The sequence below is a fragment of the Numenius arquata genome, chromosome Z, assembly GCF_964106895.1.
Source record: "Numenius arquata chromosome Z, bNumArq3.hap1.1, whole genome shotgun sequence".
In the NCBI taxonomy this organism is placed as follows: Eukaryota; Metazoa; Chordata; class Aves; order Charadriiformes; family Scolopacidae; genus Numenius; species Numenius arquata.
This window is the reverse complement of record NC_133616.1, coordinates 12,705,777-12,776,887: the sequence shown is the minus strand read 5'-3', so window position 1 is coordinate 12,776,887 and position 71,111 is coordinate 12,705,777. Positions and strand designations below refer to the sequence as shown.

At 42.2% G+C, this 71,111-nt stretch overlaps 1 protein-coding gene across 1 annotated transcript; it reads left to right on the top strand.

Moving 5' to 3' along the window:
* Positions 1-10,468: 10,468 nt before the first annotated feature.
* NPR3 (natriuretic peptide receptor 3) lies at positions 10,469-50,975 on the top strand. Its single transcript, XM_074166856.1, has 8 exons — positions 10,469-11,183; positions 16,470-16,592; positions 21,098-21,264; positions 39,405-39,540; positions 42,853-42,947; positions 46,161-46,296; positions 47,888-47,975; positions 50,864-50,975. The coding sequence occupies exons 1-8, from the start codon at positions 10,469-10,471 to the stop codon at positions 50,973-50,975; spliced, it is 1,572 nt and encodes a 523-aa protein (XP_074022957.1).
* The last annotated feature ends 20,136 nt before the right edge of the window (positions 50,976-71,111 follow it).

Genomic DNA, 71,111 nt, shown 5'->3' with positions numbered 1-71,111 from the left:
TGAAGAGCTCCATTCACTTCATTAAGTGTAAGAGCTCCTCTTTTGACTTGCTCTGGTGTATAACACTTTGTTAACTACTGCCCTCCTACTTTTTGCTCTGTGCTGTGCTCATTACTCTGCTGTGTCTTCCCCCATTCACCCATCTGTTCCCAGAGCCTTTGTCCTTCCCTGTTGGAAATCTCATTTGTTCCCATTCCAGGCAACAAATGAAAAATGTGATGTAATATGACAAATGAAAAAAGGGCATTCCACCAAATCCATATTATATTGCATTCATTTTTTTATTGCATTAGGGCTTTAATAAACTGAAAATGATAGAACTCCTGAAGCACCTTTTTGTTTTTAATTAAATATTTTGTTTAAATATTTTAAGTCATTACCTGTTATTTTAGAAGAAACCTCTACTTCTTAGAATAGAAGCTGTTTTATTCCATACTTTCATGCATGGGTAGCAATAATATCTAAATCTTGGACAAATTTCTGAATTAGGTTCTGAAGGCTTCTGTGGAGAATACGCAAACAATTTTCATCCATCAGAGGGGGCTCTGACCATACGGTGCACAACTACATGATGACCTGTTGGGCCTACATCTTGATACCTTGTGAATCAGTCCTTCCTCTGAGTCTCAGACGATGGCTGAAAGCAGCACAAGAGCCGTCTAACCTGCATAGCTTCAGCTCCCCGGGCTGCCAGGCTGGCTAGGAACTAGAATACAAATGTTTCATTATCCTGTGCTACTAATAACAGGGGTAAACACTATGAAGCTCTTTGTAACCTGACTTGATACTGTTTTCCTGCATTAATCTCTTGAAAGCTTATGGGAACCCCACCTCCTCCCATGTAGAGACACACAAAACAACATTACTTCTTACCCCGTCTGGAATGACATTTGACAAAATTCTATACAGGACATTTACAAACGGTTAAGTAGGTGCTTCTCAGCTGAAGGGGGAAAAAGGACCTGTTTTCATTTTCACTTTCATATGAACTGAAGTCACAGACGGTCCCTGGGAATCAGAACGCTGTTCTGCTGAAATCCCTTCCAAAAGAGGGGATGGCTGGTCAAAACAAGAACTAGTTTTAAAACAGAGCTGGATCCATCTGTAAAATGCATTCTTCGGGCGCATTTTTTTGTATAGAGGAGTGTATGACTGCTGCTAATAGCAGAGCGCGAGGTGTGATGTGCTTGGAGACTTTTTCAACTCAGTGTTTCCTAAAAACACTTCAAAGTGTTTCTCTCTTCCCTCAAAAGCCAATGATTGGTCAAGAACTTGCAACGCGATATCCCAAAACCAAGAAAAAGAAAGATCCAGTCACTGGAGCAAGATCTGTCAGTAGTATTAAAAGTAGGGGTCATTCCCCCTCTCTCCCCTGCCCCATAATTTATTCATTAATTGACATGTAGGAAAAAAGACACAGGGAGACCTCAGTGCTAATGGCAGCTCTAAGGGTTTCCTGCCTCTTGTCTCTGGTGGCTTGCTGCTGTCAGTTCAGGTCTCTCACTGCCGTGCCAACACAACTGCAAACCGTATCAACAAACAGATCTAGCTTAAAAAATAATCCTCATTTTCTTTCAGAATATTCTTAAAGACTACTCAGTTCCTGGGCTGTTATTACTATGTAAACTAAAACTGCCTGTAATGCTGAATATCCAGCCAAAGGGTAGATATCTGGTTTCTTTATGTCATGAGATTTCTGCTCCGTTTATATGGGAATATGTGTGAAAGCAGCACATGGGTTCCTGTCTTGAGATTACACATAAAAGCAATCCAACCCTTTGGTTTACAGTGGATCTAGGATGTCTGATCCCAACTTTGTTTTTGTGGGACACTATGACAATATTCCTAACATTTCTTTTGCAAGGAATATGGGTACCTGTTTTAGAGTTACTAAATCTTGAGCAGAAATGATCTGTGTTCTCCAAAGCATTTTAAATACTCTGGGCAGATTGCTATGGTGTTGGTAAGGCACAGCAGAATTTTGTATTTCAGCTCTCGCTGCTTATCCCAAACTCTGATGTGGTTCTTTGGTGGAGACAAACGCACATGAGGAATAGTTGTGGCCATTGTCCCGTGCTCTTCAGTGGTGACCATTGAAGGATGAGCTGAGCCTAGGGAAGTGTTCAAAGTATTCACATTAGTAAAATCTCAGGGGCAAATTTTGCAGCTGTTGTTCTAAGACATGGAAATGAAAACAAAAATGAAAATCACAGCATCACTTTGATCCAAACCAGGATGATTTATCCTTCTAATTTATTTCAGTGAGCATAAAGGATCTGTTCTATACCACAGATATTATCTAAACACTGATATTACCTATAGAAATTAGTCGTGTAAAGAAGGTAAATCTTTTCCAGTGTAGCCTAGGAAGAAGAAGGTGCATTTTGGAGAGAGGCAATATGAGCCAAGGGTACTTTATAAGGTTACACTTTTAGAAAGAATGCAATAATTGCTTTCCAAATATTTCTCTCCTCTCTGAAAGTACTTGAAAAAACAGATGATGTGTGGGAATACTTTGTTTAAATTGAAAATAAATACAAAAACATCTTTCTTCATAGAAATAAAAGTTATCTTGAAGATTTTGTTGTCAACTAATGATCAGTATGTCCTTCCATAGGCTTCAGTGGAACCATATATGTGCTGCAAGAGACTAATGACTAACATAAATAATGTTTGCTGTGTATAAAACTGCATTTTGCCCATGTTGTATGCTGTCTGGGGTGGCAGGCAGTGGACAAGGAGTATCATTGCTCCTTGTACAGCCATGACAAGAAGTTTAGTCTTTACTCTTTATGGAAGAGAAAGATAACTTTCACTTTGTGAAATCCCAATACTTCCGAGGAGCAACCTTGTAGAGCTCTAATCGAGTCAGTGGAGTCTGGTGAACTGGCCTCTCGTTTCTGATACGTTTTTTTTACTGGAGGCACGTACTTCCAGTTGTTCAGGATATTGCACCTTTTTTTTTACAGTGGCAATACGAGTCCTGCTGTGCACTGCATTTTACTGTTGTCTATGGATTTTTAGAGCAAAAGATAAAACAGACGTACTTTTTCACCTACCAATAGGAGCTAGACAAGGCTTCATCTGAAGTATAATGCAATAATTCCCCTTAATTCTTCATTGCTGTCAAAGTTTCAGGCATAGGTTTAGTCTGTGGACCCATAAGCAAGGGCCTTCTTTTGCAAAGACTTTCACAGGAGAAATCCACATTCTTCAGCCTTTATTTTTTTCCAATTTTAGTCTTGCCGCAAAAAAGTGGAACTCGACTCATTTGTCCTTTTGGGGAATTCTGTTCCTATTTCCTTGAAGTTCAGTTGATGACAAATCACTTGATCAGGCATAGCTTTCCAATGGCACTACCGCATTAAATATTTTCAAGAGATAAAGCAATTAAAAATCCTGAACTTTGTTGGGGGTTGAATTTATACTTCAATTACACTTGGAGTTTTACAAGTAATTTCCATATAAATAAAGAAAAAAATTAAACTCAACTGACCAACACCTGGGACTGGCTCAAAATTAAGGCCTCTATTTTACAGCCCCTGCTAGCTGTTGTCAACACCACTGTGAAACAACTTTCACAGTAGAGCATTGTTTTACTCACAGATTTGCAATAAACCCACAAGAGCACTGGCTATTGTTTGTATGTGGTACAGAAATGACACCTGCACCACATCAATAACCATGCTGTACAATCAGTGCACTTTTTCATTTGTGGATTTATGAGTAAAGCCATTGCCCTCAAGGCCTAAACCTCTTATTTCCACTGGTGACCTGGGTTATGCTCTGCCTGATCAGTCATTTCAAATTTCCTCTTTTGTGGTCTTGGCTTTTATTGGCAGCAAATTACCTTCAAAGCCGACGCTGGCAGTTGATGCTCAGATGGTTCTTTTTAACAAGGCCATGTTAACAAATGAGTCCATGATTCCTGGTTGGCCTTTGACCTCTTACACCTTCACTTGTTCTGCTGCTTGCTGCCAGTATAATTTCAGAGGCTACAGTTTGTGGATGCTGGATTGAAAATGGGTTCAGTAGGTACACATCCAGACATAAAAAGATGACTATGTTTTCCCTAGCAGAGTTTTGCAATTTAAATACCATGCAAGTATAGAATACTTTCTTACTATTAACCAGAACCATTTAAAAAATTGGCCCAAACTGAATGTTGCCCAAACTGAATATAAAATGTAAGGATCGGTTCCTGTTAGCCAGGCTGTGCTCTCTCTGTGAAGTATGTGAAGCGCTTTGGGCAACCTGTGGTAGGACAGAGATAGGAATCACTGTGCCCAGCTGCCTCTGGAGAATTGCCAGTGCCGCAATGTCTCAGCAGGAGGGAGAAGAGTCCATCCAGCTTTCCCCCGGACCATAGGAAGAAAACAAAATGAGGCTTCCCAATGTTACTTCTGGTACCCTTGTCCAGCAGTCTGAAGCAGCTGAGTTCCCTCAAGGTCCTGGCCCAGAGCAATTGTGGTCATCCCTGTGGTGGTATGTACGTGCTGTTGGGTCGCTGGTTGGGTACAGGACTGGGGTGGGGATAAAGCTCAGCTGCTGGGGATGGGCAGCGCAGGTACAACGTGATAAGCAAGTTGCAAGGGGATGGTGCTCACGTAGGGGAGAAGAAATCTTGAATTTACGCTGTTCACCTTTTGCTGCTTGTAGGAACATCAGTTGTTCTAACCTTAGAATTCACACTGGTTAAATGCAAACACATTTTCATGTGCCTGTCCCTCACACATAAGCTTCCTCTCCCTCTCTCCCCTGCCAAAAGTGAAGGGCCAGAGTCAAAATGAAGTTGCCAGAGTTTTTTATAGATATAAGGCAATGAATATTTCCTTAATCTCTTGACGAATGGCTGAGCTTTTCCAGCTGAAGTTAGAGTAAGAACAACAAAAAAATGCCATGGTAGACACACATCCTGAAAACTTGGACCCAATTTGTTAATATTCAACTAAAATGATAAGCAGCTGAAAACAGCGTCGGTTTAATGCCACTAGTAATGCCACTATATAAAGAGCAATATCAAGCAGGCTAGTGTAGGTAGAGCTAACAACACTACAATAGCTAAGATATCTTATTGTGTTTGTTAAAAACTATGGTTCTTTTCCATAGTCATGTCTTTTTTAGCTTTCTTTTGTTTTGGAAATGAAAAGCATAGGTGTGGCAAAGTTACTGTTGCAGCTGCAGGCATGCCTTGACTGCAGAAGTACAGGTAATTATTTTTTCATTAATACTAGTCATAGGGAGGGAAAGAAAAATGTGCTTTGTAATAATCCCCAAAGCAACTACTTCAATTTGGAAGTGGTATGACTACTGAAGAGAAATTAAATTCCAATAGAAATATAATCTTGTGCACACTGCTCTTATTTCAAAACATTTCAAAAGATGATTTTGCCTGTGTTGCAGTGTTTCTTCCTGCAGTTATCAGAGGATAACTGAGATGGGTGATGAGTTATTACAAACTGAAAGGTGCAATATACAATTTGTGACAATTTTAGTGGCATCATAGAAATTAAAAACTATTTCTCCAGATTTTAAAATTGACATGAATCTGAATGAGGCCTATATTTCCTTGGCAATGTGTCATATATTTAGACACATTTCATTACTAAGCTAGACAGTTTATTGTTCACACAGACTATGGCATTAGTTGGAAAGGAAACATGGAATGTAATTCCAACATGCTCTCTTGGTGGGCTGCTGCTGTAAAATAGGGTTATTTTCATAACTTCACAAGCAAATGTATTGCCTCTCTTCAGCTTTTTCATACATAAAATATGTCAGAGCTGATTTATCCCTGCTTTAATGCCAGATGGATTGACCTGAAAAGGAAAGGGAGAAGAAATTAGGTGGCTGAAAGTGTATCATGGAACAGCTAATGAGACATCTTCAGTCTAAGGTCGTTAATGTTGTTCCTGCATGCAGTGAAGGGCAGTGCTTCAGGGAGTCTCCAACATCTTCTGGTGGAAATGAAGGTATGGATCCAGTTCCTTTGCTGTAACTATATGGGGCACTGAAATAAGATTGTTACAAGACACACTTGCTGACATATATATACCATATCAGTCCCAAGGTGTTAATTTGGGCCCTTCTGAAGCTGCTGTAACTCCTACCAGTTGACAGTTATCTAGTTTTGATAAACTGGGCTATGTCCTTTGCATGCATATCTGTCATAATTCTTCTTATGCCAGACTGGGGCCTCCTAAGACAACTCTGAGAGCAGAATTTTTCTGTAAGCTGTGGCAGCTCTCCTGCATTTTGCCTTGAATGCCGTGTCTCTGCAAAGATTTCCTGATTTGTCGTCTTTCACCCTGTTACCTCACATTCAGTATTACCCTGTAAACATGAAGAAATGCAGCAAGTACTGACTGGGTTACATTTGGTTATATAAATATGTATTATGTTGGATTTTAGCCCCATAAGTTGTATATTTCAAAAGCATAAGTGCTTTTGAAATACTCCCTGGGAACATGAGCAGAATCCGCAATGAACTGGGGGGGATGTGTCAGTCTTTTTCATCCTAGCATCCACTTCTACATGATCGAACAGCACATCTCTTGTGGGACTGCACCTCAGCTCACCATTCAGTATTGGTGGGAAAGCATGGGTAGATGTAGCACTGTGTGACTGCTGAGGACCATCGAGCCATGGTTTTAGCAGCGATAGTGAAGATAAGCGGTGTAGTGGAGGGATCCGAAGATCACTCTCGACCTCTGGTACATCACAGTTTGGCGTTTCAAGTTCTGTTCTCCCCATTTGTAAAATAAAAACTACATTCACCTGCCCACCTTTACCTTACTTTGTGCTGTTAAGTGGAAACTGTTAAGATAACGAAAGTAACGAGTTCTGCACAGTGTTATTACTGTATGTATTGTATGTATGCTCACAGTTTCTGTTTGTAGTTTTGTCATTTTGTAGTTCTTGTATACATATCTACACAGAAGTTGGTGTCAATTAAAAGAAGATCAAGTAAATATGTCTCCTTTCCATTTGTTTTTTTAGCATCAGGTCTGCTCATCTTAAGTTTTCATGCTGCAGTATTTTCACCTAAAAGCTGCACTGCACTTTTACGTAACATGAGTGTAAAAAGGTAAGACCATAAAATGCAAAAAGAGACACCCAGATATCCCTTAGAAATCCTTTAGGTGTGTTCCAGAAGAATATAGGTTCCTTGAAAGAAAAAAGAAGAAAAATACTAGATTTCTGGAAAAAACAAGGAAAGAACCTGAAAGCCCAAATGGCAGGATATATCTCCGGTACAGATGGTATTAAAATACTTCATCTTTTCAACCTCTAGGGGGGACTATGTTTTCAGCGAACCTGTCTGTGAAGAATTTTCTTAATCTGCAGCAGGCTGTTCAGACTGTTGTTAATGCTAGCTGGAGCGAGGCAAGTGATCCTTAATTTGTGTGTGAGTTATTCCTGGGGGGAAAATAGCCTGTGTCTGAAATGACCTTAGTCCTAAAGGGCCAGCCTGAAATCTCTGCTCTCCCTGCAGTCCGTGGGCATTCTGCCTGCTACTGATTCACAACTGTAGGATTTGTTCCAATTAAAAAGCATTTATGTAGCTGAAAAAAATGGTGTCTGTGGAGAAATGTTGGATTTACAGCTATGGAAAATACTGCCAGTGAACTAATGATGAAGTGGATTAAGTGACATTTTGAATTGGGATTAACAAGTACATTCTCGTGCATAATTTTCTGGCTGAGAAAAATAAATCAATCACACAGTCTGGGATTCTTCCTTATGAAACTGCAGAGGGTGAAGGGGAACAACTGAAATGTTCATGGCTCTTTGGGCCTGCAGAGACACTGTGACTCCCATAAGGCTGAATGCAATTGCTCGTGAGAGTGAGGACCCCATATTGTTGGCCAGGTCTTTTTCTGAAAGCATCAAAATTGGTCTTGGTGCTACTACTGCTGCACAGTGCTGGTGAGATGCCTTTTTGTTTCTTTTTCCCCTCGTCTTGGCCCTGCTTCTCCCGCTCATATTCATTCCCAGCAGAACTTTACCTCACAAGGAGCAGCCAGTGTGAAGGGATGGCAGCCCTGTGATTTATGGGCTTACTATCTCTTCCGTTGTGTTTACACAGCTTACGCTCAAATAAGACAGCTAGGAGAGTATGGAGCTCACATGTAAAATGAAAAAGATACTCTGGTGGGGGAAGGAGGGAATCAAGAGCCATCCGACCAGATTTCAGTGCTGTAAACACATCTGTAGGGTCACCATAAAGCAGTGACTATAAAGGTCAGCATTTCAAAATGTGTCTTAAGAAAATGTTTTTGCAAGCTTTGTGGTGAAGATGGCTGGCGTGTTGTATATTGTAACATTCTGCTTAATCTCCCCTATGTTATACGGAGTCATTTACAACAAAAAATGCCTGACATAACTTACAGTACAGGAACATACAAAACCAGCTTCACCAGGGTGGATGTTTATGTAATCTTCAAGAACACTCTGAAGTTTGATTCAGTAATCAAATAAAACTACGTGAGAGGCACATTTCTCAGAGACGCTACCCATCTTTGAATTTCTGAGCTTCTTTATTTTACTGAGCCCCATTTGATAAATGCTCCTGAGAAAAAAGATTTTTTTTGACGATTATTTCCGTGCACCACGTTATCTGCTGTTTTCATTCCGCTTCTTGGTTGTGATTGCACAAGGGCTTCCAGCTCTCTTTTCTTTTTAATCCGAGGCGTTTTGAAGGTGAGCAGATGGTCACCCCAGGAGCACAGGTTTCCTATTCACAGGCGGCACAGCCCGGGCAGCAACAAAAGTAAGTTTGCACACACTGCCCTGACAATGACCTCTGTGCTGAACTAAACAAACCCCTTCTCTAAAGCCAGGAGCAGTTCACTCATCTTTCGAACACAAACCTGGCACTCTCCAAGTAACCATAAAACATCAAACCACGCAGCCCTGCCCCGGGTTTGAGGATGCGTGCTGTTAGGGGGCACGGAAAACTCCACAGAGAGCCATCCTTTAGGATTTTGCTGTCAAAAAGCACCTGGTATTCCAAAGCCTCTTTCATAAAACATTTTGCACATTTTGCACTGATTTTATTCTTTATTCCAGAACAGGAGCATCCGTTTTGAATGGACACTAACAAAATCTAAGCATAACAGCTATATGGCCAGTAAATAGAGCTGAGCAGGGATGCATTTAACATGCTCTGACCAGTGCAGTCAAGATAATTCAAAAAGTTATTTTCCTTTTTTCCCCGCAATAAAATAATCTCAGAACAGGACTTGTCTCCTTCCCTGGGGAAACCTCTGCTGCTCGGGGCATGAAATTGTGTCTCTGGGACACAGTGGGTGGGAAATGACAGAAAAGTGCATGGGGGGCTTCTTGGCATGGGGGGGTCTCAGAAAGCCTCCAAAGGGATACAGGCAGGGGTCCAGGATCCAGTGCCGGAACCCCCATAGGGTTAGGGAGAGGGGAAGGGGGAAGGATACCGTCCCTGAGCACGGGCATCTTTCGGGGTGAGAGCCAGGCAGCCCTGCTTGCCCCCTGCCGCTGCCTGCATCCCCCAGTGCTGATGCTGCAACCCCTCCCTCCCCAAATCCCCCAGCCCTGCCGAGCACCGACCCCTGAGCCCTCGGGGAGGGGTGGGGGGGTGGGTGTGAAATGCTTCTCACAGGCAGTGAAGTGCAGCTTAACCGGGCTGAAGCAACACACAAAAAATATTTAAAAAAAAAAAAAAAAAGTGCAATGGGGTTCCTTACTCCCCGATACTGGGGAGTCGCTTGGCAGGGCGGGCAGCAGCCGAGCGGGAAGGCAAATGTATGGACGTACATAAGTGCTCTATATGTGACACGGACGCCCCCCCCCCCCCCCCCCCCTCGGCGATCCCCGCCCGCCCCGCCGTGCCGGCAGCATCCGCGCCCGCAACCCCGGCCGGCGGGAGAGGTGTGCGGGCGGGGGGTGGGGGTGGGGGGGCGCGGAGGGGGCGGGCGGGGCGGGCGGCAGCGGCGGGGCCGGCTCCTCCCTGCGCACAAACCCGGCCGCTCCGCGCCGCGCCTGCGGAGGGAGAGCCGCTGCCGCTCCCGCGCTACTTAAGCGGGGAGGGCGCAGCCCGGCAACCCCGGCGCCGGGGGGGGGGGGGGTGGCGGGTGGGGGAAAGAGGCAAAATATAATAACCATAATAATAACAACCTATATAAGAAAATAAGAAAAGCAGAGCCGAGATGCTCCGTCCGTAACCCGCCGGCTCGGGGCAGGTTGTGAACTCGCCAAACACCTGAGAAATAAAGCACGACCGAACAATTTCGAGGCGGGCAGGGAAAGGAGGGGGGGGTGGTGGTAGTGGTGGTGGTAGTAGTAGTAGTGGTAGTAGTAGTAGTAGTACTAGTAGTAGTAGTGGTGGTGGTGGTGGTAGTGGTGGTGGTGGTGGTGGTGGTAGGGGGGGAACGGAGCGGAGCGAAGAAAAGTTTTGCCGGAGCTGGGTCGGCTGCGGGGGGGGGCGGGCGCGATGCCGCCCTGGCTGCTGGGCAGCCTCTGCTGCTGCCTGCTGGCGGCGCGGGCGGCGCTGGGCGGCGGCTCCGCGGGCGCGGAGGCGGCGGCGGAGGAGGAGGAGAAGCTGATCCGGGTGCTGGTGCTGCTGCCGCAGGACGACGCCTACCTCTTCTCGCTGGGGCGGGTGCGCCCGGCCATCGAGTACGCGGTGCGGAGCCTGCGGGAGAGCGGCGGCGGCTTGCCCCCCGGGTACGCCTTCCAGCTCACCTACGAGGACTCGGCCTGCGGCAACCGCGCCCTCTTCAGCCTGGTGGACATGGTGGCCCTCCAGCGCCGGCGCCCCGACCTGCTCCTGGGGCCCGTCTGCGAGTACGCGGCGGCGCCGGTGGCGCGGCTGGCGGCCCACTGGGACGTCCCCATGCTGTCGGCGGGGGCGCTGGCCGCCGGCTTCGGCGCCAAGGGCGGCGAGTACTCGCACCTCACCCGCGTCGCCCCCGCCTACGCCAAGATGGGCGAGATGCTGCTGGCCCTCTTCCGCCACCACCAGTGGAGCCGGGCCACCCTGCTCTACAGCGACAGCAACCCCGAGCGCAGCTGCTACTTCGCCATGGAGGGCGTCCATGTGGTCTTCCAGGAGGAGGCCTTCCACATGGCCGTGCACAGCTTCGACGAGAACAGCCGCCACCTCGACCTCGACGACGTCGTCCGCACCCTCCAGACCGGCGAGAGGGGTGAGTGGTGGCGGGGTGGCCGGCGTGGCTCCTCGACGGTGTTGGGTGGTGGCTGGGGCAGTGGGAGCACTGGGGAGGGAAGGTCCAGGGGAGGGGGGGAGTCGCATCATGTTCCCACACGTGGGGAAACTCATTGCTGTGCTGTGCAGGCATCCCCAGGCCAGGCATCCCCCATCGGGTGGGGACCAGCTGCCCCGAGCAAAAGCTGTGCCCACAGAAGTTCATTAGAGCTTTGCCTCCCACGGTGGAGGGGGAAGCTCACCCTTGGGGACCGCGCTGGCAGGGTTATGTGGCATAGTAAGAAATCAGCTTTTTGCTGGTGATCTGGGTCACCCAGAATCACCCGCATCTGTGGAGTAGCAAATCTGTTGCTTATTCTCCAAGGTTTTTGAAGTGATTCTCTGTAGGTTCAAAGTCTAAGCAAAGATGTTTTCTTCTCACCCTGCTGTGTCTTGCTGCGGGGATCCTTTTCCCCGCTCCTGCCGTTGGAAGCCCCATTGAGTGCTTCATAAATAACAAATGCATTTAGGGGAAGCGGTCATTTCAGGGGATGTGTGGACGCGAAACCCGTGAGTATGTGCAGTAATATTGCCACCAACTGTTAGCAAAACACCGTGGAGATAAATGGCTTGTAAAACATCTTGTGAAGTCACCCCTGGGCTGGATGAACTGGCTTTGCATCATGAAGTAGTAAAATGCTCCAAGTGCTTTGGGACGTGCGAATTTGTAGTTAGATGTGTTTTAAAGTGAGATGTTGCTGACCGATGCATGGATATGTGGGCTTATCAAAAAGGCATCTTCTGTTAGAGGCTTTCACCAGCCATAGGCTTCCCCGGTAAGTTACTGAAAAAAAAAAAAAAAAAAGGTGTATTCCAGGAGTAGATCACAAGATCAAGTTAAAGAAAGTCCTTACCTGTTTTCCAAACATGTACAACGTGTTTTGTATGATTTTTACATCCCTGGTTGTAGAATGTTAAAATAGCATCAAAATTGGACCGATAAAGATCATGCCGTGTGGACAGAGTAGCCTTGCACTGCCGATGTCGTTATGCTGCTGTGAAATACTTAACGTGCACAGGAGTGTGTGTGAGAGAACTGAGGTCTGATGGCATCTGGCTCTTTAATTCTCTCTTCACCAAAGCAGGTGCTTAAAATAGAACTTTCCTAGTAAGTACCATTCGGGGAAATACACTGAATGGAGAGAAAGGAACGTGTAAGTGCCAGAGGGAACCGCTACGCGGGGAAAGATGCTTTTCTTTTTTAATGAGCCTAACTTTTGTGTGTGCGTGTTTGGCTTCCCTGATGCTAAGAGCATAACAACAAGCTTGTGGCAGGAAAAGATGATGTTTGCGCTTAGTCAAAGGGGGCTGTGGCCGTGCTGTGGGAGCGTGACTGATGGCTAAAGGCAAACCTGGGCGCTGACAGTCAGGGAGGAGAGGCTTGCTTTCAGCCTGGGCTTAAATGCTTTGATGAGCTGAGACCTTTGGTCTTGCATCATTCTGTAACTCGCAAATTACTGAACAAAAGACAAAAGCAGCCCTCTGGCTTACTTTGTTCCCCCACGTTTTGCCCTGTGGGGTTCCCTCCCTCCGTCTCACCTCTTTATTTGTCCTCTGGCTTATGCTACTACAGTGAAATGCAGCAAGTGGGGCCATTCAGATTCCACTTGTGCCTTTCTGAGTTTGAGGACTGACTGCAAGACTTGCCTGGCATGTTCCTCTGGGCCTTAGGAGTGGTCCTGCCATTCACAATATCTTTCAGGCTGACCCAATATTTTAAAAGTCATATATAATGTGAAGGATGCACCATGTACCTAGCTGACCGGCTGAGGTCTTAATTTCTCCTGGGGAATCCTTGGAGGGTCCCCCCAATGGGGCAGCAGGGCTTGTGGGCAACAGGGCACTGTCCAAAGCACTTTCTAGAAACATTTTTGGTTGGTTGGGCTCCTGTGTCACACCTACTGTGGCACTGTCCTGTGCTCTGACCTTGCACCTTCTCTGTTCCAGAGATTGCTGCTAGTGGTGGTCCCACCTGAGTGGTGGGGCTTTCTTGAGCCACCTGGAGTGGGAGTGGGCTTTCAAGCAGATATGGGATACCTACCTGAAACTCTCCCAGGGCTGAGAGAGAAGCTGCCCCATCAGCTGGCCTGTGGGAACCCAGGGCAGAGGCTGGCCCCATGGGGTTAGGTTGCTGCTGGCGGGGGGTTGGCATGGAGCTCTGGTGGGCCTGGGTGGCAGGGGCACCCTCAGCCATGTTCCCATGTTTTCCAGCAGCTGCCTGTCCAGTCCCTGCAGCCACTTCAAAAGACTCAAGTCCTGGAGCCACAAAAAAATTTCCTGGCTTGTAGTGGAATAGCATGGCCAGCAGGAGTAGGGAAGTGATGGTGCCTCTGTACTCGGCACTGGTGAGGCCTCACCTCGAGTGCTGTGTTCAGTTCTGGGCCACTCACTACAGGAAGGACATTGAAGTGCTGGGGCATGTCCAGAGGAGAGCCACCAAGCTGGTGAGGGGTCTAGAGAACAAGTCATATGAAGAGAGGCTGAGGGAATGGGGCATGTTTAGTTTGGAGAAGAGGAGGCTGAGGGGAGACCTCATTGCCCTCTACAACTACCTGAAAGGAGGGTGTAGAGAAGTGTGTGTTGGACTCTTCTCCCAAGTCAATAATGACAGGACCAGAGGAAATGGTCTGAAGTTGCGGCAGGGGAGGTTTAGATTAGATATTAGGAAGAATTACTTTACTGAGAGAGTGGTCAGGCACTGTAAGAGCCTGCCCAGGGAGGTGGTGGAGTCACCATCCCTGGAGGTATTTAAGAAATATGTAGATGTGGCACTTCAGGGCATGCTCTAGTGGCCAAGATTGTGGGGGTCTTTTGTGTGTGTATGGTTGGACTCAGTGACCTCAGGGGTCCTTTCCAACCATGACAATTCTGTGAAAATCATGATGAAATATACAGTGATAAAAGTTAACCACTTGTCTTCAATGAATTTCATTGTTCGTTCAAGCTCCATAGTAGGCTCCTTTAGCCACGCTGCAGACCTGATGCTGTAGTCTCAGGTTAGTCGCAATGGTCACAAACCCAGGGCTCTGCTTAAAGATATTCTGCATAAGCTCATAGTCCGAGGGATGTGCGTAGTGAAGGGAACGCTTACTCCTTTAACTGGAATTAAACTCTTAAGTATTTGCAGGATGAGTCAATAACCCTAGTCAATACATTTAAAATATTAATATTAGAATCACTGTGGTCTGTGTGTATTATACTGGAGGGAGAACATTTTGTATGTGTTTGCACGTACACGTTTGTATGTGCACAATAGTAAGGTACAGATGCAGATTACTTTACATTTTTGGAAGATTTTGAGAGACGTGCCCATAGCTTATTTGCTTCAAAAACTTGAAATATGTAATCTTTGCTCTCCTACTGGGGTAAAAACCATATCCAAATAGTTAATATTACTTCCCTTGCATTCCTTTAGAGGCTTACAAAATATGATTTAATGTATTTTAAAGTAGGTTTTTTTTTCCCTCACTTTTTTTTTGTTGTTCCTTTTGCCCGAGGTCTTTTACTGGTGTTATGGGAATCTCTTTGATTCCATCTACAGATTACGATTTTATGATAGATGTGAATTATAAAGGCGAAGTCAAGGGAGAATTGGGAGGGCAGCAAGGAAACATTTCAAAAGGAAATCTCTCACCTATACTGAAATTAGGAACAGTGAGACAAATTCATTCCTGATGTGCGTCTGGAAAAGATTTGATCCAAATTTTATTTTAAGAAAATTTTTTTTCATCTTCTTTTCCTTCATGCTAATATACTTCACAATGGTCATGAAATATAACTTGCTCTGTTGCTCTGGAAATTATTATATTACTCTGCTGTAATCAGAGCTATGCATGGTATAATTCTCCTGAAGCATGGGGATGTACCGAACGTGACTTACCCCGGCACCGCATCTGGAGCTTTATGCCTGTGATGGCATCCAACCAGAAAAGCGATGGAAGAAGATTCATTGTGTGTGAAAAGATTTGGCCTGCTTGGCCTTTTCATTTCTCATAATAGCAAACACTTCTACCCAGAAAAGCTGAATGTGGTTTTGATTCAGTTTTATTGTTGGGCTGAAAATATTTGCATACATTATTGTAGCTTTTGAGCCCTGCCATGCGTGACGGTGTTCTTGGAAACGTGCGTGCAGTTGGTTTCGAGTCATCGTCCCAACAGGATCTCTTACAACTTTGCTGTAGGATATAGCCCCGAAGCATGCACTGATACAATACTTTACTGCTGCCTGTGATGTCAGTAGCTTCGTACTCGCAGTCTTTTGAACCTGTATAAAAGTTTATGGTATAAAGTGCTCAGTATGGGAGGTGTCTCCCCATTGCTGAAGACCTCACCCGAGTTCCTGCTTTTCCTTTGCAGGGGGAAGGGTAGCAAGGGGAGTAGTTCCCCCTGCCCAGCAGGCTGGGGAAGAGGCCTCTCGACCACTGTTCATGGTGCCCACAGGGAGGACACCTGTGAGCTTGTAGGTCCTGCTGTAGCAGCAGAGCCCCTGCTTATCTCTTGGTCCCTGATAAATAAGCCTCTGATGCGTTTAATCGTGTAACCACCTTTAAGCTTCATGCTCAGAAAGTGGCACTTGCTTTTCCCATTTCTGAATATTAAGCATCCCATCAAAGGTTGCTGCCTAGGCTTATTGTATGGACTCTGGAGAGAAAGTCAGATCCTGGAGAGATTCATACCACTGTCCCTAGACAGCTGCAGAGATGCTGCTCTATGTTAACTGTAAAGAGGCAACGGATTCTAGCCCAGATAGCTAAATTTTAGATAGCTGAGGTGTAGGTGAGAATCTACACCAAACTGTTCAATGGAATGGAGATTAAAATGGGAGTGTCATTGTGTCATCTTAATTCTTCATCTTCAGATTGTCTTGTGTCCACTTAGAAGTAGTAACAACAGAGGCTTATGGTTGCAATCAGCTCTATGAATACATGCAGTTGAAAAAATTTAAAGCTAGAACTTACCACATGTTGGAGGGATGAAATCACACAGATCACACAGAGGCTCTATTTAATTATTTTCAGAGGAGACAAGGGAGTAGGAAGCCTCTTTGTGCTTGGTACCTGTCTTCTGTCTGGGAAATAGGCCTTGTTTGCCATCCGCATTGTCACGTTTGTTGCAACACTGGGAGGACAGCTGGGGTCACTGTCTCTGGCAGCGTTCACGCTTAACAGGCTGTTCCCTGAAGTTCTTGAGCTGCTTCTTATATGTGTTTTCCGTTTTCTTCCACCAGTTGTAATCATGTGTGCCAGCGGTGACACAATCAGGAACATCATGTTGGCTGCTCATCGGCAAGGAATGACCAATGGGGACTACGCTTTCTTCAATATTGAACTCTTCAACAGCTCATCATATGGTAATGCTTTTCCTGCCCAAGTATGTTGCAAAGTCTTCTGTAAGCCTGGTAATATTTTGAGATTTGTTAGGCTCAAAATATGCCACATTGAGTCCCAGAATACACCAGTGTCTCTCCCTGTTGTTGCAATTACCTTCCCCATGGGCTATGGTATGGTGGGAAGGGATCTCATGGCTATAGTTGCCACTGGGTGGATCACAAGATGCACTGTAGGTGTTACTTCCTTGGTTACTTGTAGGAGAACCAGCACCAGCTGGAGACATTGGTTATAGCAGCCGGGTGTCCGTACCTCGTGCTGCACTATGGTCAGCTCTAGGTGGGCTGCAGCAACCTCAGACTTGTGACTGCTCCATCTCAGGATGGGGCTACTCCTGGCTGCCCGGTGGCCTGCAGTCTGTGCAGACAGCTGGAAGGAGGCACTACGGAAGGCTGGGGCTGTGGGCAGCTGCATGGCCTGGGTCTCCAGAAGTCGTCTCTGTGCTGGGGGATACATACGTCTAATGCGCTGCAGCTTTTGATCAGTAACTACATCTGCAAAAATATTCAACAGTGTTGTGTTGAAGGGAGAGCACTGGATGGGACACGGATGTCCAAATTTACTAGAGCAGCATGGATAAAAGTGGCTGATTCCACCCCTAGAGTAAAAAGGATCAGATTTGTCAAAGTAAAACATAACTTTAAAATGTAAATTAAATACATTTGCCTTTTGAAATATACCTATATTCAGTTGCATTTGATATTATGTTAGTGCATGGCAGGGACTAAACCTGCTCTCAGCTGCTGCAGAGCAAACTGTGTTTGCTGCATTTTAAACAACATCAGATGGCTGGAGCTGAGGCAAGTTCATGCCTGGGAAGAGGTTTTGTTGAAGTGTCAACATGGCTTTTGAAAGGAGCAGCCTCTTTTGCAGGTGCAAAGGAAATAATTCCCCCCCTGTAGGCTGCATTAAATAATCCACTACAACAACAAATTCATTTCAAATTGAAAACCAACTGGGAATTGAGAAAGGAAAACTTGGGTTTTTTTCCTTCTTTCTTTCAAGTCTCAAAAAGCTGACCAACAGGAACAACTAAATTCGCAAAAGGATGATGTAATTTGGTTAATAAATCAGTTACTTGTAGGTTAAATTCTTTTGCATAAACTTTTTGTTATCCATCTTCCACCTCTGAGATTGTTTCGCAGTAAGCAGTGCAGTTTGTCAAAAAACTCTGTAGTGAATGCATGTAGCTGTTTAAATTCAGAGATATGCATACATATAAAAATACAGATACTGCTACATGTATCATCTCGGTTAGCTAAAGAAGTGCCCAGCTTTGCTAGACAATAAGGAAATCACTTAACTAAAAGATAAAGTTGCAGAACAAGATCAAAGACAATGGTTCGAATCAAGGTTTCCTTTTTCTTGAGTTGAATTTGGAGTGACTTGACTTTATCCCTTGTGGCATAAGCAAAACCATTTGGCATTGCAATCTTAATCAGGACCAGAGCAAAAAGCTGAAGGTCTACCCATATCAGCAGTCGCAAAACCCTGAAGTTTTGACCCTTTTGTAGACCCTGGCAGCTTTGCAGGATTGACTTTACTAGAAACCACTAATCAAATAACCCCTCTGGCTGCCCGCGGTGGCTCATTACCGCTGCGCTACCACTGCATTTCATCTCACAGAGCAGAAATGCATCAGAAGCGATTTACCTTGCCGTAGGTACAAGTCTGTGTGTGAGCTGGGCTCCCTTTGGAGCGGCAGGAGAGAAGGTGGCACCTCCAGAGAGCGGAGCGGTGATGGGGGCAATATCTATTTGCCCTGCGGTCCTGTAGGAGCCTCAGCACCACCCTCCTTTGCATCACAGTTGTCTTGTACCTTTTCCAAGGGATTAATGAAAGCTGTCTGTCTTCTGATGTAGTGTAGTTAGAACGTGGCATTTCCTGACATTTCTAAGTAATAATTCTTTTAAACCAATTTTTTCTGTTTCTTTGTGGATGTGTTTCCCATGAAGAGTGAAATGACTGTGCATCAGGAGCTGACTTTTGTGCAGATGGTCATCACATGTGGAAAGCAAGCATAAAAGAGAAATGTAGAGAAATTATTTCAAAATTCCTTGTTTCCAGTGCCTGGAGGTACTAGATTTTCTACCTTATAAAAGGTACAAAATCTAAGAGTGGGTGTGATAGGCAAAGTGGCACTTTGCCTTTAAGTTCAGATGACTGTATTGCAGTTTGTTGTTGCCCTCTGTTCTGAATATTTTTAATTTTTCAGAAGAGGCGTATGAAATGCCAAGGCTGCAATAATTGCACATAAGTACTGTGGCAAGACAACCTCCTGCAAAATAATCCATAAAGGAATTTAAATATGTAAAATATTCTAGGAACGCTGTTATGCAAGTTCACCTTTCCTGTTCCCAGTGTCAGGATTTTAAAAAATAAATATGTATAGTGTTCAGGACAGAAACTTATTCACACTCTACCAGCACTACCATTTTTTTTAATGTCTATAATCTCACTCTTTTTAGCCATCTCCATTTGTAAACAGAAAGCTATAGCAAAGCCCTCTGGGCTATAGTCTCTGCTGTACTTCTTGAGTACTGCAACTCTGAAATGCTGGTACCCGGCTGGGGCAGAGGCTTTTCAGTTTTGAGGCTCCGTCAGGGCTTCTACCCTCTTTTGGGGAGGCCAGCAAGATGTGTGAGTTTACAGCTGCCAGATGTGCATGGCTTTCTTCTCACAAGCAGTAACAAGGACATTGTGCAGGCACTGAAGGGAAGAGTGCTACCTCTGAGGGCAAAATGAGATGGTGGGATGTAGTTGCTCTCCAGTGTTTCCATCAGATCTGGTGAACGGGGTCCTGGTGTAAGTAATTTTGACCAGTTACACTGGAGCTTCTTTCTAAGAGAATGAAATCACTCACTTGCCCCCCTATTCCCCTCCCCTCCACCCCACCCTCCCCCCCAAAAAAAGAGAGAAATTAAGAATTACCAAGTTTCATGGTATTTATAAAGATGACAGTGCTAGCTGGTGCTGAGCTGTGGTAAATAAGGCTTTCCTGGGGTGGAAAGGAGAAGTAAATGGGCTCAGGTGGTCCTGTGCCTCCCACCCTGTGCTGGGAGTGACAGGAGCTGGAGCCGAAAGCAGAAAGTCTTGTCATCCAGAGAGGTGCAGCTCCTTTGTTCCTCCCCCTGTGCTCTCTGAGGAAACAGAGCAATTCTCCAATTACATTTATTGTTAAAAAAAAAAAAGTGGGGAAAAAAAAAAGTCCCAGCAGCAGTGCAGGGGTACTGGGAGGACAAAGTGCAGACTCTGTATTCACCTGCTTCAGGGGGATTGATGTTGTCTGCCCATTAATTTGCTCTTGCAGGGGTGTGATGCAGCTGGTAGCGCTGTGCAAGGAGCACCGTGGGTTCAATGCCTGTTCTCCATCTCCATTGGCATCTCCACTCCCAAACAGCTTGCTTCTCTTGGTGTAAATGACACCATGGTCCTCAACCCAAGCAAAGCAGCCACATCCTCTCTCATCTCAGGGTCCTGTGCACCTCCAGGTTGCCCTTGGGAGCTTGTCATTAGTCTTCGTCTTGGCTCATTTAGCCATGATGGGATTGGTGCTGTTGTTTGAAAAATTACTATCTAACTTTTAATTATTAGTAAGCATTTAAAGGCACACTGCTTCAAGCTACTAATGTTCTCTCTAGACCTCTTTTACTTATCATTTACTTAGAATAACACAAAACCTGGCCCAGAGCAATGTGAACCTTTCCATTGATCTCATGAAACTTTAGATTGGGATCTTAGGACCTGCTAAGGTCAGGCCCTGTTAGGGAGGACTCCTCTGCTAATTAACAACCAGTCAGCTTTCCTGCTTGTTAAAAATCTGATTGCTTTGCTGGTGGTCTGAGTTAAATTGTTCCCCTCCTGTGACACAAAACACATGTACACATACAGGATAGGCGCAGGATCCCTTTTTATTTCTAAGTGTTTCTTTTCCACTAAGAGCAGGGCTGGTCTGGCAGCTACTGCACACATGGTTTTCTCCTTGACCGCAGTGGGAGAGCTGTTGGAGAAGTAGCTGCACCATCTGCCTCCCATGCGGAGTGATGATCGTACTATTGACATTATTGGTGCCTTTCTGACTGCACAAGAGTGTTGCTGGTAGATTGATGTGTAACAAAAACTTTGTGGTTGAATCCTCCCTGAAGTTAAGTTTTAACTTAAATATCTCTGCGTTTGAGATCTGGCACATGTTTTTTGCTCCAAGATGTCTTCTCACACTTAGGCTTCATCCCACCCTTTAAAAATAAGCAAGCACAGCATGGGAGTAAAGCTGTCCTTCTGTTTGCACATTTACTTCCCAGTTGTTCCTCCCTGCCTGGTTTCATGCACATCTTGGAACAGGTTCAGATCTCCCTTGTACTTTGCCATCTTCCTAAGGTGTAGGAGAGGGGAATTCTGGGTGGAAAGAGGAAAAAATCCCGTAATGATACCTAATTTGGAGTTGGAAATATGCTTGTTTTCCACTTAGGAAATGGCTCGTGGAGAAGAGGAGACAAACATGACCTTGAAGCCAAGAAAGCATACTCGTACCTCCAAACCGTCACTCTGCTGAGGACCGTGAAGCCTGAGTTTGAGAAGTTTTCACTGGAGGTGAAAAGTTCTGTTCAGAAGCAAGGTCTGCATGAGGATGACTATGTAAGTACCTGATGACAGGCTTCGTGTCTTACCATCTTCAAAAACATGCTCCTAAATAAAGCAAAAATAGCAGTGAGATCTTACCAGGACAGAATCACCTGGGTTTGGTTGTAAAATCCCACTGTTCCCTATATAATATCTTCTTTTTTTTTTTTTTTTTCCTTCCCCCTTGTGGATAACACAAATAGCAGGAATAGGCTTGGTCTAGGTTCACTAGGTCTGTGCACCACCATTCATGACCAGTTGTCCTGTGTGTGTCCCTTTGTGCATCAGCAGCGAGGTTGGGGGAAGGCAGATTGCCAGGTCTCCCTCCTCCTACCAATCACTTGTCTTTTTTTTTTTTTTTTGTAGAATCATATCTCAGAAAATTACACTCTCTGTATTGCATCTGATGAAATTTTCCTTGATTTGAATGAGAAATGTGGTCTTATTTCCCAATTAAGCACATCTAGGTTGTTGCTGTTGTTTATTTTAAACTGTCTAAAGTATCGGTGCAGGCCTTGTGAGTTTGTTTTAAGCCTAGGGAAGTGCCATTGTCCTCCAGAGAGGGATGTAGGAAAGTATGTCTTTTTTTTTAATCTTTCCAAATGTAGGAGGAAGACGCCTCTGAAAATTGCTTTTGAGCTACTGCTAAGCTAGTTCATTAGGCATTTTCATAGAAAAGCCTTCTGTGGAGGCAAGAATGTATAGCACATACCTATAGGGATTCCTGCGTGCTGATACAAGTACTTCCCAGACACTCAGCCTTCCCCATGATGGGGAGTAGACTTTCCAAATATGCTTAAAAAGAAAAAAAAACTTGCAGAGAGTTTGGTAAGTCTTTAGCTGTACGAAATGGGACCTAGGAATTTATGCCTGAAATTCAAGAAAGCAACCCAAACCCCGCATTTGCCAGGTCCCACTTAGGCACCTACCTCATCTCTTTGCTTTAAGCATTGTCTCTCTCACAGGTGGAGGCATCATTTTAGTTCGAAGCACAAGCTGATGAACTTGAGTGTTGTGCTAATAAATTACCTTTCTTGCAGTTTATTGCATAACCTCAGCTGCCTTCAGAAAACCTGTGCTTCTTAGAACTTGAATATATTTTATTTAAATATTTCACTTAATGTTGCTTGAATCACATGACTGGCTTATAGTTTTCCTGTGAAGTTTTCAAAGTCTAGGCAGGCAGAATTAGTCTTTTGTTGGCATTCTTTGCCTTGGGTTGGTGGAGAAACCCCAACTGCCAAGTTCAAGGTGCAGCACTCTGAAGAACCTGCTGAATGAGTTTTGAACAAGGCATGGGATTCTAATTTGTGCTGTTCCTCCCTTTTCCCTCTATGTGCCCTTTTGCAGGTGTCATTTAACCAGCTATGTACCTTGAAAATCTGCCATGTGCTCTTGGTTGTGGTTGTTGAGAAATGTGATTTTTGAGTATTAAAGATCCAGTCATCCACAACTTTGTGGCTTTTCTGTTCTGGGCAGTGTGACATCTCAGATGTTAAGCTGCCAAGAGCTCAGGGTGCTGTCTGTGGGTAGTTTGGAGGCAGGCAAGGGGGATGCTTTTGCTGGACCCACTGCAAACCCTTTGCAAGTTCAGAGTTGATAGACACTGGGTAGGTGCAAGCCCTGTTGTGGTCAAGCAGCAGTGGGTCCATGAGAGAGCAAATCCCCCCATGCCAGTAGGGGGAGATTTTGCAGGCTAATGTGTTTGTTGGGGAGCCTCCTTGCACACCATAGCTGCATACCCACTGCCAGAAGTCCTCTTTTCTCTTTCCTCACTCCATGGTTGGTTGTGCAATCAGCCATCTGTACTTGCAGTGCTCCTGCTGTCCCAAGGCAGCTGCGTGGGTGCCTGGCTCCCTACTGCCTTGTCCTTGACCTTTTTCTGTGGGGCTCTCAGGGCTGCCTCTCCCTATATCCCATTCCTACCTGTGATCCAGAGCTTTTCATCTTGCTCTGAGCAATCCCTCACCCAAAAACGTTAGTCTTTGCTAGGGCCAGGCAGTAGCATGGGGCCCTACTCCTGCTGCTGCCCTTCCTACTCCTCTTCCCTCTCTTCCTTTCCCACCTGGCTTTCTGCATCCTTCCTAGTTTCTTCTTGTTGGGGCAGAGGGAGGACTTGTGATCTATGTACACCTACCACAGCTTCCTGCCATCTTAAACAGCAGTCCTTCACTCGCAGGAAGCTCGTGGCAGAAGCCATAGAGACCTGGGTTCTCTGTGGAGGAGCTACAGGCCATGGATATAGGGGAACGGGGTTTGCTTTTCATCGTTTGTGATGAATTTTACATTTCTGCACTTCAGGCAGTGGGAAAGTGACGTTTCATTTTCCCTTAACTGATTTTCCTGCTGCCATGTTCATAGGAGAAACATTTCAGGGCAGCCTTCAGGCTTAAGAAAAAAAAATCCATTTTAAAAAATAATGGGGAAAGTAAAAGTCCAAACTGAGGGCCAGTTCCTTCTTCTCTGAAAGATATGTGGCTAAGTGGGCACCTCATTAACGGTGCTTTATTTTGGCAGCATGGGAAAAAAGTGGCAATTTTGACCCGGGTGTGCACTAAGCAAGGCAGTGTCCTGCAAGGAAAACTCGGGAGCGAGAGGTCCTTTAGCTGAGTGGGTGGGAAGTGACAGAGATGGATTTTTCTCTGCTGGATTCAGCTCCTGAAAACAAAAACTCTGCAGAAAGATAGCCAGTGTTACAGTCCATCTCAAGTCCTATCCACGGGTGTTGAAATATAATCCTCATCCTTTTCTGCAAGCTGTGTCCCGAGAGGATGAGCTCAGGGAGGTTTGGATTTGAAGCATTCAGTGTTTCTGCTTCTCTGTGTGGATTCTTCCAGTGTCATGGGAAAATGGGGCCCCGGGTCCCTGCTCTAAATTATCTCGCAGTGACCCTAACTCAAACAAAAGTTGTTAGCACTGCCATTTTGTCCTGGCCTCTTGCCAGCAGTATTCCTAAAGGCATTATTACGAACCAAAAAAGAATATCATAAAAATGGAAAATAAGCAGATGACAGAAGGAAAGATAAGGAAGACAAAAAGGGCAAAGTCCTAAAGCAGCAGCTGTCCAATTGCAGGAATGGAGAACACATATGGCCCTTGAAGGAGTAACAGGTCAGAGATTGTTGTTGGCCGTCTTCATCTCCAGCTGTGAAATCACACAGAAAAGAGAAAAACTTGTGGGTACTTCCTTCCCAGGTCAGAAATGGCTGTTGTTTCTGCATGGGTGCTGTGCTGCAGTGGGGGGGAAGGTAGAAGAGCCTGTGCCTTGTGAGTGAGCGGGAAAGTGAGGAGAAAGCAATTTCTCTGACTCCTCCAGGAATCTCTGTTGTGAAAGGAACAGTTTCCTTAAGCACCTTTTCACTAAACAGCATCAGAAGTAAGAGTGGGAGAGAGGTTCTGAGAAAGCATCGTAGAAGTATTTGGGTAGGTAGTAATTGCACGGAATGGGGCTAAAAATGATGATGTTCCCTGTCTGCAATATCCCATTGCAACATCCCATTGCGACAGCTGCCTGAGTCCATTAGCAAATATTATTAGTTTGCTTGGTCACCACTTTCAGAGCCTGAAAGCAGTTACTGTCATGTTAATGTAACCCAAAGAACTGTGGGCTGAAGCATAGGATCTGCTCAGCCCTCGTTTGAGCATTTAAAAGTGTCGTGATTTTTTTTCAAGGAACATCCTGTAGTTCTGTAGAAAGCCTATTTTATTTCATGCCTACCTGGAGACTGACTTCTCTGCTAAAATAGTCCAAAAAAGAGGAATTTTTTCAAAAAATCCATTCAGATTTGGGGTCCAGGCATAAGGACAGTAGAATCAATTTAATGCTGTTACAGAAATTGTAGCAGTTTTCTTACTTCTGTCATGTTAATGCTTTACCAAGGTATTAACAACATGTCCTGGTCTCTATAAACCAATTGAAATCCTTGGTTTAATCACAAAATACAGGACAAGCTCTGCTTGCAGGCCTATAGACTAGGTGAGGCAGACAGCAATGGGAATGGCATGCATTTACTTGAAGGAAAAATCTGAAACTGTCTCTGAACTGGTGTGTGAATAACTCCCAACAGATACTCTAGTTAAAAATGTTTATGAATAAATAGTTTTTCAGTTAAAGTATATGCATAAGCCATTTTTATTAAATAATGCCGAACACTTAATGAATTGGCAGTAGCCTGCAGTTTGGAAGCTCTTAATGCACCTTCTGTTCCCAACTCAGGCCTAAGATTCAATAAACGCTTTTTTTATGTCCAACCCAGTATTCTGAGCTGGGATGATTTTACAGCCTGGGATATTTGCTCTTCTGAGGTTACAGACCACCCATGGCTTGTTTTTTCTTCTCATTTAAAAGCTGAAAATGTAACTAATTAAACAAATATTTCTGCTGTGTTAACTACATGACAGCATTGTTTGCAAGGTGGATGCGTGGGTTTTATCCTGTCCACAGCCCTTTTCACACGAAAATGAGCAGCAGAAGGGAAATGGAGCCCAATTTGCCTGTAAAGTTATGTCAGTGAAAGAATGAGCTACGCAGATTAATTAGATCAGTCAGATGCTACTACGTATTAGAAAGGGCAAGTCTGTTTTATTTAACATTTTCAGTCTTCTGAAATGAGAAATAGTCTCCGTAAGAGCAACTGTTCGAGCTCCAACAGTTAACTACAAAAGCTACGTGGGAGGTAGCTGTGCTCATAAAATTTATCATCTCATCCGTAACATCCGTGCCAGACTCTCTTCCCCGTGTCTATTCCTTACGTCAGCCTTTTAATTAGGATTGTACACCAGCTAAGATAAGGTTTGGGAGAAGTGAGCAATTCAGTCATGTTACTGAGAGAGACACTGAAAATGTAACCTATTCAGCAGTGTGTGTCCCACTTGTCTTTTTTCAGGCACAGGCGGGCAAGATTAATGACAGGCAGGCTTTTGTGTCTCTTCTGACTACACCAGGATGGGAGAGAGTTTTGGGGAGATTTTTTTTTTTTAAAAAAAAAAACACAACCCTGCCAATGAATAATTTGTCCAAATGAATAGGTCTATTCAGCTGCTGGAGTGCTTTGCTAATTGTGTTCGAAAGAATAAAAGCAAACCACAAGCTGCTTTCAGCAGCCGGAAAAAACGGGTTCACATGCCAGCTTATTAACAAGATGAATTCTATTAGTAAAACATATTTAGGATTTTCACGACCAGCCCTTCACCCCATGGAATTAATGAGAGTTTCTTCAATTTCTGTAAGAGCAGTGTTGAACTCTGGACTGCTAAATTTGGTGAATACAGCAGACACTTTTTTTTTCTTGCTGAAGTTAATGCTTTCTCAGTGATATGAAAGACTAGTGTCTTCCACGTTGGGGTCTTAGGCAAAGCTACAGCGTAATAGTATGTTATTTGCCATTAACAGATGTCATTAAAGACAGTACAAGAAAGAAAGAATTATTCTTCTCTCTTCCAGTGGATTTCTGTTTAATTTTTCTAGCCTGTCTAAGCACATTTTTGAAGCTGTCTTAAACCATGGAGAAGATAGTATGAAACCGTAGGTATATCTGAAAATAGTAACATCTGAACTCTTTGGGAATGTAAAAGTTTAGAGTTGATCTTCATATATGTGTTGTATATTTTCCAAAGCCCCATGTTTTCACTTGGGTTTCACAGATATTCACATTCCACTTTACTAAACAGACACTCAGATATTTACGGGCCAGGCACTCTCCCTTTGAAGTACTTGCTAGAAATATACCTTATTTTCCACTAATAAAATGTGAAAAATATGTCTTCCAGGAAAGTTCATAACCTGTTTTTGTTTTTAATGCCTCTCCATGCCATTTGCATGGCTAATGATCCAAAAGTTGATTTGTCCCATTGAGGTCTTGTTTTTATGTAAATTTGTAGGATTTTTGATACTGTTATTAAATGGTCCTCAGATTTGACTTTAAGATGCTTGAATGAAGGCAAGAAAAGACTATATATCTCATTTTGCTCAAAATGACACTTAAAAAATGGCCTTTGCTAACTGGCTTTCTAGCAGCCAATACCTTCTTCTATGAGCCTTGTTCCCTGAGTAGCTTATGAAAATAAAGCTCTGTTGAAAGTTTCCTTTTTAACTGGAAAAAGCCCTCAGCTCAACAAGGCATGAAGCAGGAGGTTTGGGTGAGCCTGTCCCCTGTCAGGATGCCGTTGTAGCCAGAAGTAGGGTCCTGAGCAGGCTACTGGAAGCCCTTTTCTCATGGGAGTAGTGTTCTTGCCAGATGGCTGGTGGGATGCTCCAGCCTCAGCACTGCGGGTGCTGCGGGAGGGTTCACCTGTGGTGGTAACCTCACGCCACCATAACATAGGCTGGGTTGAGAGTTCAGTGTTAATCACAGAATCAGTTAATCGCAGAATGATTTGGGGTTAAAACTTAATCAGTTAAACATAATCAGTTTAATCACAGAATGATATGGGGTTGGAACAGACCTCTGGAGACCATCTAGTCCAACCCCCCTGCCAAAGCAGGTCCACCTAGAGCAGGTTGCACAGGAACATGTCCAGGTGGGTTTTGAATGTCTCCAGAGAAGGAAACTCCACCACCTCTCTGGGCAGTTTTGGAGAGTTTGATTAGGAGGGTGGCAAGGGTTGGGGAGAAGGAGCCACATTTTGTTTTCTTTAGGGACATAAAGGAAGGACAATCCTTCAAGGCCAGAAATGTGTATTCCTTGTTTGAGAGCTCCAGGGCAAATGAGGTGCTGCCTCCACAGGGGCAGATCCCACACTGAGGTGGTTCAGGGAAGCTTTCCTGTTCTCATTTGAGCTATTGATATAGTGAAAGCAATCCCGAATGACAGCAGGGCAAGGTCTAACTTCATGACATTCAGGTGACAAGTTTTCCTGGAAGAAGACTGTAGGTGGCAATCAGTTAGCACCTCAGGTCTGTGATCTCTTGCTACATTGGCACATCCATTTCCTAAGACCGAGTGCTGGGAGGTTAAGCAACCTGAACGTAGCTCTGAGAAAGATCCATTCTCTAGAGGGACAAATCTTTTAATAGGAGGGTGAGTGAAGTCTCCCAGGTGTGTGAGCGTTGGCAGACCAAAGGCGGGCAGCAGGGCTCAGGCATGCTCTGCCTGGGCTGTGAGAGAAGATCAGCATACCACTGTGCCAGGTCTGATTTTTTTTTTTTTTTTTTTCAGTGGGAATTTAGCAATTCCTCTAATGCAGAGGGGTTAATGTTGTCAGCTTGTGAGGATGGGTTCTGTGAATAAAGGCAGCGGTGTTCTTGTACACGCAAGGAGTCATAGGAACCCACAGGAGGATACTCCCAACTTTCCTTCTCTCTATAGTAGATATTTTTTCATTAGGAAGAGAAGCCTGAGACAAAAATGAAAAGGTTTAGTCCATTCCAAGAAGAACTAATATATCAAGGCAGATTGAAAAGACAAGGACTGTCTGTGTCCCGGAGCAAATGAATGAGAGGGGCATGAGAAAGGGGCGTGGGACAATGGGAGGAGGGTAGGTGAGGAGCTCTGGGCACCCTTCGCTCAGTGGCTGGGAACAAGGCGACATTCAGTAGGCAGGAGGACATTTACATTTGATGGGACCCGTGTTTATGCAATGCATCCAGTTATCCCACCATACTGCAGACTACAAAATGCTGTAGAAAGCAAAATCAAGCAGGATGTCAGGGATCAGACAGTCAATAAGGAAGCAAGAAGCTAAAAGAGTGAGGTTTTAGCCTTTTGGAGGGGCTGTAAATCCTCAAATTTTGAGGCGTTAACTACCATGCTGCTGCTGGAAGGTGAGAGGACACATTCCAGGTGCGTAGCTGGAACATTACTGCCTGCTGACAGGTACACATAAATATCTTCCAAGGTAGCTGCTGTACCTCTCCTTTCCCCTTGCTAGTGGGATCCTTGTAGGTATGCCAGCGAAGGGAAGGTTAATCAGCCAGCTGAACACCTTTTGTCAAATATCCAGTATCTGAGAGAAAATAACAAAAACAACTCATTAATTTTTAAGTTATGTGGAATGGAAGCATGATTAATAGCAGCCTAAGGGTTTGCATTAGTTCCATGCCATTGAGGTTTACAAGTTTGTATGCCCATTTACCCTGGTATTTAATAAAAGGATCATTTGTCATGGAAACCTCAGCCTCAGGTGGGCTCTTCTGGCAAATGCTTTACTCCCAGCCCAGCAGTACCCCAAGTGTTGGCAGGTCACCCCTCTCTCCCAGCACCTGGCTTTCAGCTCTGGTGCCGTGCACCCCAGGATGCCCTGCAGACAGGGCAGGGGAAGGGTGGAGTTCAGATTCCCTGAAAGCAGGGATTTGGTCCTGAGTTTCTCTCATGCTAGTGCAGCAGTCGTAGCCCCCGGGTCTTTTAGATGAAAGGGGCAGGGGATTTGGCTGGACTGGCTCCCCATGGGGTTTTTGTAAAGACTTGACTGCGTCTCCATGCAGTGGGGAGTTCCTCACCTGCCTGTGTGAGACTAACGGGGTCACATCCCTCCCGTATTATCCTCTGCTGGCAAGGATGAGGTGCTTATGAATCCTTGTTTTGCCTGGTACTGAATAAGGAGCTTAGATGACTAATCCCGGCTCTGAGCATACTTTTGAGCTAAGCACCACTTTTGGCTGTGCCTAAATCATCCATGTTTATCCAGACCTTAAGACTGTATTTAAAGAAAACGCTCTGCTAGGTAGCCTTTGGTAACCTGCTGCAAAGCAGAAATTAGATGGTTGTTTCATCAGATGGCTTTTTACCCCATGGAAGATTTCATCTGCCCACCCTCATACTATTTATTCACCAGCTAGTGTAGCACAGGTAAATTCAGTTTGAACATGTGAGTTTTCTCGACAGTGATATAGTGATTTTTCTCGTGAGTTTTGCATGAGAACTGATGTGGTCTTCAGAGTTTTTAGTAAAGAAAAAATATTTCCATGATTTTTGTGGTTTGGTGATAATGTTAGAAATCCAGAACCCAAAACAATTACACATTGTACAAGGATAAACATTTAACAAAAAAATGTCCTTCCTGTTTGTCCTAGCTCTGCATTTATTTAAGCCAGTTAGCTTATTTTAGCAAGTGGACTGATTTTTTCAGATGAGTGACTCTGTCATCCTGAAAACTGAAATATTTTCCTGCTTGAAAAACAAACTTGCTCACTGACATTTAAAACTTAATATCTTATGAAAGGACTGGAGGGTTTTTTTTTGGTTACTAGGTGTTTATCTGCAATTAAAATGTCCCAACGGTTGCATAATGCTAACTTAAAATGTAAGCATTCATTACAACTGTATAACAGATTATCGTCAGGCTACCAATGGGGTCCTTAGAAAACTATTTAAAACAGGCATGTTTTAATTTCTGTGTGTGTTCAGCTGAAAAGAGTAACGTCTTTAATATCTCCTGTGTTTCACCACTGTGACTAGAAGTATCATTTCTGAACGCAGTTTTGTAATGCATCACATGAATGACTACGTAGTTTGCTAGAAGGCAGGAAATACTAAAAAAGTAGAATGGTTAATTTTTAAATGGCAGCTATACCTGTTAACAGTAAAGATCCCTTCAGTATTCAAGCAATGATAATATAGTGCTGTGTGCAGAGATTCTTTCCATTGGCTGTTTATCTGGAGTTAGAGATGTATTATGAACACAGGGAGGTGGATTTCACCTTAACTGCCGGAACACATTAACATATCCTCTGATTCTGTCCTTTTCCTTGGTAGGGCCTGGAGTCCCTTAGAGCTAAATAACATAGGTGAATAGTATGTGTGTAAAGCATACATAAAGGAAAAATTCCCCATTATGAGTATTTTGTAGGTAGTTCACTTGTGGTGCAAAACAGTGCTGCTCATTAGTTACATCGATTGCCTTCCTTTGAGACCAATATTAAAAGATAGTACAGGAACCAAACCCGCAGAGGGGTAAAATGGCTGGTACCAGCTTGCAGAAGGAACCTGTGAGTGCATTGGATTGAGCCAGGAACAAACCCCACACAGGTTTGCAGGAGGAAAATCTGGTCTCAGAGGTGTCCCCGGTTCCTGGAACAGGGCAGTTTCTGGCTCATCCCCCTTCAGCTTTGGCCATGCCGTTGGAGATCTGTGGGGGTCTGAGACTCTGTGATGTCAGGCTGTGGGTTTGGTCTGAAGTTCATGCAAATCAGTGACAGTAAGAGCCCCTTGACATGAGCTGACTGCGGGTAAGGCTCTAAATCTGCTGAGGTGGCGATTCCCATTTCTGTGTTTAATGGAAGGAGCAAGTTTTGGCTGTATCTTGGAAGATTTCTGCCTGGCCTGTTGGCAGCAGGCACAAGGGGTTTAAAGCTGTTTTCTAGATAATCACAGGAGAATGTTGCAAGCAATAAACAAACAAAGAATGAGCAGTTCTTGCAGGCAGTGGGGTGGAAGGGTTCCTGTGTGCCCTTGAATTTTGATTGTTGCTGTGCCCTGTCATGTTTTAACTGGCGTCCCAGCACGGCTCCCCTGCAGCCTGGGACTGAATAGGTTTCTGCTTCAGTTCACCATTGAAACAAAAGAGCAACTTGTGGCTGCCCCAGCTGGATGACAGTGGGTGAATATACCAGTTTTTCAAGAGTGGGGTGTTAAGAAAAACAAGGAAGAGAGCATGAAGAATGAGGATGAGATATAAGAGCAAAGGAGCTGTCTTTGTGGTTATTTTCTTTCCCTAGCAAGAAAATAACCTTCACTGACAAAATCCCTTAACTCCCTGAAACTGGCAGCCTTCTTTAAGTAAATCCCAGGTATTGGTTGTTAATATACTTTTATTTTCTTTTTGTTAATTTCTTTTATTTCAGCTGACTGTTTTGTGGAACGGTCTGGCTTCTGGTCAGAAGGCTTTAAAGTGGATGGGAGTTTGTGACTGGTGGTATTTCAGTCCCGTTGGAGTAAGCATCCTCTTGTCTTGGTGGAGCAAGGGTAGCAATGGTTTGGCATGCTCGGGGTGCACATCAGCTCTTGTACCAGCTGGTCAGATGCATGGCTGAACGGTGCAGGCAGGCAAAGGCACAGTCTGACCCTGAAGGGAAAGAACTTAGCTGCAGCAGAGCGTCTTTATGTCCAAATTAAACAGAAGGTGTAGTAAAAGCAGGGATCTTTCTATACGTCTTGTCTCTCAAACGGTGCTTGCAGGCTCTTCTGTGATGGAGAAGGGCAGCTGTTGGGCTGTAACCACTGTTCCCTTCCCAGAAGTAACCATCACCTTGGTTTTTCTGCGCCTTCTCTCTCAACTTGCACTTCAACTGCAAAGTCCTCATGCTGGGGCGCCACATTGCCTGGTGTGCAGAGTGCTTAGGTGGAGGCACATGTCTTCATCTCCTCTGAGCTCAGCATTACTGCCATACCAATAAATTCCATTGAGGAGATGGACGCAAGCAGGCAGCCTTGATGGAAAAAGCCTCCTTAAAGTTAAAGGGAACCGATGTCTTGTTTGACTGCAGTGCTGAATTTTTAAGCAGTAATTTGAAAGCAGATTATAAACCTCAGTTTGCAGCATTCACATTCTAAAGTCACATGCTCCTCTATATGAAAAGTCTCATATGGGTTTCCACTGGCTCCCTGTGAAAGAGGAAATTGATGCAACAATTTGAATCATTTGGATAAATCTCTCTCTGCACAAGGTTTTAGTGTTATATGACACTTAACTGGGGAATGCTTATCCTTGTTTTCTGGGGAGAGATGTTGGTTCCATCCCCAAATAACAAATGAGAGTTAGTACAGTTACCTGTCATTTAGAAACCCAAGTCCTGAGCTCTGGCATCACGTGTTCTTGAGCAGGTCCCGTGTATTTAGCAGGTATTTATAGAGAGTTGATATCAGTCACTACAGTAGGAGGCTGTCCTTGGCTACAGCTCCATTGTCCAGAATTTGGTATAATGCCATATGTTCTTTTTCAGTTGTGAATTAAATATTGAGGAAATGGCCTTCTCTGGAGAAGGCATGTGTTTCTATTATTTTTCTCTTTCCCTTCCTGTTTCTTTGAACCGCTAAGATCCAGCTCAGTTAGGGAAGTGGTCTGGTTCACTGAGCAAACAGGCTGTTTTTTTAGTATTAGGCGATTAACTGTTTTACTGCTTTATCCTTCTTTCCAGTTGCTGGGCTGGTTTCACAGTGATGTGATCTCTGTGAAAAAAGGTTGGGTCAGGTAGTTTTTTCATTAATCCTCCCAGTCAGAGGGAAGGGGTTTGAAAGGGCCAGTTGAATCTGGCAAATCAACAAAAGGCTACAGGACTGGTGCCACAGCCAGGGATTTGGATACTTAGGCCTTGAAACTCACTTCGAGAAACCTTGTCCACTGAGGGCTGATGGGATCCATCTGTCAAGAGAAGGGGAAGAGCATCTTCAGTCAGAGGCTTGGCAAACCATACTTCTAAAGGGAAAAAAGGAAGACCTGGGTAACTAGAGGCTGTTCAGTCTCACCAGTGTGCCCGACAAGGTCATGGAGCAAATTGTCTTGGAAACTATGCTAAGGCACATGAAAAATAAGGAGGTGGTTGGTGACAGTCAACATGGCTTCACTAAAGGCAAAATATGTCTGACAAATTTGATGGCTTTATAGGGTTATAGCATTGGTGGATAAGGGAAGAGCAGCTGACATCATCTACCTGGACTGGTGCAAATCATGTGATGCTGCCCTGCACAACATCCTTGTCTCTAAATTGCAGAGATGCAGATTTGATGGATGGATCGCTCAGTGGACAAGGAATTGGCTGGATAGTCACACTCAGAGTTGCGGTCAGTGGTTTGATGTACAAGTGGCAACTAGTGACAAGTGGCGCTCCTCAGGGGTTGGTGCTGGGACTGGTGCAGTTCAACCTCTTAGTCAGAGACATGTACAGTGGAATCGAGTGCACCCACAGCAAGTTTGCTGATGACACCAAGCTGTGAGGTGTGGTCGACGCGCTGGAGGGAAGGGTTGCCATCCAGAAGGACCTGGACAGGCTTGAGAGGTGGGACCATGCAAAACTCATGAAGTTCAGCCAAGTACAAGGTCCTGCATGTGGGTTGGGTCAGTCCCAAGCACAAATACAGGCTGGACAGAGAATGGATTGAGAGCAGCCCTGAGGAGAAGGACTTGGGGGTGTTTGTTGATGAGAAGCTCACCATGAGCCGTCAATGTGTGCTCACAGCCCAGAAAGCCAACCACATCCTGGGCTGCATCAAAAGAAGCGTGGCCAGCAAGTCAAGGGAGATGATTCTGCCCCTCTACTCCACCCTGGTGAGACCCCACCTGGAGTACTGCATCCGGCTTTGAAGTCCTCAGCACAGGAAGGACAAGGGCCTCTTGGAGCAAGTCCAGAGGAAGGCCATGAAGATGATCAGAGGGCTGGAGCATCTCTGCTATGAGGACAGCGTGAGAGAGTTGGGGTTGTTCAGCCTGGAGAAGAGAAGGCTCTGGGGAGACCTGACAGCAGCCTTCTGGTACCAAAAGGGGGCCTACAGGAAAGCTGGAGAGGGACTTTTTGTTAGGGATTGTAGTGATAGGACAAGGGGTAACGGTTCTAAACTAAAAGAGGGTAGACTTAGATATTAGGAATGCATGGGAGTAGCTGTTATCCACAGGTGAGATTTAGGAACTCTGTGAGTTTCTGTTGAATAGTCGCCTTAAGAAATCATGTGAGGATCTGAGAAGCTGGACAATGAGATAATAAGAGCTGTGCTAATCCCGTTATGATGGTAACATGCAGGATGATATGCAGTAGTGTTATGGCAGTAGGACTAATAAATTGCTGCAAAGCTGAAACTCGACACGGTGTTACTGGTTTGAAATGCACTTCAGCTATTTGCCCGGCAATGCTTAGATGCAAGGATATTCTTCCCCCAGCTTCACATTCTCAGTCTACATCTCACTTCCACCCAGAGTTTCTCATTGAGTTTATGTTAACAGAAAATCGGTTTGTAACAATCATATTTTATCTTAAAAAAAAAAAAAAAAAAAAAGCATGTAATCTATTGTATGGAGATCATGAGCACCTTGTTCTGGATTTGTGTAGCTCAGATCAAGGGCATAGCAACTCATCAAGGAACTGGTGAGGGCCCCTGGGCATCCCAGGAGCATAAAGAAGTACTTGTAACAATCACATCAGCGGTGGTGATGTCCTCAATGGGAGTGTGTAACATCAGCAAATGTTACAAAAGAGAAAAATCCCTGCTCCAAAATTAAGTGAAGAGTATATTGCTGGATAGGGAGTCAATTGGCAGAAGACAACCAAAGATACGTGTCAAGAAATGCATGTAAAAAAGTTAGCTACGTCAGGTTTTCTTGGAAAAGCTCGTAAAGGAAGGACCATAATTATAACTCGCTTGGTGGAGGATTAAAAAGAGAGAACTGACAGTTAAATTAGAACTGCTTAGAAAAAGACTGTTTTATTGAGATACATTGAAACTGCATGAGATAGTAGAAAAACACCTACCTAAACTGTAAAGATGTTTTGCTGCCTTTGAACTTCATTTCCATAATTTTACTGTGTCATGGTATAGTTATATAGTGTAACACTATTGCTAAAATTCATGATGGTTTGTTTACAGTATTCATAGTCCTGAGGTTAGGTGAGCTTCATGTGTCTGTAGGATCAAACTTCCATACTTGATTACTTAAAGTTTCGTTCCTGTGGACTGATCGGAAAGAGGGTGAAATACCAGTGGACTTTCAGTGGGCATTAGGTCACCTGAGCATCATGTCAAGTATTTTGCAAAAACTGTGGGTACGCCCTGTGCAGTCCCCCAGGGTCCTCACTGATTTTGGCTGGGACTATAGTTTGACAACTTGAAAATCACTGCAGATGGACTGGGAAGTAGATGGCAGAAACTGAGTTTGGGGAATGTTAGCCGTTTGCTTTTGCAGTAGAGAAAAAGTGATGATGATCGTTCCCACCTAGCACTGAAGTGGTATGAATTGCTATAATTGCTGTGATTCAGAGCTGGGCAGTTCCAGATGGAAGAGAATAAGCTTACTTAACAGTCAGTGGGCAGGATATGGAAAATTATGGGTCCTGCATAGCTGTAGCTTGGCCGTCTTCCATGTCAGTAGTATTTTGCGTTGCTGTGTATGCTGTTAACACCTTGGTATATATGAATAGTGTGGTCACGCTATAGCTGCTTGGGGAACTATAACTTTGAACTGTGTAAAATTTATTTATGTGATTTCCATGGAGAGGGTTTGTTTTTTTTTTCTAATGGAAGATGGTTAATTAGAGTAGAAAGGTAGGAAAATAAAAGGCATAAATGTATGTTTATCTCATCCAGCTACACAGTTAGCTTACCTGCTCTTTAATTATATGGTACCATGCATGGGATGTGGAAGTAATACCGAAGGTATCTCAGCGTGGCGGTTTCCACATATTTGTATTGCAGCCTCCAAACATGTTTAGCAAACTTGACAGCTTCTCTGCTGCAACTGGTATTGTTGATGACACACACTGAGGAATGGCTCTGCTGTGCAGTACAGGTCAGGGGCAGCAATGTTTTAGTAGACCCGATGTGCAAATTATGATCATTTGGAGCTCAGCTTGCACCTGTAATTAAAAAACCAGCATAAATCAAATGGAAAATACTATAATCAAAAAGTTCTGCTTTTTATTAGAGCTCAACTAAAAGAACTGTTAATTACCTACAAGATTAGTGGACCTTTAGTATCTTTTATGATGTGTTTAGTTTTGTCCTGAGTGCTGTCTAATGTTGAACCACACATTATTAATTACCATGGAGACCTTTGAGCAACCTGTGAAGACATCTTCACATTTACTATCATCCCTATTTGAAACATCCGTGGAACATATACTTCTTCTAGCCCCTTTTAACCCTTTTCCTGCAGCAAAGGAAGGATGGGGATTTTTGTAACTATTATTTATTCTGACTGTCAGGCATTCTAGAATTCAAATAAACACTGACCAGAAAGTGTTTCACCTTCCTTGGTGAAAGGTCTTGTGCATGAGAAACTGATAGGTGGCACAGGTGATCTTCTGATTATTTTCTAATGTGATTTTTTGTGTGTAATGTCAGGGCTTTTGGGCCAGAGTCAAGGTGAGGGGCTGTGGCAGTAGCCTCCCAAACTGCCAAGTGAGTTTTGACAGGGCTTATGTGACAAATCTGCGTTGTCTACAGGAGGTTTTTCAGGCTGGTGGCATGGGTAGATTTCAGATTGAGCAAATAAACTGACAAAATAGATTTTGAAGGTTGCTGTGTTACGCTGAGAAGTCTTTGCCATGGACAAAGGAAGTGACAAATAGCTTTCCTTGAAACGGATGCCAGCCACAAGCTGTAAATCAGCCAGCAGGGAGGTAAAGCAACTAGAGAGACTCATTTCTCTCCTGAGAGAATGAGTGTCATGTCAAGAAAGCCCATGTTTGATCATCCACAGGCCACTCGGATTCTAACACTGGCACATAAAGCACTTGTCAAGCTTTGTGGTTTCTTGGTTTGTTTTTTTCTTTTCAATTCTAAAAAATTAAGCCCCCACACTGGCAAAGCCTGTCCTAGTGTGCACTCTGACCATCAGCTCTTGTTATTCCACCAAAAGCCTGTTTCGCCTTTTCTTTCATGCTTTCTCCTTAGGTCAAAATAACTGCAGCTGCCTGTTAGTCTTTGGCTGTCAGACTGAGCTGAGCTGTTCTGCGCCTTCTGTAGCTCTTCCTCTAAACTGTTGGTGCGTTTTCTTAATGAAACGTAGGTTGGAGTTATCTAAAACTCCCAATTTGAAATGTCAGAGCAATGTAAACTTTTGTATTATCAGTAAATAATTCCAGAATTCCCCTTACTGTTGGCAACCGGTTTAAGAGTGAAGGAATGTCTTGCATGTAATTACATTACCAGAGGCTTGGATAGTTTGGCTTAGCCAATCAACTATGTAATACTTTTTATCTATGGAGCAGTTATTTACTTAACTGGCTACATGTCTTTATCTTTTAACATGTTTAATGTCCAGCTAAAGCTGTGAAAGTTCGAGTAGCACTTTATTTACCAACAGTTTAAATAATTTAGATACACTGAAGGGGAGATAAGCTAAATGTTGTTTCTATCCAGGAGAATATTTGTAGAGGTGGGTTGTTCACTGGAAATGGGAATAAGAGACACCCATAATGTAGTATAATTGTAGATTACACCTTTGCTGGGATGTCAGGAGCTTTTCTGTTGTAATGAAACTGTGAGTGAATGAGAATATCTTTCTTGCAGCTGAAAAGATAACTAACTCTGAATTATTGTGCATCAAGCCAGGGTGCATTGCACTGCTGAGATGTGAGTTGCCGCTTACAGAAGAGGAATACCTGTGCTGCTCAAGCCATGTGTGTCTGCTTCTGCAGATGGGTCTCCATCTGAACTTAGCTCCTAAAATAATTATTGCTTCATCACTGAAGCACACCAGGCTCCCGTGACCAAGCCTGTCATATTGCTGCAGCACTTTGCTTTTAACTGTTGTCGTTGCTCACAGTGATGTAGACCAAAGGCTTGCCTATGTAGACTGGTGGGAGACAGAGCTGGTTGGCAGCAGTCGTCTTTTATATTGGGGTTAGAAGGCAACATTTCATTCATTTCATGTCACTTATGAAAAAACTGTAAAGGACAGGAAAGTGTTCTCATGGCAGTTCCAGAGAATGCATTACTGTAGAGGGTAAGTAGTTTCCTCCATTGCTCATTTGCTAGTGGAGAGATGCTCAGCTGAACAAGGGCCAGAAATGGAAGTGGTAATCATTAAACAAGCAAATCCACCAGTTGTGCTCTCCAAAAAAATCATGGCAGAACGTACTTCCCAATCTGAGAGGTGCTAAGTCCTCGGTGCAGAGGGAGGAGGACGTACTCAGTGCTGTGGGATGAAGGTGCTCAGCACCTTACAGGATCTCACATGGTCAGCTGCAGAATTTGTGCATCTGGGCATGGGAACTGTGATCTGCAAATTTCTCCCCTATCTGCAGAGCTATTCAGACACAACATTAAAGTGTGATTTGAATGTTCAGAATAGCAGATAGTGGCTAACTGTTCTTAAAAATGGGTCAAAAGTTCCCATTTCCCACCCCCGGGTTTTTTTGAGACATTCCTTTGTGTTCCAGCAGTTGAGAAAATAACCCTCCAAATTAGTCATTGTGTTTAATTTGGAGATTCCTTCTAGTAAATCAATTCCATAGGGAAGAAAAGCTTTTCATGTGTCAATTACCATTGCTTTTTTTTTTTTTTTTTCAGGTGAACATGTTTGTGGAAGGATTCCACGATGCTATTCTTCTTTATGCTCTAGCTTTACAGGAAGTCCTGAAGTTTGGTTTCAGTAAGAAAGATGGGGAAAAAATTGTTCAGCAAACACGGAACAGAACATATGAAGGTAAGAGTTAATATGGAATTCCAGTTTTCAGTGTCAAAAAAATACAGGTCTTTGTTGTGTGCAGAGCAAGGACCTGTGCCTCTTCCACCCTTAAATGAGAGCAAAATAGCCATATGAAACCATATACATCTTTAAGGCTGGTTCATATAGCTCACTAGTCTGACTTTTTTCTGCACCAGCCCTTGAGGTCTTATTCAGCTCAAAAAACTGAACAATTTAATGACCGTCACTGATGTTCTAAAGAAATACCAATAATTTTCTCAGGCTCCTTCATTGTTTTTGAAAAGATTACAGCTGGTTGGTTTACTCATGTGCATCTACTAGCTCCGAGATTGACTCATTTTTTCCATTTGACATTTTATCTTAAAAGCCTGGGAATGGATAGAAGCAGGCAGGTGCCAGGTTGGGGTTTTTTTTTTGTTTCTTGACGGGGCTCCTTTGGGCCCTGGAAGGATTTCCCTCCAGCCTCCTCTCAGGAGCTGTGTGTGTTATCTCAAAGGCAGCAGCTGAACAGCACTGAGTCTTTCTGTGTCTAATCCGGTGGGTTGCAGTTCCTCAGTGCAACTGGCACTTCTATGTCACCCTGCTGATGCAGAGCAATGCAAGTACTTTTGCCAGGTAGGGATCGTAATAAAGAAATGGATTATTGGATTCATCTGTCATCTCTTAGAATTTCCCTATCCATCTCTTGTAATACTCCAGTCTTTTGGTGTAGGATTGGCAAGATTTCCTATGGAAATGCCTAAGAGAAGGAAACATTTCCCCTAGATAAGAAGCGAATGATTAATTTGAATGTGTAGGAAAAACCTCAGTGGTTCTCTGCTCCAAGAACAGACTGGACATAGCAGAGGAAGGCAAGAAGGACAGCAGCTCCAAACCTCTTTTCTGTTCTCAAATTGTGGCCTGAACACAAGGCAAAAGGGTCCCCAGGGCAGTTAAAGGCAACACGGGGATTGCTTTAAATTGTGCTGGTTACATAAGGAGCTGTGCACCAGCTGGAGATTGTGCTTGATGTCCCATTACCTCCCTTGCATCCGTGGCTTCCCAAAACACACTGTTTTTACAGAGGGAGTCTGGATGTCCCTCACTGTTTGACAATCCTGTGTATGAACAGATGCCCCAGCACAGCCTGGCTGTCCTTTCTCTACTCCGGCTTCTCGCTCCAAGAAGCCACCAGCTGGTGTGCCCATGCAAGTCTCATAGTACCATGTCTTCCATGCAGGTTACATGGTTGATTCTCACACCTTTCTTGTAAAACCATCTGGGGAGGGGGAAATTCTTTTTCCCCACTTGTGAAAACCAGTTTGTTGTTGCTGGTTGCCCAGTCACAGCTATTCTGAAAACGTAGCTGTAAAGTTGAGCTATGAGGGTGCAGTTGAAAAGGTCAAAATGCCATGTAAGTCATATACCATCTCCTACCTGTGTCGGTACTTTGCTGGACATAATTTGCAAGGATAAAGCTGATTTTGAAGGAGTCCTGTAACTTGATGTCTTTCAAGCCAGTCCTTTTAGGAAAATCATGACCCTTGATTAAGGGGGCCCCTCTCTGAAGCAGATGCAGTATGTCAGAGTATGGTCCATGCATGCACCCACCAGGCTCTACTGGAGGACTGAAGCTTTATAACTCACTTCAACTTTGTTGACATTTCAAACTCTTTGTTTTGATTCAGATGGAAAAGTTAAAAATTAGTCTTTCCCATTAAAAAAACCAAGCAAACATAGGAATTCTGAGTTTCAGCAAGTTTTAGTACCAACTTACAAAAATTGAATTTTGGCTTTATTAGGCCAGGAAGGTGTCCATTCCAATTAACACCTCCTATCAGATCGAGAATCCAAATTGCCATGTAGGCAAGGATGTTGCAGCTCTTCGTAGTGGCCTCTTCTGATGCTTTCACAGCCAAATGGTTTTTTTATATCCATTCTGTTTTCCTGCAAAAATCAAATTGGCAATTGTTTGATTACTGCATTGTTATAGTGAAACAGATACTTGAGAATAATTTTTTGATGATCACTACATGTTTTGAAAATCACAGTAAGCTTAAAAATACCTGGCATCACTAAATGGGAACAGAGACAGGATAAATGGAGGTGTGTTAATTTCTGTTGCCTGTTTTCTATCATGAGGTATGTTGAGGGGAATTTATACTCTGGCTGAATATCTGACCTTGGTCTTCTGATTTACAGTCAGTGAGAACCTCATTCTCTACTGCTTTGTGCCTGTTCTAGTCATGTAGTTGGTGCAACATGGATGTATACTGATGCTGGTTTGACTTGCACTGGTATAAATGGCTGTGCTTGGTGTCAGGCAGTGGAGGATCACATTTGAGAATATTTGAGGTGATAAAGCGTATCAGCAAAGTCTTACAGTGTCTTCATCATAGTTAATTGGTATTGTGTGATGGATTTTAAGAACCTGTTTGACTTAAACTGCAAGAAGTTGGAGCCATGCTCTTTTTACACAAGGGCATACATTGAAAGGAGAGGTTCAGACTGAATACAAGGAGGTGTTTATTCACCATGATGGTTGGAACATGTTACCCCAGAGAGGTTGTGCAGTTTCCACCCTTGGAGGCTTTGAAGAGCAAATAAAACCCTGAGCATCCTCCTATTCTGACTTCTGGATGATCCTGCTCAGTGGGAGGTTGGACTCGAGCCCTCCGGAAGCCTCTTCAAACTTTAGTTACCATATGAGTTTATGATTCCCAATTTCCATAAAGTTTCCTAGAACTTGTAATGGAAGGAATTGAACTGGGGGTCTAAAAATATAAAACAAATAGCACCGTATTATGCAGTTAATCCTATGTAAAGGCATACATAGTGCACGTGGTGTCCCTTGTCTGTGCCCCCTCCAGTATCCCATCAGATAGAAACAACACTGTATGGATGCACCAACCCCATCAGTCGGTGGGGTGTACGGCTGTGCTCCTGCGTCCGATGCAGCACATGAGCTGGACTCTCCTTATTGAGTTATTGTTAGATATTTCAGGGTTAGGCTCTCTGTAAATAGTTCACATTAAATATATTTGTCTTTTATTCTTGCATGCTGGCTTTTGGATTAGATTTTTCTCACATATTCCCCAAGCAGTCTCACACATTTGATATTTAAAAAGGAGAAATGTTAAGAATTCAGGAATGCAGACACCGAGATGAAATTACAATTTCTTTTGGAATGCCAACAAAAATGCTGAGAGACTGATGAGATTTCCTGTCATATCGGTCTGTAAAAACCTGTGCACTGTTTTCTTGTTTTTCTTGGAAGGGCTTGGTATTTTAACTAATTAATTTTCTAATTCCTTACATGCCATTCTTTAGGCATTGCAGGGCAGGTGTCCATTGATGCCAATGGAGACAGATACGGGGATTTCTCTGTGATTGGAATGACGGACCCAGAGGCAGGCACACAAGAGGTAAGGAAGCAATCAGCATTGCAATTGGCCACTGATGAGCTGGCCAGTGTAACGTAACATGGTATCATCTGTTTACTTGGTGGGCACCTGTTTATTCAATATACCTATTAAAATGGTATTGCTTAATCTTATCAACCTGGAGACAAAATCCTTTCTGTAAAATAATTAACTTGAAGTAGTTGTCCTGAGTTTTTTTTAAACTTTCTTAACCTATTTCCTCTAACAATGCATCTTTCTTCACATGATGCTGGAAGCTTTAAAATTGAAAGAGTGAAATCTCATAAGCTAGTTAAGCACTGATAAATTTTGAATATGATAAATTATTGTTTAAAATGAACAAGACCTTATTCATTGGTAAGAAGAAAGATTAATCTTACAGCAACAGGGATGCACAAGTTACCGTGATGTATAAACACAGTGAGTACAGGTATGTTAATCTTACCCTGTGGTCAACCACAGGCAGGAGTGCAGACCTTGCCTCACCTTGTTTATCAGGCAGTGAGACCTGAGCACTTTGTTTTCAACGTTTAAGAGACATCTTAATCAGACAGATCCATATACACCATGTGGATAATTCCACTGGATGCAGCAGGAGTGGGAGCAGCTAGACTGTGAAAAACAGTCTATGAGAAATAGCACCAGCTGCACATAGAGAATAGCATGACAGGGTTGAGTTTATTAATGCATACATTACCCTAACTCCAGCTGCAGCGTAAAGCTTCTGTTAGTTGCCAAGTCAGCATCAACCTGAGCTTTGCTGGCCTCCCCTGTTTCATCAAACTCAAACGTAAAGGAGCAGTAAATCTGAGCTGGACGTTTCTACGTGTGGATTTGGGTCTGGTGAAGTTACATTGTTCCTGTCAGTGCTGCTGCAGAGACAAACTCAAGAAGCCTTTTTTAAAAGCATGAGGATGTCTAGTGTGTTTTGGTATGTGAAAGTGGCTGAAAAACTACAGCAGTAAACTGCAGGCACTCCCAGAGATAGGATAAATCATCATTAATTGAAGCTAGGAGTAGAAATTGGTTGGGATAACTTTGGTTTGGACAACTTGTATCTCTTCTGTTCGTTCAGTCCATTATCTTTTTGTCTCTTCTATCAATTTAAAACCCCTCCCCTCCCCTTCCTTCCACTGCTCTTTCATTTGAAATTTAATTATTGCAATCTTTTATTTCTTTGATGCTACATTTCTCCTTTTACTATATTGCAAATTTAATTTCCTCTGCTTTGTTTATGATGTATATAAATAGACATGCAATTAACATACTTTACATGTGATTACTTGTTACTTTTGTCTGCTGCATTCATTTCTACCCATGTGCTTCACACTGAAAACTTGGTTCTTTGGTGCCTTGTTTTATGCATTTTGCCACTTTTTTCTGTGTCCCTATGAGAATGTTTCTCAGCTGAACTGAGCCAGATGAACGGGGGTTTAGGCAAAGCTGTTTTCCCAGGTCCATTCACAGCATTTAAAGCTAGAGGAAAACACCAGATTACCTACTTTGACCTCTGCTGTGTTACAGGCAGGCAGGTTTCTTACCTTTGTATGGAGCCCTGTAGTTTACATGTGACTAAAGCTCACGCTGTAACAGGCATTAGTTTTTCCTTTGGAGACACTGAAGAACAGGGACTGCCTTGCTTGCTCCCTCGATGTTTGTTCCACTGTTTAACCACTCTTGCTCTTTAAAAATATATATCTTACCTCTGTTCTGAATCTGTTTGGTCGCTGCTTATAGCTATTTGTTCTTCTTAAGCCTTTCTGCATGCTTTCATATTTTAATAAGCCTTGCTAGTAGAAGACTCTCCCACTTCTGTTTGATAAATTAAACAATCTCTTAATGAATAGTCTGCTGCCTGCAAATGATCTTTGAGGTCTTTTTCCCCCTCTACTTTTTCCAGTTTTCTGAATTTGCCTTTATTTTTGAACAAATGTTAAAAAAAGTCTTTCTTCCAAGGATTTATCTCCCCGTTGCAAAACTAGGAGAGAAATTAGCTCCTTTATTTAGTGTAAAATCTACCTTTATATCTCTAACCAGGTCAAATGCTATCTTTTAACTCTTCCTTCAAAATGAAATTTAAGTGAAAGATTTGAACAGGCTATCAGTGGCTTGAATTCTAAACCCAGTGTATTAATATATGGGTTTTATCCATTAATATATGGTAGGGCAAATACGTCTTTTGATGGGCTTCTGCCATCACTTCTGACTACTTCAGTGTCATGATATTTGGCCTTTATTACTGTACATAGATTTTTCTGGAACTATTTTCAGATGAGTGACTTACTGCTGTCAGCACAATTTAGTCCAGCAGCTTTGCAGTAGATCCAATGTATGTTATCTTGAGTAAAGCCTGGGTTTACTGTTGAGGACAGGACTGAAATTCTAAAGTACCTTGATGAATTGACCTGAAATAATAGTCCATGTCACCAGAATAATAAGCATGAAAGACTCTTTCTGTGTAAATATCAACAACTGCAGAAATACAAGATGGAGAATGACAAGTTCTGTTGTAGTTCCTCAGAAGATTTGAAGATTTTAGCTGAACATGATCAAGTGCCTCCAGATCCTTGCAAAATAGAAAAGTCCAGCCTCGAGTGTGTAGCTGGGAGCTTCAGCCTACAAGGTACTTGAAATGATGCCCTCACTGAGCTGGGTGACAGTTCTGAGCACTCAACCAACTATGGAGCAATTGAGGAAAGCCCAGGAAGAGCAGGAAGAATATTCAGAAGATTAAAATAACTTGTCTTCTTGTTAAACTTGTGGGTTTACATAAGAGAAGCCTGAGGGCAGACCAGATAAGAGCCTGTGAATATGTAAGATGATGTTTCAGAACGGAAGAGTCTCTACGTCCACTGGCAATTTGATAAGTAATGATGGATAATTGCAACAAGGGAGATTCAGGTTACATGTTAGGGAAAACCACTGACAGTAAGGACAGCTAAGTTCTAGAATAATTACCTACAGGAATTGTCAAGTCTCCTTCTTTGGAGGCTTTTAAGAACAGGTTAGATAAACATCTGTCAGGAATGCTTTTGTTTAGCTGATCCTGCCCAGGGCCAGGGCATGCACTACTTACACTCCCACAGACCCCTTCAGCCCTGCTCTCTGTGATTCAACATCCTGCCACAGAGTCCAAGTGAGTGATGCCACTCTCCTGTTTATTTTACTTCCCTAAGTTGATAGGAAAATCTTTTCATTCCTTTCTTTTTTGCGTAGGTGATCGGGGACTACTACGGAAAGCAGGGGCGTTTTGAGATTCGATCAAATGTGAAATATCCTTGGAATCACGGCAGGCTGCGACTAGATGAAAGCCGAGTTTCAGAGCACACAAACAATACACCCTGTAAATCATGTAAGTTTAGTGACTTAATTCTTCTGCCCAGGCTGACAGAGAGAGGAATCCATGTGGTGATGCAACATAACGGGCCCTATTAAATTTCTTAGCACAGTTCTTCAGCTGAGACATCATGACTGTGTCTTTCTGCTGACTGTTTGGGAAGTTACGGTCTCACAGCCGTGGGTAGTATGTGGTCTGAATCACTTCCCTGAACTTAAGCATGACAGTAATCATGATGCAGGGCCCTGGAGGCCTTAAGACTTTCCAAGGGCTAAAAGGTAGAATCTCTTTTAGCCAGAAAGACGGATATAACTGAAACCCCAAACACAGAATAATCGTATTGATAATTAGCAGCTGGGGAGGCCAGTGCTGATGGGAGCACTGTTCTCCCAGTGCAGAATGATTTTCAGTGCTATGGGAAGACACTGCAAGGCGGCCAGTAGGCTGAGAAGAAAAGTCAGTTGAATGGGGCAACACCTGTGAATCCAGAAGGCTGGGACTACCCTCCAAGAGAAGGTGTCCTCGTTTTCCAGTGTACTGACTTTGCAGACCACGTTGTAGTGAGCAGGACATTGCAAGAAGATAAGTGTAGGAAGATAGTGGTGCCTCAGTGGCAATGGGTGGTCTTAATTTTTCACAGGAAACAAATTGCTATTCCTTCGGTGAAAAGGTATCTGCAGCCTGATGATTCTTTGATCCCTGACAAACTTGTGTGTACGTACATGCTGTAGAGACTGTTTCCAGGCCATACCCTCTGTGCTCAGCATGGTGTAGCTATGCACCTTCTTCCTTCCACACATCCTGATGTACAGGCAGAATTCCCCTCAAGGCATCAAGGATAAATGAAGAAGAGGGAGCAGTTTAATTTCCTTAATATTTCTCTGTTCCTTTCCATGAACTCAGGTAGTCATGGAAAAGGGAGGAAAATTTGCTTAATATTTCTCTGTTCCTTTCCACGAACTCAGATAGTCATGGAAAAGGCATTTTCACGTGAAAATGCCATTGTTCTTCAGCTGTCCTGCACTTTGTAGTGACAGTCCCTACTTGGATTCGCTGGTCTGCCTCTGCTGAGATTTGGAACAAGGCACAGCTCATATGGCTTTAACTTGAAAGAGCACAGGTTCAGAAAAAAAATAAAATTGAGGAGCTGTTGGATAATCATACTGTCATTTTAATAAACCTGGGTGATAGAGGGTTTTGATGCTAAACCAGGTGAAATTAGTTTGTTTCTGTTATAATTACTCAGGGCATATTCAGTGCTGAGTCCTATTACGCATGTCATTGTAATCCCAGTCTGTGTTATGATTCAGACCAAGCTGTCCAGACCAGTTTCTGAACAACATTCCTGTGTATCAAATCTCTAGAATTGTGTCTTCATCTGACACTGATCTTGGGGGCTTCTTTAACCCCAAAGAAAGCAAGGATGAAAAATAAACATGCAGAAACTGGAACTAAGGAAGAGGTTTCCATGGGGTCCTGAGCTCTGAAAGGCTTTAGTTATTATCTGATGTTGGTCAGTCATTTCCTAGTTGTGTGTATTTTCCAATATGTGAATGCAAATAGTTCTCAATATGAACCCTGATTGTTTATTTTTCCCCTCTTCAAGCAGGTGGTCTAGGAGAATCAGCAGTTACAGGAATAGTTGTGGGCGCCTTGCTCGGAGCAGGACTGCTTATGGCTTTTTACTTTTTCAGGTTAGTCCAATTCATTGAAAGTTCTGTAAACTCTTTGCCCCTCACACAAACCTCTTGGCTCCTGCCAGCACATCCTTGATGGGAGATGGAGAGGTGCCACAATAATCTGTGGTAACATTCCTGCCAAAGACAGTGAACACACTTTGATTATCCTTTTGTGTATATCCAAATCATTTTACTGACTTATCCTGTAACCACTGTACATCTCTGAGTAACTTTACTCATGGAAGTAATTCCAGTGAGTTCCAGTCATTCACAGTTCTTTACTAAAGTGCCCTGGCCTTGAAAGCCTTCTTTGTTTGCTACTCTTTGCCAGCACAATTGTGCAGGCTGTGATCATGCAAGAGATTTATATGACCTGCCTGGTACCATGCTTAGTTTTTGAGTATTGAGTGGAATTGTACTGGAACGAAGGAAAAGATTTCTGTTTTGGTATAAGAGAGCATTTGGATTTCAAAGCTGTGCATTTAACTTAATAAGCTGAGGTCAGTGCAGGGTGATCAGTGTTTTATTCCTGCTTAAATAAAGTAATTCTTACACTGTTAGTCAGCGAATCTAAAGTCTTGAGAGTTGATCTGACACTGACAGAGTAAATTAGTTATACATGTTCAGCATCTTACATATACTATAATTTATCCACTTACGGTAAGAGAAAAGGCAGGTAGGAGAATAGAATTAACCTCTGTATATAAGAATCAAATAATTTTATCCATATAAAAACCTATTTATAATAAAATGTTGACAAAATGAAACAAGGAAAAACTGCTTCAATTCACCAGCATATCTGGGGTTTCAAAAGATATTCAGGATTATTCATCCAATTAATTACAACTGAAATTCTGTAGGTTGATGGTAGTCTTGTGTGTATTTGGTACTTATATAGTATGTTATTTGTGTTTGAAACAAGGTAAGTTAGCTGGGACTGATTAAAGACTGTCTTTAAAAGACAAAAGAAAAAAATAACATGTGTATGTCATCAGAGGTTCTTACATCTTTTATACATTCCCAATCTCATATGTTAATTTTTAGTTGGTTTTTTTAGCATGGAGGGAGGGAATTGGTATGTAAGGACAAGAAATGATGCAAAAGACATCCTGAGTTGGTATAAAACTGTACAAAGCATCATTGTAGGAACAGAACTTAAACTCTTAGTCATCTGACACAAAGATTTGAACTGGAAATCCGTATGAGCAAAGGTGTCTGTAAAAGTAGATGTACACACATGAGCTCAACACCCAGTCTTTGTATTTATGGTCAGAGGGAGAAATTAGCACTTTTTTTGGCGCAGTTCATGTCATGCTTATGTAAAAGCTAAACCAGGTCAGAAGAATGCCTCATAGAAATGCCCGTTTCTCTCGCTTGACTGAAAGAATTTGCAGGTACTCTGTCAGAAGAATTCTGCATGTTGAAGACATCTAAAGACACAAGTGAATTTCATCCTGGAGATCTGATTGCACCTACTCAAAGCAGGAGTAGGGACAACTCTTCTAGTTATTCCACCATTAGAATAAACATATGAAACAAAACATATCAGTATGTACAGGTCAGATTTTCAGAAAATGCAGGTCTAGAAATAGTGTGTCTGCAAGTAATTTGTACCTGCAGCTTCTGTACCTTTCAAACTGTATGTGTTCCTTCTGATTACATCTCATTTGGATGTGTAATTACCACCAATGAGCATACAAACACAGCTTTGAGTGTGCATGCAGACTGTTAAAAGATCTGGGTAGTAGTTCTAATACATAGCTTTCAAAGGATTTAAAGAGCTACATTTCTAAAACGTGGACCTGTCCTTGTGCATGAGCTGCTACTGTGCATGCTCTGACCCGTGGAAGGGTCTGACTAGAAAATACATAAATGAAGTAAAGAACGTAGGTTTTTCAAGTTACTTTGGAGCCTACTGATACAGACACAAATGTCTAGGGAATCTTTTCAGGACTTGTAGGTTCCCACTTTCTATTGAGATGTGTTACCCAAACTGAAACCTTGGTGTTCTGAAAATCATTCTCCTACTGCTACATGCGTAGCGCTTGCTCCTGCTACACATGCAAGTGGAGCAGAGCTTCCCTTGGCATACAAGCTTTTTGTCATGCATCTGCACAAGCAGTACTGCATGCACATGGGGCTAGACTAATACCTTCCTGAAAAATTGGTCCTGAAACTCAGTATAAGCATAAATGCATAAAATATAAATGTGAATCTTCTTGTGAGTTTGCGGGAGAGATTTGGATACTAAAGGGCAAACTGAAAAAACCCCCAGAGGGCTTGTTTGACGTATAAAGTAACATAACAGAATTCTTTAAAAGGCCCCAAAGGCAGACACACAGGAAAAACTGTCTGATGCATGAGCAATTGTATTTACTTCTTATCTATCCTCTACATCCCTCTTAATTCATCATACTACCTCCTCTGACATTACAAACACAGAAGGTTTCTCAGAGGGAGATGGGAGGATTAGTTAATAGATAGTTTCAGTGAGAAACGCAACTGAATAACAAGTCAGATCTGTTGTTTGAACTCTCCAGAAAGTGCCCCCTCATATACTGGAAAGAAATTTGGCTTTGATCAATATAAAACAGTGATGTGACACAGTTCACATGACACTTCACAAAAACTTCCTAATCACTTAGATCAGAAATTTTCAAAGAAGAAAATGTCTGTGTCTTGGTGCTTTGAGACTGCCGTGTAGAAATTAACAGGCATTCTTGAGCCTGGGTAGAATGTTTCAAGGCAAACTACTTTAATCTTTGACCAGGGTTTCACATTCTGCCACATTTCATTTTTCAACTGGCACCCAGCTGTCCCCTACAGGCATTCTTTATAAGGGAAGTCCTGTTATTCTATAGCTGGGGAAGGATTTCTCACTCTGTTCCTCTCCTTTCATGCAGAAAGAAATACAGAATAACTATTGAGAGACGAACTCGACAGGAGGACTGTAACATGGGGAAACATCGGCAGTTACGTGAAGACTCCATTAGATCTCATTTTTCTGCTGCATAAAGAAGAAGAAGAAAAAGAATCCCATTCTTCCTGGGGAAAAAAGAATTAGGGAAAACAACACAACCAAAGACATCAGTGTAAAAAGAGGAGGCTCTTGAAGAACTCACTCTTTTAAGCAGTGATCTTGTCTTAATTTCTTTCAGAAGCTCAGGAATGATTTATTAATCACATTACGCCGCATGGCCTTTCATCTCATAAAAAAAGAAAATGATGCAATTTTATGTTATTGGATGTACTTAATATGTACGAACAGTGTCTCGTAAGGCATATATCAAGGGCAGCAGATCTGGGTTTAGTTGATGGGGAATGCCTCATTCTGTTCCCTTTTTGAATTTTTTTAGCTTCTACAACCTTCTTCCTTAATTGCATCTCACCCATGGGTATCAAATATGGTTTCACAGGCACAGGTGCTGGTTGCTGTCAAAAGGGAAAAAGGGATTCATTTGGGGTATGATCCTGCATCACTGAATCATTGCCATTGATTATAGGGGATACAAGATTGGGAATATGGGGTTTAGTTCTTGGAGGGAACTGGCACTTGGGTGCAATTAACTCCACTGGGGTGTAATTAACTTCACTGAGAAAGTCAGGCAGGTGGAAACACACACAAACCATTCTATCCTTGTTTGTGCAGTATCACAATCAAAAGCACTGATTCTCCCTCTTAGGCACTGGGAGTTAGGTAAAACTCCAGTGAAGGAGGAGTTTCATTGGTGTGAAATAGTGAGAGAGAAGACAATCAGGCCTCCGGAGAGGACTGGCTGATTCCTCAGTCTTATATGTGTTTTATCATGCTCTTTTCTCTCTACTGCCAGGACTTTTCAGAGAGGTAAATATAGTCCATGTAGAGCCTGTTCCTGTTCCCAGTGAAGTCGATGGCCAAATCCCATTAACTTCAGTGAGCACAGGACTGCATCCAAAATTGTAAATATGAAAGTGTTTGTATAGCTGAAGCAACTCAAAAGGGGATCTTTTTTGTGTAAAAATGACATTCCATGCTACCATTTTATTTTTAGGATATTTTTTATCTTGTATTTTTCTATTAAAGTATCTATTTTTGCTTTGGTAGGATTAAAAATTAAGGGAGAGGATGTTTTGAAGACATTTTTTATGATAGGAGTAACATGCAGGAAAGTCAACAACTGTAAATAAATTTTAGAACTGGTATTTAGGGGAGGAGAAGTGACTTCATGGATAGTAATGGACTTTTTGCCCCACTTTCTTCTCCAGGCATGTGCAACATTCATATAGCTATTTAAGCAATATAAATGCAGTTACTGAATTGTCTGTGTGATGGTGGGCCCAATCCTGAAAAGAATTAACTTCTCACATGTTAAATAGTCCTACATTAGTCAGTGAGACTAACTATTCTTGTGTGAGCAATAAAACACACAAGGAACTACCTTCAGGAATCAGGGTGGTAAAACGCTACTCTAGGGCTGACTTTAGTCCTGCTGCCACCAGTATCCCTGGGACTATTGCCATTGACTTTAGCAGGAGCAAAACTGAATCTGTGGTGAATTAGCTACCGACAGGTTATTTTATACTAGAGAAAAGAGAGCTCTCTGCTTTCTAGTCAACAAATGGAAATGAACAGTACCTATTATAAATGTGGTGAAGAAGACCCATAGAAATACCATCTGGGAAAACCCATCTATGACTATGATTCTAGTGCGTGAAGTCTTTTGGTTTATCCTATTCTTAATTCATAAGTAGAACTTTTTGGTCTCAGCAGTTAGAGTCAGGCTTGAAAGTTAATCTCAAAACTGGCACTGAAGCCTGTGTTCTAGAAAACTTCTAGGCCCTGAGAAGCCAGAGTGTGAATTCAGAGAAACCATTTTGGGATTGCTCGAAGTGAATGAAGAGCGAGTGCTGGTTCTGTCTTCTTTCAGCTGACTTTTATTTGTTGATGGGGAAATACCCCACAGAGTATTTCCTTGGATTTTTTTTCTTATGTTTCACTTGTCTCCTAGCATATGCAGGGGTTCACCACCCTCATTTGTGAAATATTGTCTCATGTCCCAGGCAGCCAGAGGGCAGGGCTTCCTGACTGTCAGGGCAGCTCCATTATAGGTGATGGCTGTAGATTTGGTCTCTTAAGGGCTCCCTGTAACAGCTGTTGTTCACATGGTAGATTTCCATCATCCCTTTTCCCAGTCTGGGCCTGTATGACTTCTGCAAAGGTGCTTCAGCCAAAGTAACACTGCAGTCAATGGACAGTTTTCTGAAGTAGCCTCCTTATCTCATGGGCACCAGAGAAGAATGTAGGCTATAGCACCACGCTGCTGTGGAGCTGGGGGGGGAAAAAGACTTCCTGATTAGTTTTTGGATTTTTTTTCAAGCAGTTGAGTTTGTCAAGCCCCTGGGCATGCCTAAGGTTTGAGGTTTTTTAAATAATTTCCAAGGGGATTTTGATCTACTTCTTTTGCAAATATGCCTTTAGCATTTTTATTATGTTTTATCCATTTGATTACTTTGCCTCAGAGAAAGGGAAGGAAAAATTTTAAATATGTAAAGAAAAGAAGGCATGATTTGAAGCATAAACTTTTTTCAAAATTATGTTTGTTATGACTTGCCTTGCAGTGGGAATTAGTATTCAAACAGTCACTAGTTAGGGAGCAAGATGGTAGTGTAGATCTGCATTTTTCCTGTGCCACGCACAGTCAGGTCAGACCGGAAGATCTGAACCAGGAGATCTGGCTGGGACAATAAATCATTAAGACAGCTTTTTTATTATGTTATCATGCTATAAGTAAACATATTTAAGAAAAAGAATAAGGAAAGGTCACTTTTTAATTAAAAAGATGCTAATTCTGATCCCCAGTTTTATCTAGGGTTTTTAATCATGACCTCAAGAAGTGTTTTTGAGATGTCTGTTGCTGAGATGCACATGGAGGCCCAGACACAACTTTACATCCCAGCACCTCCAAAGAAAGGTGAACCTTTCTTGCCCATCAGAACATTTTGCGTCAATGGGCTTTAATCTTTCTAAATTGGTGCACACTTACCTGTGCATTTTTCCCATGGAAGCGTGGAGATCATTTAAGACGTTTCGCTAAGTAGATTCCTGTGTAGCATAAATAAACCTGCTCTTCTTAGCTGCCTTTCACAGGCCTCTTGCTAATAGTTCCCAGGTCTTCTGTGGACCACAGATCAAAAACTGCCTTGAGTTTAGATTATTGAGAGAGAGATTCTTTACCCGCTAATGCACTTTTCCTTTCTGGTTCATCTGCATTAGCTCAATGCCACAATGTTTAGGCTTCAAACTTTGTAAGGGAATGTCTAATCAAAATAATAATAATTGATTCTCAAAAGAGTTTTCAAAACCTACATTTTTGGCTTCAACAAATTGCCCGTATTACAAACATATGTCTGTATTACAGAGCAGCACAAGGAGGGCCTTGACTCAGCTCAGCAGTTTAGAACACACTTAAAATATGCTCAACTTCAGCTTCTAAGTGCTTTGCTCTCTTGAGACCAAAGGGTATGATCCTGGCCATGGCTGAACCAAAGGGAAGCTTGCCATATGGTTGAATCAGAGAAAGGTTGGCCCCATAGGCCATACATTTATTGCTAAATCTTACAGTTGTGTCTGTTAATTTGAAATTGAACTTCAATGGCTTCATACTTTTTGTTTGTGAAAATTTGAGAAAATCTGCTAAATTAGCATTGTTTAAATTACCAAATATTGGTCAGCTCAATGGCTGATTCACCTCAGAATCCTCTTTTTGAGGATTCTTTTGACAAATTACCTGACTTCGACCCTCTTATCATCAACACATAGACTTCCACTGCAAGTTGACAAAGATGAAACAAAACTTTCAATAGTACCTGTGAATTTAGTATGCTGAGACCCACAACTGTAGAGTCAGGTGCTGAGATGCTTTGTCCTGGGCCATTGGTAGTTCTGGAATTTTTGTTTATGGACAGTTTGTGTGTCCTGAGTTGTCTGTGGTACCACCATCACCAGTTAATTACCAGTTGCTTCTGTGATGTGCTTCACTGAAGACCAAACCCAGCTAAGTTCTGAGAACCTTCAGTCGTTGCTAAAACTTTTGATTGAGAGTGCTGTGCACCTTGCAAGATTGTGGCCAGAATTCAGTTTATGAAAGACTTACATTCATTCACTTCTAAAAATAAATTTTATTGATCTATTTTCTATTTGTTTTTAAGAAATGCTTTATTGCATTACTGAAAGTATTTTTCTGTTTTTTAATGGTGAATTAGTAAGATATAGCTAATGCTTTGAGAACATTTGTGCTGGACAAAATAAGAGTGTGCTCCCTGATAGCATGTTTTACTGGGAGGTTGAACTCTGATTCATTTTTTTTGCTTGCAGGTGCTGTCACACTCTCATTAAGCTGACAAAAAAAACCCTCTCATTGATTAAGAGGAAGTAAACTCAGGCCCTTGGTGAAGTGTCTTCAGGCTTTAAACTCAGCATCTTGAAGCAGTTCAGAGTGAATTTCTCAACGTTGCAGTAGAACAGGCTGCATCAGCCTTAGCTGACCTTGGCTTCAGTGCGACTTTCACCTCATGAATGCCATAATGCTCCTGGAAAGCCAAGAATAGACATCAAAGACAGGAAGCTAATAGTCCTGGTCATAAATTTCTTTGGCAATTCAGTCCGCCTTTTCCGGAGCTCAAGACAGTTCCACATCCTTCACTACCCTCCTCTGTGCTTCACAGTAGCCATGTAGCTGGTCTGTTTCTTTAAATAAAGCAGTTGAGGTTATTTTTTCTCATATTCTCCCAGAGTAGAGTGAATGCTCTTCAATTCCCTGTTTTTTTAATGCTCTTTTCTCTAGCTCCAGAAGTACTTTGAAAAGAGACAGCCATTTTCCATCATTTAGTCAGAAATGCTTCAGTGAGAGGTGGCTTTTACGAAATTTCAGACGTTGTTCATTGCTGCTGTGCTGCTCAGCTGCCAGCACACCTTGCTTTGGCCCATGGCCACACCAGCCAATATCTCAGATCTAGACCCAGAATCATCTGATGTTGCCTGTGTTTTAACCAAGCAAAGTTGAAAAATCAGATTGAACAAAAACTTTCTGAAGTTTAATCTGAATTTTGCAGCTGGGATCCTGTCCTTTTAAAAACACCCAAGGCTGGCACTGTAAATTGTGGTTTTAGAAGCAGTCCCATTAAAGCTAAAATGATTACTGGGTGCCACTGGGCTTACAGAAAATGCAGTCGTCCAAGCATGGTGATGTGATGTCAGGTGATGCCAGCCAGTCTTTTATGTTTTTTCACTTTTTACTTTAATTGTTGTTGCTATAAAATGACATCAAATCTAGTGACCACACTCCCCAAATCAGGGCAGATCAGAAATACTAGTTTCTTATGGTACATTACCTTTTCTGTTTGTTAGGAACGTGCCCTAGTAACTTGTCTCACAACAGTGAGTGATGAAGGCACAAATTTCAGCAAAGTGCGTGTTTTGTTGGAGGCAGTTTTGGCCCTTTTTAGAAACAAGGAAATACAGAAGTTACTTTTTGGAATATATTTTTAAGGACATGCTGCAAAAAGTTTCATCTTCAGATGTCTCATGTGTGTCCCCTCTCCTTCCCCCCCCACCTCTTTCTTGCTGTTGAAAGCACGAAAAGATTTGTGTCCGTGTGAAACCTTTAAAGTGGAAGAATAGAAGTGTTTGCGCTGTGCATATCCCTGCTTAGAGACAGAAATGAATTCAGATGGCTTGAGGCCTGTGTTTTTTCCGTTCTCAGATACCTTTTAACATCCGAGCTCTAAGACTGATGGAAAATGATTTTTGACATTAAAACAAATAGCTGTTTGTGAGAGACCTCAGACCTGGCTGTCCACAGGGGTCAGCAAGCTGTGCAGCAGACTTTGATAGTGTCTTTTCTCTTCTAGGGCATGACAGGGAGCCGAAGCACTGTGCTTTGCCCCAGTGAAGCCTTAAGTCTGGCACAAATGCAGCTCTCCATTTATCTCATTCCTAGAGGAAGAAAGGATAAACGTTAATGTTGGTGTTTTTATGAAGTTACTGCCGGTTTTGATCAAGAAGGTAACACTGCCACGGCTTTGAGGCCTTCTTGGGCTAGTGTTTAATTATGTCCGGTGTATCATTACATAGGCTGTTTTATTGTGCTATTACTTCTTCCAGAATTTACCTTTCAGAATGCCTCCTAACTGACATACATCGAATTTACAGCATACAAAACTAGCTTTCAAAAGGAGAGGCTTCACTAACCACTAAGTTAATAATCTGCATCAAAGGCAAAATATTCTAAATATTAGAACACTGTTAAAGTTTATATGTTAAGCTATAGTACTTCAGAAATCTTATGTGGATTCATTAGGTGTTAAATCTTTGAAAGGTTAAAATCCAGTCTGTGTGAACTGTTGCTTGGTGTTTCTGTCATGTGAATGTTTCTAGAGGACACTTCAGCAAGCAAAGAAAGTGTACCAAAAAGGGTATTTAAAAAGATAATCTTGTTTTAATGGTTTCTTTTGTAATCTCAACTGGTATGCACAGGGAACACACAATTCTCCCCCTTCTCCCCCAAAAACTATGAAGAGAGGTTTTGCTAATGTTATACTAAACCATCAGCAGACATAATGAGCACAGCTATGTTGGCTCATACTTGGTGATGATCTGGACTTCTCTTTCTCTGTGCACTGTGTATGCAAAGTGGCAGAGGAACGAGCCGCCTCTGAAAAGCCACAGTTACCAGTCAGTGGTCATTTATCTTGGTGCTATGTGAGATGATAAACGTGTCCTCCCATATTTAGTGTCTCCCTGATGTAGCTTTGTGGCAGATGTTGTGATGACTTCTGCAGTATGGGATGCAAGGGATGAAAAGATCAAGGGATGAAAAGGTTGAGAATTTAGGGAAAATATCTGTGCAGTGGAGTTAGGGAGAGAGAAGAGAGAAGATGCTCAGGGGTTGATTATGCTCCCATGACGATACTATTGACTGTACAGAGGATGGGATTCAGCTCTTTCTGCAGAGTACACCGTCTTTATTGTTCAATGTCTACTTTCTCAGAGACTCAGCAGAAAGTTTATTCACCTTTTAAATCCCACATAGACCCCTAACCTAAAACTGAAAGGGGATGTAAGTGGTGCACAGGACCTGCTCAGGGTGTACCATGCCCTTAGGCTGGCTATTGCTAGGTAGCAACAATATTGCCTTGACTGTGCAGGTCTTAGAAGCGCTGAGAAGACTTGGATAGAAATGCGGGATGAAGGCAATGGGTAGAATTCGGTGTGTTTCTTGTGCATAGGGTGTAATTATCACAAAACTAAGAGGACTCAGGATAGACAGTGTGGATGTTAAATTTGTCCTATTTTTTCGGTGATACTGTTCATTATTAATGTAAAAATACTGGACGACAGAGAAACCTAGTACCAGTCTAGTAGAAAACAAATGGAAAGCTGCACAGTATGTTGTACTGATGTAAGTAGAACTATCTGCATATAATGTGATTTTATTTATTGTTGTTTTTGTGTAGAGGAGAGTGCGTATTCATGACTGTGGATATAACCTTTGTTTATTTGTGTAATGTATTTTATTTCTTTTATGACTTGATCATTTAAAATATCTGCATTCATTGGTGTCCTTTGACTTTTTATTCTGTGCATTTTCTTTCACACATTTTAAAAATGCAAGAATATCACATAACCTAAATTGTAACAAAATGTTTCCATTAAAGATGTAGGAATATATTATCACTTGTTTCTGTGGTGTCTTTTGTCATCTGTTTACTACATTCTCAGTCTGTTTCATATAGAGGGTACTATCAGATGGTATGGAGTTAAAAACAGGAAGGTTATTCTGGGTCTAAGACACCATATAAATCCCTGATTTAAATGATGATTAGCAACTGAATAAATCAGGAATCAATCTAACCTTTCTTTGGGAAGAAAATTCCCTCCCCCCCCCCCGTATTTTAAGGTCTGGGAAAGGTTTTAATCAGTATAAACAAACTTTGAATATTTTTCCATTTATTCTTAGTCCTCCTGAAATGCAATTTAATAGGAACCAAATTATTTAAATGCATTGGAACCTTAACTAGTAAGAATTGATTTTTATAGCCTGCAGAGAGGCAAAACTTAGATATTTTTACTAAGCTACAAGTTTGTTTTGCAGCAATTTTATCAAATTAGGGGAATTAAATTCTGTTTCTTTCCTGTGCTTTTAAATAGTCTTCAAATTATCCTGTTTTGTCTAGCCCTCTGCTTTCTGTATGCATGTGTCTGTTATAGCAGTGTTGCCAAATTTAAGATTTGTGCTTGAGAGTGTGCCAGGCCTTTATCATCTAAAATGACTTGGAAATGAGCGTGAAGAAGAAGTATCTGATCACAACTGTATCAAACCCACAGGTACCAAGAATTCACTGGAGGGTTGATAGAGAGATGGAAACATCCTGGGGGTTAACTATGAAGCTAAAATCTTTCTGCAGCCCAGGAAATAAAAAAGCAAAGAGGAAAAATACAGGCTTGGAGAGGCCCATTCATTTAGGGCAGGGTTGATTTCCTAATCAGCTAGGTTAATTTCCTAGCTGCAATGCCTTTCACTGGTAAATCTCTACATTTGCCACTAAATTTCATTAATGCCATACTCCCAACAAGGCAATTAATATTACTCATTTGTACAGTTGATTAAAGGTGCAAAGATATTAACTTTCCAAAATTATAGAAAGTATTCCCCATATATGTAAGAATTGAGATGATTTTAAATCTGCCTCCTTGGAGATACACTTCTAATTACATAAATGTTTTACAGTTATAGAAACTACTATTTCTCCTGCTTTTGCCTGATGGTTATGCTCTTATGTCTTCATCCCATTGCAAACAGGAATCCTCTGGAAGCACCTAGCGATTTTCCAGTATTTTTGTATAAGGCACTGTAGGAAAAATTGTACAAGTTGTGTTTTGTGTTCCTGATAACTGCAATAATCATTAAAGGTGTTTTACGATATTTTCAAAAGTGCACATTTTACATGACATCTCCAGTCTCTTTAGAAATTTAAGATTCTAGTCAGGATAAACTAAAGATTAGTTTATTAATGTTTACTATTCTAAGTTTGCTACAACTGCAATCAGTAATGATACGTGCTTTAATGCTGCTATATTGTAGAGATACATTGTCAGGGAAGACAGCAGGAGAAAGTTTTGACTCTTCCATTCATTGATAGCAATGGAAAAAGGTATCATGGGCTTCCATAAAATAAAGTTTTCACTCAGGCTTGTGCATATGGCATGAGAGATTGTTGACTGAATTTATGTTCAGTATATGACCTTCAGGCATGTCCAACACGTCACTGCCTTCACAGTGGCAGGACTTTCTTGACTGTCACTAGATTTTCTTGTCTCATTTCTTATCCTTCAACATAAATGCTTGAGGTATGTGTGATGAATTGTGTACATGTATACATACCTCAATATTGATGACATAGTTCATCCAAGTGTGTCAGGTATCTTTTTTGTCAGAGTATCAACCAGTCTGACAGGTAAAAAGTTCTTTTGGTGAAATTACTTATGGCAACTGATCTTCAGTGGTAGAAGCTTTTGGATATCATTCTAGATATCCTGTAACCTAGCGCAACACATTCTTGTGGCTTTCTTAGGAAACTATTTCTTAGGGAACATTCATCACATTTCTGAAAAATTATGGTGGCATTTGAGCCAAATCTTGGTCTTGAACCACAGCCAATGTTTTCTTGAGTTGAAAGAGCACTGCCAATAAAAAGTGATTGTACAACTGACAGAACGTCTTTTGTTGCCTCCTAGGAATAACCGTAATTTACAGTCTGTAATGCCAGAAAGGGTCTCCCTATGTACACACACTACTCTTGGTAAATTTTCCTGAGTCATCTTAGAATTGGTTTGATGGTCTTCAGTCCTCTGCCTCAGAAAAAAAGAGTATCTTTTTTCCCTTTCTAGAAGTAGTTACTCTGTCCACCCTTTTGTTCTAGCAGTGCACTGGTTTATTATCAGTCTGCTACTTCTTGACACTACCATTCAATTTACACAGTAAACCTTGGCTTTCAAATTTTTGATATATGTATATATAGCTTAGAATCTAGCTGATGGCAAAAACTGTAACCATGGATTTATGTCTGTCCAGAAGGGGACTTGGGATGCTAATGCCTATGGAAGCTCTGTTCTTCTCCCACCTACATTTCTACAGTACCAAAGGAATTTCCCCAGCCTGCTTGTCCTGGTTCTGACGGGGCTGGGGCTAAACCACAACACTTCTCTATTCCTAGTACTCACCGTGTGAACAACCACCAAAGACCAACTGCTACTGTGCTGACTATGAGCCAGCAAGCTTCACGACTGGTTATTTCTCATTCTCTCTCACTTTTGGGATCTAGCAGGCTAATAGCACACTTACACTACACAAAACATACAGGAGAAGCTGTGCTTGTGCCTCTTCCTCCCACCTCCTTGCCTTGTGTTAGAGTAGTAGTGGTGTGACTAGGGGAAAATCAGTGTCCTGGGTTTGGATCAGGGATAGAACTGCAGTTTTTCTGCCTCCTAAGTGAGTAATATGAACATGAATGCTATTTGTGAACCATTGTCTTGCTGAACTCGTTTACTGTTGTATAAAAAATGAAAATGCCTCAAGTAAAGGCATTTTAAAATAATTTTCCCATAATCTGAATGCCTAGACTACCAGACTACAGCAGGTATTTCTCACTTCTCTTGCTGCAGCAGAACAATTTTTTTATTGTCATTTAGCCTTCAAAGGGAAAGAGGGAGAAGACATATATAAACACTATAGTGCAGGGGCCATTCTGACGTTCAGCAATGGATTTGCTGAATTTATTTTGTGGATTTAAATCCCTCTTCAAACCGAGCAGAAGATAGATATGACCTGGGGCAGGCTTGTTACAGCTTTAGCAACTGGTATTTACTAAAAGGACAGTAGTAGGAACAGTCCCTCTGAGTACAACTTATGTGTCCGGGCCAAATTAGATGCCTGAATCAAGGACTGGACTAATGTCTCTGACATCTGAAGAAGGAGAAAGCTGCTCTTGTGATGAAGAATTCAGATAGTGAGGAAGTCCTGACAGCACTGTCTGTCACCATTATGCTGAACTACTGCCTGGGCAGCCTTGAAGCATGGAGTATGCAGAGACCACTCTGCAGCACTTGCACTTGTGCAGGATGGAGGGTATAAATGAAGAATTCACAGCCCTTGGCTGAATCTTTTCATACGAGATTTCTTCAGAACAGGGGAATGGATCCCACTTGCTGCCATTTGATTTCTGCAGTGTTTCATGGGATATTGACTGCAGTAGCAGCTTAAGAAATACCTTTCTTTCTTAAGAAAAAAACCTTAAGAAGTACCTGTCATTCTCAGACATCAAAGGAACTGGTCCATTGAAAAGATATTGATAAACCACCTCAATTAGGTCAGGAAGAACAAAAAGCATGGCAACTGCTAGATGAGTACAGGAAATTGAACTGGAGGAATTAGGCTACTGAGTAATGACTAAAAAAAAAAGTGTTATAGATAGAGGAGATCAGGGCTTTGGTCTCTGTTCTCAGAAGAGATTTAGCAGAGCAGGGGACTGGCCAGTATCCAGCCTCCTACCCTCCTGGGATAGAGAGAAATGAGGCCTTCTACTGGGTCCTGGGCAGTTTTAGGGAAGAAATAACGGGGCCTGTCAGGAAGGCACCAAAAGGTTTAAAGAATGTGGACTAGTCTCTGCCTTTTTGCATGCCTTCTTAAACAGAAATAAACCTCAGAACCACCTGGGATTCACCCAGCACCAGTTATAAATAGCAATAACGGAGTAAAGACATCAAACAAAGGAAAATGTAGGCTATGTATCAGGAAAAATTGCATAAGAGTGTGATCTATTAGCTCTCAGGCACCCCTCCCAAAGGGGGTGGGGGTGGAATTTCTGTTGCTCAAAGCATTAAAACCCCAAGCCCTTGGGAGTGTGCTGCAGGAACAATCCCGCACTGACTAGAGGGAGGATGAGGTGATTTAACTGGTGGTCATTTCCACCTCCAAATCCCTTTTATGTACATGCCAGGATGCCTTTAGTGACAAGCTGCAGTTCAACGCCAGAGCTGAAAGCAGCCTGGACACGGCTCGAGAGAATGATTCAGAAGAAGTAGACGGGAAAGGAGGTATAGAAAGAGGGGCGGGGGGGTTAATTTAACCAAGACAAGCCAAGTCCATAAAAAATTTTCCACTTCAGTTTGGGATGAGAACTGAGGCTGAAACAAAGAAAGAGTGGTTAAGTGATCCCATCATTCCTTGAATATTTATAGATGCATGTCACATGTCAATAGCAAGTATGTTAAAGCCTCATTAACATTGTTTCCTTAGTCGGGGCCTGAAAAATTAAGACAGATATTAAGGGCTTCTGCCTCCAACACAGACACCACTGCTCTGTAAACCCTCACCTGGGTCTGACCAAGGGAAATTCTTCCCTTGCCTGAGCTGCAGCTGAAACAAAAGTTTCCATCGGCACCAGCAGCAAACACTTAATTTTCTCCTCCCTACAGCTCCCCCTTCTCTGCCAAGGAAATAAAAATGAAGGAGAAATAACCTTTCCTAATCATGAACGTCTGCATATGAGATCATGTTTTATTTCACCCCTTTACATTGTCAGTCCTTTCTATAGTCCCTCCTTTCATCACTTGTTTTCATTTTGTCATTTTTTCCCTTTATTTCCTCCATCGTCCTCTCTAGTCCCTCTACTCTTTACCTAAAGTCCTTCCTTCCCTCTGCCGGCACGTTTTCCTAAGTGCTTGCTTTTTCTTTCTTTAAAGCTATTTTAAAAATTGTTGTTGTCTTGTTTTAAAGAGTCCACCTGGATTGTCCATGCCTGGAGAAAAAGCCTCAGCCAAGCCAGCAGCCTGAGGCAACAAATCTCTGGCCCAGGGGCCGTTTCTTTGGGTTGACCGGGCTGTGCTGAGGATGAGTGCTGCGTTCTGCTCCTCTGTCACTGGCCTGTCCTCAGCGCCATTTCATCCCCTTACTGCTGCAGGGACAGCTAGTGAGGGAGAAAGTACCTTTCTCTAATGCTAGGGGCTCTGATTTTATTTCTGGCGCACAGCAGAAAAGTAAATAACCACAAACAACTGCATTCCTTCAGAGGACATTGCTTATGTCACCTGTCTATTAGCAAATACCACACAGTGTCATAAGCATTTTTTTCATAACTTTCCTCAGGACATTTTGAAGATTTTTTTTTTTTTTGGGGGGGGGGGGGGGGAGGGTAGGGCTATAAATAACTGACTTCTCTCTGATTTCTCAGAGCCTAACCTCCTAGACTGGAAGAATGATCAAAATCAATTGCAATATTGCAGCCTTCAATTCCATACAGACCACCTGTTGAAAATAGAGTTTATTATCTGTCAAACAAACATTATTAGGAGTCTGTGTTCTGCTAGAACATAGTGTACCTAATTTGGCAGACTAATGTTAACAGGATAGTACCATTGTAGAGGGAGGAGGCAAAGACACACCCATACGTATCCCATGATGCCAGCACAATTCCTCCCATTCCTACAACCCTGTAAAATTTGAAGCAGACAGTGCTATCTGTAGACCTACAGTCCTGTGTTTAGGCAGCAAAGAGAGCTCCATGACAGGAGAAGGTCTTCAAGCACTGATTGTAACTCCACCTTACATAGGGCTTCACAAAGGTAAGAAGGCCCTATGCAAACATCAACCGCCACACACCGCAGGGCATTGACAATGAGCGGCGCTGCCTCTTGAAGAATGTTTTGCTGTTTTGGCTGAATGACAGCTCAATTTTCCCTGTAAAGTTCTGCAACTGAAACTCTATGTAAGTCGATCTGTCCTGTTACAGGTCAAGCACCTGACGCAGCCCTTGCATTTCTATTGTTGATTTGGTTGAATATTGAACCTGACCTTGGAGCAAATGCCATAACTTACTGGCATCAGAGTAGAATAGGCTGGTTGGGTTAAAATGCTTCCAGATGCAGATTCCAGATGAAAAAGGCCTGCTGGTTTTAAATCTCTCAGTTCAGGGGGTACCTAATTGAGGTACTATCATGTAATTTGACTTTTTCAGTGGCAAAGACTTATTCTGAGACAATCAGATCTACTTTAGATTAACTCAAGCAGGCCCACGTATAAACAATGCATCCAAAATCACTAATCATCTGGAAAACAGGAGTATTAAAAAAAAAGTCGGTCCCCAAATCCTCTTCAACCCCCAAATCCTTAGTTACTACACTAAAAAGCTGATTATTTTGTCCTTCTTTTGGTAACTGCTTTCTTCTCACTACTAGTTTTACAAATGCACATATGGGGAAAACACTGAAAAAAAGCAAGAAAACTGTATAGGAAAGTATGAAATTCTGAAAAAAAACCCCACCCCCAAACATAGACATAATTTTTCACAAAGGCAAATACTAGTATAGAAACAGATGTGCTCCTTTCATTAGAAAGTTAAGAATGATCCTAATTAATTTCCTTTTTTCTGTTGAGAACTGCTCCTGGAATTCCAGAAGCCCCGCCGACCCCGTGGATGTAACAAAACTGAAGTCATTGCCTGAATCACACCTGTGTTCAACATGCAATCAGAAGCAGAGCTTATAATCAAAACCACCACCTCTCAGGTCTGTAGCTCTGGTAATTTTAAATGCCTGCGTATTAAATTACATTTACACTGCTCCAGTGCTCTATGGTTCGTATATTGCTTAGGCTCCCTTGTGGCTGTGGGGCTAACTGGGTTAATTCACGATTCCCTAGAAGGTTAGTGTCATAGTTGTGGGCAGGAACCTGGGCAGCTTTGCAGTCTGTCTCGTTCTGCTAATGGAGCAAATCGTTCCCTATTGTGGTTACAGTTTAAAAATCAAGGAGGTAATGTTATACTAGCTAAATACTGCATTGACTGCAACTTATCATGCACAACACATTGTCTTCTGTCAGAGCATGCCATAAATATATCGGAAATACTAAAAGTATGCATTAACTATATAGTGGAAACAGACCTAGGTTGTGTATCAATGTGTTATTTTCAGAGTCAGAGCTAAAAGCTTTCTATGCTATAAAAATCATGCCTCCTCTGTAGATTTACACATTTTTCTCCAAAGTTCAGAGAGAAAATTAATAGCTGAAAAGCAACAGTTTTTAATGGAAATGAGGGCTCTCTTCTCTTCCCTGACCATCCTTCTTTGCACAACCCTCTTTACGATTTGTAGTATTCAGAAGACACAGCTCTTAGAATAAAGGACAACCTTTAGAAATTTTTCAAGACATGATCTACCAAAATAAATTTAATAGAATTATTTCCACTGCCTCATCACTGAATTTAGCCCTTAGGACACACATGTGCAATTTCTCACAAACACCTATACATAATACTACCAAAACAAAATACAATCAATGGTGAAAGACTTATTCAAAGTTCTGAAACTTCTTGATACATTTTTCTATTTGTTGTCATTCTTACCCCCAATTTGAAAAGCGTGAGAAGTTTTATAAGTGAGATCAATTAAAAGATGTTCATCTGCACTGAAAAAGGCTGATGAGCGATGCTCATAATACTGTTTCCTTCAAAATCTTCAAGTGACTGTTACATCTTGTTGAGCTGAAAAAAATATTTTCTGATATTCTTTTTTTTTTTTCTTTTTTTTAAACAGCAGTGTCTTCTGCAAGGAAAATAGTCCCTTTCCTTTTTCTTTTGAGCAGCCCGGTTTTCAAGAATGTAAAACAAAGGAATTAATTAAAAGTAAGGTAAATATATTAAGTAATGTTACCTTGACCATTTTTTACTGAAAACCACTCAAATTTTCAACCAAAAGTTTTGTAGCAAGGTAAAATTTAAAGAAAGAATTTCTGTAATTATGGGCCTCATTATGCCTTCCTCTGCACTTGCCTGGTTTATGAAAGGAGTGGGATTATGCACTCCAAAAGTCAGTCCATTGGTGGCAAGTTTTGAAGTGGCGAATTTCAGCTACATTTGACAGAGGGGTTGAGGGGTCTGAAAGATATTTGGGGTTCCGAGATTTCATGCAAATAGATGACTAAATCCAAGGAGGCTGTAGAGTGAGTGGGAGAGAGAAACAGCCGAAGGTCTCTACTGATGGAAGGAATCAAAGCTGGGCTCAGCATTTATCATCTCTAGTGGCCTGATGCTAGCCAATATAAATCCATGCACTGAGGGGGCAATGAAGTGTGTTGTCCCAGGCCCATTTCACAATAACTGTTTTGAATGGTAGTGTAAACTGGAGTCATTATTTTTCATTTGGCATTGAAATAAACAGAGGAAAAGGACAAGGAAAGGGAAGGATAAATATTTTTGCAAAACACATCTAAAACACTAATGAACATTAAATCATTTCTACAGGAGTTTGCAAATCAAAGGAAACAAGAAAGAAACCCTCCAAGTTGTTTGAGAACAACTACACTTATTTTTGTTTTTCTACTATTATCTGGAATTTTCCTTCTTCCTAACATTATCATTATTACCTTGCATTTAAGCCTATGCTCAGTGTGATTTAACACAGGAGACAGAAAAACAGAGAAGTCTGGTTTTCAGTATCAGAGGTGTCTTTGTTGTGGAAAGTTGTCAGCTCCCAAACGTTGTCTACACCACATAGATCTGTGTACTTTGGCAGGTTTATAGCTCAGAATCTACCTCCCCAGAGACTTGCTGCAACTTGTAAACCCATAAGGAATTTTTCAGGCCAGCTCTATATCCTAATTCATTCGCTTATGAGAACAGACCCACTATAAGATTTTTAAAGGCATTTTCAAATATGTGCTTTTCTTTGTCACTCTTGCAAGTAACAGTGGTTGGAAACACTAAAAAAAGATGTCAGGTTAGCTCCTTGTACCAAATGGATTTCTTGCTGTATTTCAAAGTAGAGTTGCTAAATCTTTGGGTTTGTTATCTGAGATACAGAAAAACAGAAGGGACAGAAAATATTTTTTTTTCTTGGATTTATTTCTAAATGTACTGCTTGCCCTCTAGGTCAAATGCCTGTATCAGCTGTGCAGCTGGACAAAATACTTCCAGCTGAAAAGGATGAAAAAAGTGAACCAAATAATCATCAAATGACATTTAATTTTGTGTTATGCAGTATAGTTCAGATAACCTAAAATGTTTTGGAGGTTTTTATTTGATCTTTTGCTGGGAAAAGAACATGTTTTCATTTCATTCTGGTCTGAATCTGTTAGTCTTTCTGCAGGTGTTTGCAGCTTATTTAATTAATTGCTAATAAAGAAAAAACATGAATTGGGCTGTATATTACAGTATCATTTAATCCCATTCTTTCACTAAACATCTAAAATATTCCCATTTTTCCAGGCAAAAAAGAATCTGCTTCCTTTTTGACTAGGAGACTATTCAGGCTCTTCCAGTACTATGAAAATGTAGCTCAGCAAGTTACTTTAGACCTTGTCCCAAGATTATAGCTTCTTTGGCTGCCTGGACTGCTTGGCTTGGATGTTTTATCTTTTTTTTTTTTTTTCCTCTTATCAGTGGCTCCCAATCTTCCCCTTGTACTCTTTCATGTTTCCTTTTTTGTCTTTCCATCCTTTATAACCTTTTCTTTGTACTGTTAAAGCCAAATATACAAACTGGTTTTTTTGAAAGACACACCAAAATTTGACTCATTCCTGAGTGCCAAGGGAACATGGTAAATAATTTCAGGCACCATTCCAGCAGGCCCATTCAGCATGGAGATAGGGCTTGCCTTCACAGGGTAAGATGTACATTAGGACAGAAAGAAAATGTCCAAAGCTTTGCTGTACTCCAACAATCCCTGCCTAGGAAACAGCTCAAAGGGGAGCTCTTGCAGCTAGCGACACCTTGAAGCCCTGCAAAATCCTCCAGGGTGCCTCTGTTCCTGTCCAAGGTGAGAGAGAATGGAGGTAATTTACTGATGCAGCTGATCCCTTCACTTCTTCACAGAGCTCCAGCACACCTGCAATTCTCTCCCACTGGGACTGAGGGAGACCAGGAGTGACCGCGCGATTAGCCTCTGGAGGACTGACTACCAAATGATTCAAACAGCATTGTATAAAAGCACATTTCTGATAAAGTATTTACACACTAGTTTATAGTGTTTTCATGTAACCCATACTTCCTCCTATTCTGTTCTGGTTCATTTACCCTTGTCCACAACTATAGTGTGTAAGGGTATTCAGAGAGGGTGTGATTACATCTGTTTTATCAATACACACCATTCTGTGGAAATGGGACCAGCAATTAAAATTAAATTATGCTGCTTTTCCCCTTTGAAATCATTGATGAAAAAAAAATATAAAAATATTATCTTAACCTTTTGCTAATATCACTGTGAACCTTTGGTTTAAGGTCTCTTTATTTAACTGTTTAAAAGAGGAAGAGATAACAAACGTTTCAAGTAACATTGTTCCCAAAGACATAGGAACTCTGTCTCCAAGCAAAATACTTAACCACTTCTTGTTTACAAGAGGTATTTTCTGATGTTCTTTTCTGGTCTGAAAAGGTCCAAAACTCACATCAAAAAAAAAAAGGAGAAGCACCTTTTTTGAACTCACACATAAAACCCTCCACTTGCTTTGTACCTGGTCTGATACAGAGGTGGAAGAGAAGATATGAAAAGTGCCCAACAATGAGTTTTCCCATAGGACTACTCCTGTGTACGCACATAAGCGCAAGCGAAGGTAATAATATCTAGGCACATTAAACTGCAGATAAATTAGAACCTTCCATAACTGATAGACAGTTGATTTAGCTGGGGACTTTTAAAATTGAATTGACATAAATAAACTAATGCTGAAAAATATTTGGTACATTTTAAACTGAATTATCTTCTTTAATTATGAAAAAAACTACACATATTATTAACTGATTTTTGCGCAGTGCTGAAGGCTTCTTCTATCCACATTCTCTCCATGAAATTGATGGATCTGACTGGGAGTAAAAGTGGCATGTGGGAGGAATCATCACTGTCACTTTGCTTTACTTATCAAGGTACATCTAGGAACCTGCACATTCAAGAGATTTTGATGACCAATCTTTAGTTACTGAAATAGAACTGCTGCAATCAGAGGAGAAGCAAGTGGAGTGCATGCTCAAAAGGACTCAGCACTTCTGGAAGGCATAGAGCTTATGAAACCACTAAGTATTAACAGTTGAAACAATTTTCAGGATTTATGTTGCTGACGTGGAGACCATAACCTAGCCTGCAAAATCGAGTTGCTTCTTCATTTTTCTGCAGCTGTCCTGGACAGTTGCTGGATCTGGTCTCTGGTGGGAGTTCTTTGCTGAATGCTTACTGACAAGTGAACAGAAAGACCCTTGTTTAGTTGTTTTCCTCCTTGCAATGGAAAGAAAATTCACTCTACCAGCTTGTTTGAGGAATCTTGGGATTGAGTGGGGGAGGTGGGGTAGGGAAGTGTGGACTTTTAAAGAAGGTGATATTTAGCATTTTTAAAGGTGAGGAAAACATGCCAGCCAAACTGTCTGACCACTGGTATTCAGCGTCAAAGACAAAACTAAGGAACGCTAATTTGTCTGGGGTTTCAGTTCTTCCCCTGTATAAGGCAATAAGAGTAATTACAGTAATGTCAATAAGGTCCCTCAATTGACTTGAAACAAGGTTTCATTTTTAAGCCTGAATGTGGATGTTGGGTTAATACCAAAGTTCTGTAACTATAGCTGGGAAAAGAAACCAGGGAGACTAACTCTTCCCGGTGAGGGACATTACGATTTTTATAATAGCTAGTGAAAAATGTATGCATTACTCAGGAGGATAATAATAATGAGAAAGAGAACAGATTTTCCAAGGGATCTTTTTAGTTCATAGGATTCACCCTATGTTCTGCAGTGGTCAGACAGTTTAAAGAAAGCTGAGAAAAATCTCATCAAGTAAAGCCTTCCCAGGGGAAGAATTTTTCACTATCTATATTATTTAGGCGTTATTTTGTGTCCTGAAGCAAAGGTTTAATACATAAACATAAAGCACAATGCCTATATTAATGTCAGATTCCTATTTGAATTCATGCAGTGTCTGTGAAAAAAATAGCACTTTCTATGATGGGTTTCCAGAATACTTCTGTCAGATATTCCTGTGCCTGGGGTACTTTAGAAAAGCAAATTAGAACCCATTGTATAATCAATCTGTGAAAATGGGCTGTGACACAAAAAATTGGCTCTCTGGACTTTTTTCCT

What these genes read in the sequence shown, in the direction of transcription:
- NPR3 (XM_074166856.1), top strand. Translation starts at nt 10,469, where the DNA reads ATGCCGCCCTGGCTGCTGGGCAGCCTCTGCTGCTGCCTGCTGGCGGCG. An exon ending in ACGGAACAGAACATATGAAG is followed by an intron (nt 39,541 to 42,852) that starts GTAAGAGTTAAT and finishes GCCATTCTTTAG; the next exon opens with GCATTGCAGGGCAGGTGTCC. An exon ending in CAATACACCCTGTAAATCAT is followed by an intron (nt 46,297 to 47,887) that starts GTAAGTTTAGTG and finishes CCCCTCTTCAAG; the next exon opens with CAGGTGGTCTAGGAGAATCA.